General features: G+C 33.2%; 2 protein-coding genes across 3 annotated transcripts; one reads left to right on the top strand and one right to left on the bottom strand.

Annotated features, from left to right (window-relative positions):
• The first annotated feature begins 8,593 nt into the window (after nucleotides 1-8,593).
• LOC123540371 (uncharacterized) lies at nucleotides 8,594-20,658 on the top strand. Its single transcript, XM_053527333.1, has 6 exons — nucleotides 8,594-8,610; nucleotides 8,987-9,073; nucleotides 13,492-13,635; nucleotides 17,117-17,213; nucleotides 17,919-18,076; nucleotides 19,842-20,658. The coding sequence occupies exons 2-6, from the start codon at nucleotides 9,010-9,012 to the stop codon at nucleotides 19,898-19,900; spliced, it is 522 nt and encodes a 173-aa protein (XP_053383308.1). The 5' UTR covers nucleotides 8,594-8,610; nucleotides 8,987-9,009; the 3' UTR covers nucleotides 19,901-20,658.
• Nucleotides 20,659-52,886: 32,228 nt separating this feature from the next.
• Nucleotides 52,887-58,989, bottom strand: LOC123540636 (beta-1,4-galactosyltransferase galt-1-like). Of its 2 annotated transcripts, none has more exons than XM_045325848.2 (3): nucleotides 58,667-58,989; nucleotides 57,751-58,434; nucleotides 52,887-57,367 (listed from the first exon to the last, which is right to left on the bottom strand). In XM_045325848.2, the coding sequence occupies exons 2-3, from the start codon at nucleotides 58,212-58,214 to the stop codon at nucleotides 56,431-56,433; spliced, it is 1,401 nt and encodes a 466-aa protein (XP_045181783.2). In that variant the 5' UTR covers nucleotides 58,215-58,434; nucleotides 58,667-58,989; the 3' UTR covers nucleotides 52,887-56,430. The 2 variants fall into 2 exon arrangements, with proteins under 2 accessions (XP_045181783.2, XP_053383307.1); XM_053527332.1 differs by having other exon boundaries at nucleotides 57,751-58,422.
• Nucleotides 58,990-72,089: the final 13,100 nt, after the last annotated feature.

The raw sequence follows: 72,089 nt of genomic DNA, 5'->3' as shown, positions 1-72,089 counted from the left end.
TAAAACCTAAATCATAAGTAAAATTGATACTGGGTGCCGACCAGTCACCGGACAGAAATCGGGTTTTTTTCCATTGCCGTTTTATAAAAAATGAACACAAAAACACGAAATTTGCCCTGATAAAACTTCAGCTCATTTGTCTTCCGAAAATGTAAAAAACTCAAACAATCGGACGTAAAACATCGGATATTTTGAGGCTCAAATTGGGTAATGAAATGCACTACATCAAACAACAAGGTGGAATAGTCACTGGACAAACATTTCGAAGACTGATTATTTTTATTTGACGATGACAATTGTACCGAAAAAAACTGATTACGTCCATCTGTCTTCTACGCCTTCTAGAAACATGTTTTCATGCACATTCAAAGTGTTTTAAACTATCCTCGGGGTTGAACTATTTAACAGCAGTTTACCCACGTTACCATTTTAAACGAAATACTATCTGCAGAAAATACCTTGGTGCTTATGCCACTAAAGGAGCCAACAATCAAATTTATTTCCGTTTTTGTTACTTTCGGAAAACCCCAACAATCTATAAATATATTTTAATACAAATGAGGCTCGGAATGGATGTAAATATATATTATCATATGCAAGGGCATTCACTCGTGCGGTATTAATACATTACCTAGCAAATGATGCAGAATTTCATTCATTTTGCAGAAACAGTATATAATGTTTTACCAATATGCCATCATGCCCAAGGTCGAGGACAGATTTTGTAAACATGGTGAGATTGGTCGTATTCCTCGTGTTATAATTATTGTCAGTATGTTGATATATGAAAATGAAACAAGTGCTGAATGTTCCCATAGCCGATTACTCCGAATACCCGAAACAAAACCGTAATTATGTTTGTCCGGTATATATTACTGTTCGGTGACTGGTAGGCACCCAGGAGACAAATGATTTGTAAGCATGAAATTTGGTAATTTGTTTCTGTTTGCTTTAGCAGACAGTGAAGCAGCTGCCTCAGAAGAATAATGTTCATTTCATTTTGAGCTGCTATATCATACCAGTCAGCATACTGTTTGCCTACACGTAAAGTCGTAACAATCAGCACATTAGGAAATAAAGACATGCAGCAAATACAGTGGATATACCACACTATAGTATGTCGCCGCATATTTCATAACAGTCAGCATAGTGGTTAAAAAGAATCGGAAACAAAATATAAATTCCACACAATAATGAATGCCTACATATATCATGACAATCATCACAGCGGTGAACAAATACTATATAACATACCATGTATGTTTGTTTGTTTTGGGTTTAACGCCGTTTTTCAATAGTATTTCAACGGCAGGCAATTAATTTAACCAGTGTTCCTGGATTCAGTACCAGTACAAACCTGTTCTCCACAAGTAACTGTCAACTTCCCCACATGTATTATCGGAGGTTGAGGACGAATGACTACAGTCAACGTATTTTATCAAATCGTCACGGAGATTATACAGCCCGCTCTGGGATCGAACTCACGACCCCGCGATCCGTAGATCTGCGCTCTCTCTGTTGAGCTAAGCGACGTTGGCCCCCAACAAGAAAGGAACAATAGTAGACAGATATAGTTGATCTGTTGCTTAATATCATCAACAAGTACATTTTAATTATATGCAGGTTACAAAATGGGTAAGGAGTAGGGAAAACGCAGTCTTCCTACACCGCTGACAACTGTGGGTTTAAACGCGTTTTCGACATGCTAACCTTGCACTTACCCATTTTCAACATGTGTAAATGAAATAATTCCCCGCTTAGAAAGGATCTAACATTAGTGACAAATACTAGATTATATAAAAAAGAGAAAAGTGGAAACTTCACAGGTCGCTCAACACGACAAAAACGAAAATGCTGCAGGCTCGGTTTGATTGAGCCTGTTCATGGACGGTAGTGGAAATGCATGCTACCGTCCACGCCCTCTAGCCCCGGGTTGAGCAGAACTCAACATTTACACATGCTAAAAGTACCAAAAGCAATTTAGAGACATCCGCAGATGTATTCAAACGGCGGCGAACATGGAACCTTCAATGATACACGTGTTGAGGCGTGTAATTCCATGAAGAGCGGCGTTTGGTCCCCAGATAAAGTAAAGGGTTTGCCCCAAACGAGAAAACAATGGGCAGAACTAAACCAACTGGAATTTAGGAAGGAGATCTGAGGTTATGGAGCCTGCGTATCAACGTATCTAAGAGAACATTTTACTAAACAATTCCTGTAAACATACAAAATCGAGTTCTAACATCGCAAAAGAAAGACAACCGCTTTCCCTTTTGCAATGTCAAGTAGTATCATATATGATATATATGTAGAAGTAATGCGTGCTAACTGCTGAGAGTACCAAATTGCCGAAGGTCGATTGTTTCTGCCATGTGCCCATCCGTGCCTGGCATACTGCCCAGTGGGTCCGTCATTTATAAGTCGAAAGGCACGAAATCACCTATAGATCTGTCGGTATGACGTACTACACAACACAATTTTAGAACACAAACAGCGGAGTTGCGGTGCGAGAAGTCGACGGAAACAGAACGCTAATTAGCGTCTTTTCACTCCGCGACCCCCAGTAAAAACCTGTTTTCGTCCCGCGCTGCCGCTACATAGCGAGTTTTTGCCCGAGTAGGTAACATAATGTAACACACAGTAAAATAGTAAACGGCCCAGTCAATCATACTAAATTAATTGTCAGCTGTACAGTCAAAGAAAATTGACGGTATATGGGAAGCCGTTTTACTATTTAATCACTATTATTGATATCCTAATTTCATTTACAGATATCGAATCTTAATTTATTGATGTCCTTCACTGACAGATTTCATAATAATGACTATTACTATAAATCTTAAAATAGAGGAATAAGGTATCATTTAATAAGTTAAAATCATACAATAATACTATTATTTATGAATTATTGATATCAGGCTATTAATCAAATTTAGAACGTCATAAAATGAAACATATTTTGAGGAATCTTATAATGGTTTATTCATATGACTTAATCGTATTTTTAAGGTTATGAAAAAAATTAAAGATTTTTTGCGATATCTTTAAATCATTTTAGTATATCTTAAAATTATCTGTGTCAAAAATGCAATCAGTGATATCTGAAAGTATAAGTAATGGTGTCATTATATATGCTACTACTTGAAGATGTTACAAATACATTTAATGATATCATGGATTGGTTTAGGGTATCACTAAATGAGATGAGTATCATAAAATAGTGAATAAATAGTAAACAGCACCAAATAGGCCGCGATTAATGACTAATAACTACAGCTAATAATGGCTAGACATCGTAATGGAACCATTCTACTGCTGTAAATTAATTCAATTAATTCATTTTAGCGGTAAAAATCGTGTTTTAGATAAAAAAAAAAGCATTTTCTCTCGGACATTGATTCGTTGATTTAAAATTTTAGGGATGAATTGTAAACAAAAGAAACAACCTAATTTAATGATCTTTTATAAATTCGTTGGGATTTTATTTCGTAGAGTAACGCAACCGACTCGTGCAGGTTGATGATGCTAAGCTTTACAGATGTGTGAATCCTGGTTTGCAAAGACACAGGTACGTTTTCAAAATCATATTTTGTTCTTAAACATTAGATATGTAACACATAAATGTGCCGTATCACGTCTATAATTTTACTGTAGCATCAATAAAGTAGAAAACAGCGTGTCCAAAAGTTACAACTTCTTACCAGTTCGTAAACTAAAAGTTAAGTAATTATGTGACGTGTCAACCGATATTATTGAAACTTCACCATAGCGCTGATGGGCAGTTTTACGGCCAAGGACTCTTGTCGCATATCAAGAGACATCTGAAGCCTGTCGACGTAGTTTATCGGCTTCTCATCAACAAAATAATTATACTTTTTACACCATATAACGTCTCTATCATTTTTTCAACGAATGTTTTAATTTTTTGTTACTGCTTTTTATTTTGAATGTAAAGAATGCATATCAATAAGTCTAGCCATAACGTATTTTTATAACATCAGGTGAAATAATCGTTGATGTCCATTCAATAAATCATAACATCTAAAATAGATGAAGCTATATAATTGTCAAGCTCATTGCTTGATCATTCTGCTGGTGTATGAATCATTAGCCAAGCTGTTGTATAATAACACACACTTTCCAGCCTTCTTTGTTTGATAGAAAAATGAAGAGAGTCGCGTTAGAATTAATAGGGAAATGAACCGGGTCGTGTCAGAATATGTAGTAGAAGATATGTAGTTAAAGGCGTACGCTAGAATTCCCTGTATATGAGATGGGCGAAAATTTTCCCAATAACAGAATTTCTTTAAACTTAGGATATTGAAGGACAATCATCTAAGAAACAAAAAAATGCAATAAAAATCATAAGTCACCGGATTCGAAAAAGAGTTATCTACCCTTGAAAACGTCATTTTTGGGGGGAAATGCCATTTTCAAGGGCAGATAACTCTTTTTCGATAGCACCAAATTCTAGCATACGTCCTTAGGTAATAATCATAACAACAACAACTCTTATTTGAGATCAATTTATTTTTGACAGATTTGAACTTATTATGAATAACAGTAGTGAGATATTGAAAATCAAAATCTAAATAAAGTTAACCTACATTCACCCAATATTCCTTAGGATATAGACAATATAATGAACAATGAAACACTTGTTCCAAACAAACAAATAGTACCAAACACTGATTATAATTGTTCTATTTATCCTAGAACTGATATAGGATACATGTTTTCATTACAGTACAGATACGTTTGAAATAAATCTACCTGAGGATGTAAAATGTATATTTTTGCGCATGACAGAGATTTATACCGGAGAAAAGAAACTCCGATAATGAGCGCGGGACGCAAAACGAGAAAACGGCGGGGAGCGCCACGAAACCGCGCAATTTAACTGGAAGCGGAGTGAAAGACGTGATTTTTTTGCGGTGTAAACTCTACGAAGCATTTATGTTACATTGTGTCTGAAAGGGCGGGTGGACCGTAATTTAAGATACACACTGACTGGCCAAAGACGAGGTTGTAGTTTTTAAAGTTCAGAAACCAAAAATCACCGCTTTTAAAAGACAAATATGGAAATACGACCAGGCCGCCTTCGATAGTTATCGAGAAGAACTTGACCAAGTCGACTGGGATACCCTTTTAAATATCGATGACTTAGATTTCGTAGCCGAAGACTTGAGCAATACTATACTTGATGTTGCCTCTAAAACAATCCCTTCTAAAATTGTCAGTATTCATCCTGCAGATATACCATGGTTTCATTCCGGAATTCGAAAACTAATTAGACAGAGAAACAGACTATTCAGAAAGGCAAAGTTGGTTAAAAGCTAATTAGCCTGGAATAAGTTCAAGCAAAAACGAAATGAAACCATTCGAGAACTAAGAAAAGCCAAAAGCGACTTTAAAATAAAATCATTGAGAAAATTAATCAAGAAAATTTTGATACTTAAACATGGTTCAAACTTTCTAAGAAAATTACCAATATATCCAAGTCAACTGTTTTACCTGTATTGTCTCTTTTGTAGCTTCTGAAGACATAGACAAGGTCAATATCCTTAATTCGTATTTCTACGAACAATCAAACATTAACGACAGCAACCACTCACTACCTGCTAGCCCAGAATAACCATCCTATATTCTTTCATCTATTCATATCTCACAACAAGATGTTACAGATGCAATATCGACTATTAATCCATCTAAATCCTGTGGTCCGGACATGGTCAGTCCAAGGCTTCTAAAAGTAGGCTCCTCTGTCCTAGCTGCACCGCTTCCTATATTCTTTAATAAACTAATTATCAAGTCGTACTTTCCCTCAGTCTGGAAGACAGCAAATGTTACTCCAATTTACAAAAAGTGTAATCCATCAGACACTCAAAACTTCCGACCAATATCTCTTCCTAGCTGTGTTGGGAAGCTTATGGAACGATGTATACACAAACATTTTTTCAATTTTCTTACACAAAATAACATACTCAGTAGTTATCAGTCAGGATTTATACGTGGTGATTCCACAATTAATCAGCTTGTGTATATCTACAATGACATTTGCAAGGCTATGGATGACGGTAAAGAAGTAAGAGTAGTATTTTGCGACATCTCCAAAGCGTTTGACCGAGTATGGCATGAAGGTCTTCTTTTTAAATTGTCCACAATTGGTGTCTGTGGTAACCTACTTCACTTTTTCAAATCATATCTCACTCTTCGAAAGCAAAGAGTGGTATTTGTCAATACCTCGTCTGATTGGTCATCCATCAATGCTGGTGTCGCTCAAGGCTCAATCATCGGACCTGCTCTATTTCTTGTCTACATAAACGACATTATTCTCAATTTACGTTCAAATGTGAGGTTGTTCGCCGACGACACTAGTATGTACATTTTTGTTGATGATCCTGCTACGTCGGCAGCAACCTTAAACCAAGATCTCGAGACAGTTCGGAAATGGTCTAGGACTTGGCTGGTCACTTTTAATCCTTCCAAAACTGAGACTCTCACCTTCTCTAGAAAACCGACAAAACCTGTACATCCTGACCTATATTTTGATAATATCTTGTTAAATCCTGTAAGTACACACAAACATCTAGGTCTAACATTGTCGGAAGATTGCAAGTGGAATGCACATATCACAAACACAGTCAATAAAGCCTGGCAACGGCTTGCACTTCTACGTTCCTTTAAATACCTTTTAACTAGACAGAATGTTGAACGACTATATGTCTCGTTTATTCGTCCTCTACATGAATACGGCGATGTCGTCTGGGACAACTGTTCAGACAACTAAAAATCAGATTTAGAGTCCGTTCAAATTGAAGCATTAAGAATAATAACGGGAGCAATTAAATATTGTAACTTAGATAAACTTTACAACGAATCCAGTATTGAGCCCTTAGTTAAGAGACGTAGAAAACATAAATTTTCCCTTTTATTTAAAATGAAAAATAAACTAGTGCCGAGCTACGTATGCAATTTGATTCCTCCCAGAGTTGATCATAGATTTGAATTTAGACACCCTCAAAGGTTACCGTTGATACAATGTAGAACAGAGTTCTATAGAACATCTTTCTTAACCTCTGATATACGGGAATGGAACAGTTTACCAGCTTCTATCACAGACGAAACGACCATCCATTCTTTCAAAAATGCTTTAAATGATAGAAGCAATCTGAAACCCAACGCTCTGTTTAAAATTGGTCAGCGCAAGCTCCAGATGCTTCATACTCGCCTAAGACTGGGTTGTAGTTCATTAAACTTTGATCTCCATCGGCGTTCATTAATTGACTCTCCATTGTGTAGTTGCGGTTGATATTTGTCTTTGTTTTTTAGTCGAAACATTTAGTCACTTCTATTTATCCTGTCCCGACTACACCCAGCAAAGGCAAAATCTTTTGACAAACCTCCCTTGTCCCGCTACGACTGACAACCTTCTGTTCGGCAACGAGCATCTGTCTTTTGAACAAAATAAGCATGCCATAATCAAAGCTCAGCAATTCATAGCAGCGACAGGTCGCTTTGATCCGAGTCACAACGGTTGATGAGTGGGAGTCCCCGAGTAGCTGAATATATATATATATATTTACATTACTTCCTTCTATTTTCGTATTGTTTTTTTTTTCATCCATCTACATTAGGTTGAAAAATACTCAGTTTTTACCAGTTTCTACTTCAATTTTCTTCTAAGTTCACTTTTCTACGACGTTAATCATTTAACAGTACTAATCTTGTTGCAACCTGTCATAACAAAATTTATTTGTATGTATTAGGAAATGGATTCATATAAGTTACCCTGTAACCTTTTTCCTAATCCTAACTGTATTTGTGACAATGATGTTTATGTTATGTGTACTTGATTGATTGAAATAAATACTGTTTAAACTAAAGACCAGGTTTTATAGACACAATGGCGGGGTCGCGGAGCGACAAGACGCTATTTAGGGTTATATTTACGTCGCTATTTTGTATAGCGATCCCGATGTTTGAGTTCTGAAGTCTCGAATTTTTACCCTGCTGATTAGAGAGTTTTTGTCGCACCCACCCCAGCTCCCACCACCTGCTGTTCAGCGACGTTTCGCTCCGCGCCCAGCAATTTAAATTTTTTAAAGCTTGAGTTTTCGTTTGGCTGGTCGCGGAGCGAAAAGACTAAATGGCACATATCACCCACCATAATATTAAGTTTATTCAGGTTATCTGTAGTAATCATCTGTAAATATGAAATATTAATATTGAACACACTATCAGTCGATCAAATACATTAGGTATATACACTCTTTTGTTTCACAAAAATGCTTTTACAATATGAACTTGACCGATAATGTTTCTCACACATGCAAATAGTTGTTCATACTTCGTCTTCATCTGATAAAGGATTGTTAATCTGAAAACATTGTTTTATCTATTGTTTTGATATTTTCATCATTACATAAAGATTTTGGCAATTTTCTATTCATATCCCTAGACTTTTTCTGATAACATCTTGTGGTTTGTACAAACTGACTCCATTAGTGTCTGTGTTTCTATTAAGTAATTAAAAACTAATACGCTTTTGAGAAACATGTTTAGTGACGTTCCATTAACAGTGTAATTTGCAACGGATATACGTTACAGGTATTTTATTTGATGTAAATGACTAATATCATAAATTGATTTTCTTTAATATCTATTGTTTTAATTAGGTTATTAAAAATTCATAAAATTTGATATATTTGCTCTAGTACGTTACTGGTACTTTTACTTATATCATAAGACTTTAAGTTAACAGGAATGGATAGACGCGAGAAGAACCTAATTTATTGTTTTATGTGTTGTAAAATACTTGTATAATTATGTATGTTGTTTAACTTTATCAATAGCCATACAAAGTGGAATGCATTAGTTGGATGTGATTACTACAATAGGAAACGCTAAAAAATAAAATAAAATATAAATATACAGGAGAAAAAACTCTTTTTTTCTAAATTTACACTGTCTCTGACTAAAGCAGGTATTACTGATTTTCTCACCAGCATGGCACAGCAACAACAGGTGGAGGCGGATACAAGACCGGAGTTGTCACATGACGATATCAGAGGTTAGTACTTTTTATCATACCAGATCTGTATAGCACCGTTGTTAAAATAAACACGTTTGAGGTACTTTAAATGAATACTATCATATTTTTATAACGACCGTTTTTTATGACAAACTATACAACGCAACCACTAAAGGGTGCCAATTCATCGTCTATCCATGCAGATACTGATTTCCCCAGACGGACAGAACGAGGCAAAGACCCCAGAATATAAAAAACAAATGGTCAGATATGTAAACAAGGAAGTACTGCATGCAATATGAAACGTGCATCCATTACAAACATTTTAATTATTTCTATTGAAAGCGATTATAAATAATACATCAAAAGTTGTGACAAAAAATCACGCAGAAATGTCAGTATTCGCATCTGCAAAATAATTTCTTGTACGTAAGGGCACAATAAAAATTTACATAGCCCTTGAAACAAAGCCTATATTCGCCTAAAGAATATAAAACATCACAGAGTAATAATGTAATCAAAGTTCTCAAAGAACACAAGAACTTATCAATCTACGTGTTATATCATTTAAAACAAAATTGTGATAAGAGCATCCCGCGATCAGTAGACGATAATATCTCGTAGATTTTTTTAGCCAAAATCAATCAAGCTTTAAAAATTTTGGTGAAAAAAAAAACAAACAAAAAACTGGGGAAAACCACCTCACGACTCTAAATCTTAAGCACCAATACCGCACACAGCAATATATCCACATGTCATAACAGCACTTCCAAAATACTTAGATATTAACAGACAGCACTGTTTTTATACTCCACGAAGGTAGGAAGCATATGATCACTGCTCGATCGCCCGTCCGTCCGTGTGTCCTTCCGCACCGACATTTTATATTCATGTCCCGGTCTAATGTTTTTTTTTACCGACCTGTGCCCTATGACTAATCAACATGTGTTGACTACTGTCCGTATTTTCCTCAGCAACCATTAACTAGAATTCATAAAAACTTCAAGGGAAGCAAGAGATTCTTGTGTCTTTTCCTCATATTCCGACTGAGTTTTGCCGTTTTAATATTCAACATTATATAAGTATATTAGTATGTTTAGCACCATCTTTTGTCCAGAATATCGTTATCAGGAACCACTGGCTGGAGATTTTCAAAAATGGAGGTGCGCATATTATCTTCTTGTTCTGGTCGGATGATTTTTCACTACGTTGTTTCCCTTTTATTATTCAACATTAATATTATATAGCATAACGTTTTGTCGGGAGTAATCCTCCGCAACCACTGGTTGGAACTCTGCAAAATAAAATAGAAAGCTTCACTGCCAAAAATGAGATTTGCATATTATCTTCATGTTCCGATCGGATGATTTTCACTGAGATATTGTCCTTTAATTATTCAACTTTAATATCCTTGTCGGGAGTTTTCCTCAGCAATCAAGGTTTATATTCGGCGAAACTTCATGTCCGAATAAAATTTATCCGAAAGATGTCTTTAGTTTCCAAATTTGTTCATTTAGTTTCTTTAAAGGAAATCACACCACACGAACCTTTTAAAAACTATAAACCATGCGATATATAGCTATATATATCTTTATTTCCTCCAAATTGAAGAGCACATTTTACATACATGTTCATAAACATACAAATGAAATAAAATGCTATACATGTATTTACACAATTATAACAGTAGGCCTATATCCCGTACGAAAGAAACAATTTAAATATGCATGCAATGTATTAACTTTTAACTCATTTACAAGAGCTAAGGAAATATAGAATGTCACATGTTCAACTATATATTACTGTAGAATATCAACTAGCTTTTCTAAATATCAAATTGCAAGAATATTTGGGAAGCCATATACATATGATATTCAAAAATATATGTATGACTGTAGAATATCGATCTATATACGAACTGGCTCAGAGAGAGAAATCTTAATTCCTGTATAATTACAATACATAAGATGGATTATTATTATTATTTTTTGTACTTAAACGCAAACATAAACAAACAGTATATACACTTCAAAATATTGTAATTTTGTAATTATTTCCTTTTAAACTATTCATATTCACATAAATAATAAAAAGTAAAATAGATCATGCAGACAGGCAAAACAGGCAGAGCGATTCGTTTGTATTACCCATTTCTACGAAAACGAAACAGAAAGAGCTAAAGATGATGCTTCTTCTGTTTACCAACATTGACTTAAATCAGTTAGCTACTGTAAACGCACATGTCCTCGGGGTCAAAATCTCACGAATTGGAAATCTTGAGTATAATTGCGAGGTTTAATTTTCACGAAACTGCAAAATGATATTCTGTTTGAATTAGAAATATACTAATGATGAATATTTACGCGAGGATTTACCCTCGCGAGATGTACTGCCTCGCGAAAAAAGCGAAAATTAAACCCTCGTGAAAATTTCTGCTTTTACAGTACTTATAACCAGCTCATTACATGCACACTGTATATAAAAGCCTTAAAGCCCGACACTCTTGCTTTGTCGTTCAGTTGAAATGAAACAAAACCCCGAAACATTTCAATGACTTGCAAGTCTGTCGGCAGCATGCAAAGGCTTTTAAAATTATCAGCACCAAGCGATTTTGAAAGTTTCACCCATATATTGTTTCTAGCACTGTCGTTAGATGGACAGAACAACAGAATGTGCTTAGCTAAGTCATCTGTCATCTGTTCGCATTTGATACAATTGGTCGTGTATCTACGAGAGAAAAAGCGACACAGAAGCACAAAAGCAGAGGTACACTGAGCTTGCAAGTAGCTGTTAGTGCGACTAAATTGCCATAGATTACATGACTCGTACGTAGATTGGACCAACAGAAACGAGCTTAAATCAGGTTGGGAGAGAATGCGATTTTTCCATTCGAATTCGACCGTTTTCTTGATAGCTGTCTTGATTATATTTTTCCAGGATAGATTACTGGGAAACTGTCCATTACCAATGTATTCACTGAGGTAATGAGATAGATTGTATTTTCCTAGTATTCTATAAATATCTGGCATAAATCCTCTTACTTTACTGGGTGTTGACATAAATGATATGAGTCTTACAATGAAGATTTCTTTCACTTTGAGTTTTGTACTCAAATTACAGAGTTGACCAAAGAGTAATAGTTTTCTTTTTTCTATTAGTTCCGCTATCGGGTGAATGTTTTACAACTCAAGGCAACATCGGTCCTTGTAGATGTGGAGACAGACTGGATACGTTTATTGCATTTTCTGTGTAGTTTTGCAAGGGGAAGTAGTTGAGTGTCCGTAATGCCGTTCCATAATTCGCTTCCATATAGCGCTTTAGGTAGAACGATTGACATGTATATCTTTTTACAAGTAAGGGGACGCAAACCATTTCTATGGATGCCACAATCAACCATACTAAAAAATGACTTTCTTAGTTTGTCACAACTTGTAGACACATTTTCAGATAAATCTAAATCTTTGTTACAGGGTACACCTATGTAGAGATAGCTATTAGTTTCGTCAATGTTTTCATCACCCAGCTTCCACGTTCGGGCTGTTGATGTTTTATCGTTAAACACCATAGTGTTACATTTACTGGCATTATAAAAGTAGCGTTCACATGTGTAGGTAATGGTGATAAGATTTTATTGTGCCCTTACGTAGAGTTTTTGTCCCAGTCATGTTACTTTACTTATATTTTAACAGAAACACGTTTAACGTTTCTGTTTTATGGATACACGTTTCATATTTCCTTCATATTTCCTTGTTTATTTTAAGAACACTGGTTTTTAACTAGCTGGCGGCTTACCAACAAGTCCGTCTTCAGTAAAACGACCTGCCTGTTACAGGTCTCAAACCTTCGGCTAGCGAGACCGGCACCTTATCCATTAGGCCACCAAAAAAAAAAAAAAAAATAAAAAAAAAAAAAAAAAAAAATAATAATAATAATTAGGCCACCGCAGCTCGGTATATATTGAAAAGACACAAACCTTCTAAATATAATAATTATAATTCAGAAACATTTTCAAAGTACAGTATTCAAAATTTAAAGATAAACATCTTAAAAATAGGGCTCCTTTAAATACTATAAGATATTTCAAGGGAAAGCCACGTTGGGTTTTTTGTTGCTGTTTTTTTTTTGTTTTTTTTTTGCGGGGTGGGGGTGGGGGCGCAGAAAGACAAACTGTTGAAGTGAAGTTATGCACTTAACCAAAAGGAAGCCTCGTGTTACATGTGATATAGCACACAGTTTGTTTTCCGAACAGAGAAATCTTCTGTTTAAAGGCTCTTCTTTTGTTTTTGAACAGATTTGTATACTTTTTTATGAAAACAAAGACCTTTGATGTGTTAAAAACCTAAAGCAAACACTTTACAAGAACCCCCATTTCTGTAAAAAGGTGAAAGGACAACGGCTCCTTATGTATGCACACAAGACAATTGTTTCCACGTCTTAATGCTACATTATTCTTGTAGAAATGAGCGACTGGTTTTATTTCTTTGATAAAAATGGTGACAAAAAGTTAGACAGAGACGAAATGAAGAGAGTGTTCCATGCCATGTGTTGGTCAGTCGACGATAAAGAAATGGAAAATATCTTTAAAACTGCTGATAAGGACGGTCAGTATTTAGTTATTTATTTTCCTTGACTAAACCCTTATCAATGTAATTATATTTCTGAACAGTCCTTATCATTTAATATTACTTAAATTGTATTTGTGACATATACCTGGTCATTACTTTGGGACAATTTATATCTGCCTGGGCTTCTCAATGTAATGAGTATTTTTGGAAGGTAGACAAGGTAGACGTTCGACCGATAATTTTGCAGTCATGTAGCTGAAATTTCAGATTTATATTCGAGTTTCCTTTACAACGAAAAAAGATTAATTATTTGATTCTCAGACAATAGTAAACTAACAGAATATGTCCGGCAGTATAAAAGGCCACCCTGGAAAATATAAAAATGTTTTCATATAGATTGGCAGAATATTGATCTAGGCTATCGGCCTGCTGTCACAGATTGTGTTTTATTTGAATCAGAAATAACTTGGTGGTTTAGCTGTCATGACGACCGAAACTTGATTCTTTGAAGTATTCTTAACACTCTGCGGATATACAGTTTGCTATGAGCAAATAGACAATAATTCTATTAGACAAACAAGCCTATATCCACAGAGATTGATTAATATTGGTCGCAGTAAACAAGGTTATCATTTTATCCACTCATTTATACATGAAGCAATTCATAAAATATATCATGAAATAGATTATTTGGAAGCACAGAAAAAGCATATACTGTTTTTTTTTTTTTTTTAAATATTACATAAATTAATGTGAATAACAGGTAGCAAGTTTAGTACATTACGGATATAAGAATACAGGATTTCCTATAGAATTAAAGAAAGAGCTGAATACGGTCTGCGTATCACATGAATAAGGGTGTGATAAGAGTCTTTTATGTAGAGAAGTGCTTTTTAAAAGATTTTCCTTGTTACAATTGTCGTCTGTATATGAAAAGGTTTCTTGCTTTTGTGACTTATTCAGATTGCATATTAAAATGAGTACTTGTTTGCTTTGATATATTTGTTATAAATTATTTAACTGATTTATTATATATGAATATTTTTCTTTAGTAATATATGCAAATATTGAACTCAGTTGAAAGCTGTTTTATTATATATATGCTATATAATGACTGAATCTCATTACACTGAAATGGAGGTACGCTGCATACAGTTTATCTATTTGATATGACTACGGTCAAACTTTGCTTATGAAACAGAAATATTGAAATAATTACAATTGTATGTTTTGTTTGACCTTCACTTTTTTTATAGGTGTGACGTCATTGTCCAAAGATTCATGAATAGCGAATATGCATTTGTTAAAGCGGGATCAGTTGGCCTATTTTAGAAATAAATAAAAATAATAAATAAAAAATCCTTTAATTGATTTTTTCTCATGTATTCTAATCAAACTTGATTTGTAGCATCTTTATTAGGCCCGCAGCCAACTTTCTTCAGCTGGGACATTTAACCCCTTTTAGGGGCTGCTAGAGCTAAACTAGAAATGCCTTTATACAGCGTCTCATGAACAGCTTGGCGGATCTTTGTCATACTTGGTCTGGAGCATCATTATAAGGTCCTCTTCCAAATTTATGTATATAGGAACTTGGGCCCTATTAGGGACCACTATAGCTAAAAGTAGATATGCCTTTCTTCGCATTAACCACTAAAATGTAATGGATTTTTATGAAACTCGATGTGTAACAATATCGTAAGGTCTCCTGCTATTTTGTTACAAATGGGGATAGGGACCAATTTAGCTAAAAATATAAACACGTTTAATGACCTCTTCTCACGAACCGCTTCATGAATTTTCATCAAACTACTGCTGTAATTATTCGTCTAAGGATAAACGAAACAAAATTGCAACCCTACGAAACCTTTGCGAAAAATTAAAAGAGAACCATTTAAATTGTTAAAGTGCGGTGTTTAGTTTTGCAATTTGAAAACTGTTAGATGAAAGATGAATGTTAGATGAAAAATTCATAAACTTCCTTCCTTATTACAATTCGCCGATCATCATTTTTAAAGATATTTCTTGTTAACTTATAAATCCAGAATGTTTCCTTGTATAACCGGTTAATTTGATTATTTACCACATCAATAGGCATAAATGTGAAGTCGTCAATACTATGGTCATCTTGATTAAGATAACCAGCAACCAACGTGGAAAAAAGCATATACTGTTTTCTTTTTTTTTTCTCCATTACAAATCAATTTCACTAGCTCTGAAGATAAACAAAAGTCATTCTACAAAGCTTGTCAGTCGCAGATATATTTAACCCATACTGTATCATCTAATTAAAAGAAATACTGAAAACATACAATTTGAATCGTGGTTAAATTATACTTCTGCTCATTTGAGATATTTGAGATATCTGAGTCAATTCAATATTTATACGATAGAAGTGCTTGGGGACGTGAGGGTGTGTGCTTGGGGACGTGAGGGTGTGTGCTTGGGGACGTGAGGGGTGTGTGCTTGGGGACGTGAGGGTGTGTGCTTGGGGATGTGAGGGGTGTGTGCTTGGGGACGTGAGGGTGTGTGCTTGGGACGTGAGGGCTGTGTGCTTGGGGACGTAAAGTGTGTGTGCTTGGGGACGTGAAGTGTGTGTGCTTGGGGACGTGAGGGGTTTGTGCTTGGGGACGTGAGGGTGTGCGCTTGGGGACGTGAGGGGTGTATGCTTTGGGACGTGAGGGGTGTGTGCTTGGGAACGTGAGGAGTGTGTGCTTGGGAACGTGCTTGAGGTTTGCACTTTCCATTACCTCTAAAGAGCAGAAAGTTCGATAAAACTGTGTCGTCTGCTATCAATTCGCTTGGTAGCTTTCTGTATTTCCAGAGTTTTTTCTTATAGATTTGATTAGTAATTAGTCTAAATAAAGCGTTGATGCTTTAAACAAGCCTATGAATTTTATTCTTGGATTGAAACGACTTAACAGCGTTTAAAAGGAAGTTAATTGATATCCATAACAAGATCTTTTGGAAATGTAGGTAGCAGCTAGAAAAAAATAATAGCAGATTCGGTTTGATTGTGTCACTTTATGAGAGGTAACTCCTTCCACCCACCACTGGCATAAATGGAGTGTGATCATGAAATATGTAAAGTTTAGGCTGTATTTAACAAAGTATTTAATAAGCGCAAATGAACTAAATAAGATGCATATTGGATATTGCCGTTCAGTATATATATCACACACAATGCAATACACATAGCGAAGGTGGTCTGTTGAGTCCAGTCTAACTTCACAAACTGACCAGTATACTGATCGGTGACCTGAGAGACATAACCTGTTATTATATGTATAAATGAATTCAGATGATTTATTAAATACATAGGCATTATATATACAAGTTTGAGAATCCGAACCTAGTGCGGTTGAGAGCAATATAAATTCAGAGGCCTTTACCACATAGCCATTTATGCCTCACATCCCTCATTGAGTACATCACATTTTCCATTCACTCTTGCAGTCAACACTGATCAAGTCACGGTCAGCGGATTTTAACAACATTCCACTTATGGTTTATTTTACAGGAGATGGTTTAATAGATTATGATGAATATATGAGCCTTTTGCAATCGTTGAGGAAAGACCCCCATACAGAGAGATGCGAACTTATTGAGGCTTTCAGGTACAGATATTTGAAACACAAACATAAATGTTTGTAATGTCAGTTTTGTAGCCGTTATGTTACTGATTTGATATGAGCCGCGCCATGAGAAAATAGTGGATTTGCGACCAACATGGCTCCAGACCAACCTGAGTATCCGCGTAGTCTGATCGCTTTCAAAGTCTGTTGTAATTAGAGAAACCATTAGCGAACAGCATGGATCCTGACCAGACTACGCGGATACTCAGGTTGGTCTGGATCCATGCTGGTCGTAAACGCACTATGTTGGTTTTCTCATGGCGCGGCTCAACTATCTTTGTACGTTAAAAATTGTTAGCCCGTTGACATCTATATATTGACTATTATATAATGCATGTGCTGAGTTTTCATCACTCACAAAATGTTTGACTTTTGTTGCATAGATGTGATCCTTAAGAAACAAACTTCTGTGACATTTAGCAACAGGTTTTAGGTAAACACACACTTCTTACAGCAAGGACATATTCGTCATGACTTAAAAAATTATTGTAACTAGTCATTTTCGGTACTTTTTTGTAATTATGTAATTATTGGATGAGGAAAAAGAGCAGCTTTATAAAACTTCTGTGAAGTAAAAAGAAGACGATCTCTTATTTAAAAAAAACAACAACAACAACACACAAATCAGTAGAGCCAACGATCTGTTTTAGACAGCTCCTACTAAAGTAGTAGTTTGTATCTTTACAGACATTTCGACAAAGACCGCAGTGGATACATTGATGAAAAGGAACTCAGGCGTTTCTTACTGACACTGGGTTTAGCATTCAACGACAGGGACAAACGGCAAATGGACACTCTGATTAAGCAAATTGATAAAAACGGTGACGGAAAAATAGACATTGAAGGTTTCGTAATATTTTTCATTAAAGCTTTCCTTAAATCCACCGTAGAGGTCTGAAATCAGTTTTTCTTCCCAAACATGTCACACTCATAAATTGATAGCAGCACTAAGTGATCCAGCAAAATGAATAAATTCAATTCAACAAGCTTTTTTTTTTCTCTTTAAAAGATATTTTCGGGTTCAAAATGACATTTTCGGAAAAGATTGCTCGCATAAGCATTGCAAATAAGATATTTTGAAAAAGAAGTTAACCAAACCAGACGACATATGTACGGTCAAATTCAGAAATGATTCCGGACGAACATTGGAAAGGGATTTCTGCGAAATAGGTTCGCATTTCACGTAATTGTCATGGATATCATGACGAGCTATTTTTCCATGTCAGAGATTTCTCTGTACAGTATGACAGATGTATATCTTAAAAGCATGGGTAATATGAGGCTTTATCACATGTTTGACGTCGCGGGAGTGTAATAAAACCATTAAATAAAAGTGATAATACGCTAGTGTAATAAAGCTTTAGTCGACGTCATTAAGCTATAGTATCGGAGACGTTGGTCAAATTGTCTTTTTTATATAGTAAAGAAAGTAGATTTTTATGTTTCGAACGGAAAGGCTATCATGTGATAAAAAGAATATTACATTTGTGACTTTCCACATTGAATTTATTAAATTCGTTGAATAAAATTGATAAAATGCTCGGCAGAGCCTCGCATTTTATTGTTTTATTCAACTCGATTAATAAATTCAATATGAAAAGACACTCATGTTATATCCTCTATATTATAAGATTCTTTCACTGGTTGTAGGTGCAGATAGGAATATCCGGCCTCGAGGGTAACTGTTCAGGCGGTAACGAGGCTCCCTGCCGAGTTACAGCCTAAACAGTTACCCGAGAGCCGGATATTTACATCTGCACCTATAACCAGTGACAGAATCATTTTCTTGCATACCGATTTGAAGAAATAATAATAAAAATAAAATCAATCGAACAGCTTTCTTTTTAGAACTATTTCTTATGGCAGTGTATTTAAACAAAGCGCGGGAAACCAACGTCCGTAAACAGGAAAGACGTCATGACGTTTCAAAACAAATAACAATGTTTAGTTCCGGTTTTGTTTTATCAGTTGCAGCGTAACGTTATGAATTTTTGATAAAATAACGTGATTTGAATCGAGAAATATGCTATCAGGAACCAATAGGAACTGTCAAGGTATTGAATTTTTATTCCGTTTTTTAAATAAAATATAAATTACTACATAAATCTTCTACATATATGTAGTTCGTAATACGTCATTTACAGCACGAGAGTCATCTTACACCCCGGGGTGTAAGATGGATTTTTCCAGCACCGGTAAAATACCGGAAATCCCCGTCTGGTATGCAAGAAGTATTCATCTGTGGTACAGACATTTCATGCATCAGTCCTTGTAGGCTGATCTTGGTCGGCATTGGTCGCAAAGACGGAATAACTTGCCGACAGCAGGCTAATGATTAACGTATGCCGGTCAGAACAGATATAGAACGGGCTTTGTGACTCCTTAAAAATATTCATCAAATCTTGGCAAGACCAACGAATTGGCTGTGAAAACTTACTTACTTTAATGTCAATTTAATATCATTGTCAGCTTAGCAAAATATAATTATAATCCTATTTCTCAACATGTATAACTGAAATTTTAGTAGATACATCGTTGCTATTTTTAAAACTTTTCTTCTCTAACGTGTCCAGTACATTTTAGCTGAAACTTATATTATTTTATTTTCAGAATTTGTGGACATCATGCTAGAGAAGCCGGAAGCACCTTCGGCAAAGTATTTTCACTAACATGTTGCAGTGATCATGATTTTTTTACGATCAAAATGAATTGCATATAATGTATTTTTATTTTGTTGAAACATATTGATTCAGTTTAGGTGTCACAGCAACTGTCTACGGGTGTTATTTCAACGACAGGCTGGTACTCGAGTTGAACCGCCGATATTCCGCAAAACAAATCGGCATTATTACTGTCAGTATTATTGTTCTTTATTCTTGCTGAGTATCAAAAAGGCATTTTTTTTTTATAATACTTCGTACTGAACAACTTAATATTTGTTAAGAATAAGTGAGGCGTTTGAAACTTCTCACAAATGTAAATTAGTATCATTTAAGAAATTAATCAAAACACGACGAAGAGGTTATGTATACAGCTGAATTATTTCGCAATGATGTAGTCCGGGTGGATTATTCCGCGCAGCGTTTAACTCACCTGGAGTGTTTGTTTTTATTGTTATACCTTTCTATTATATATTTTTGTTTCGAATCTATACGTCTGGTGTGTGATGCAATAGATCAGATATGGAAAGCATACTTTCCTGCTGCTGTGTATTATAAAACATGCTTTGTCATATTAGATATAGACCTTTTTTACAGAGAGCTATTTCCTTAGCAACGGTAGACAATTTTCGCGCATACGCACTCTACGTAGGGCAAAAAGACATGACCGCACAATATAAATTTCGTAAGAGTTATATTGCATTTCAATCTATTCGGTCAAGGATGTGTATTTATACAGTAAATATCCACCGCAAGACAAAGGAAAATATATGTAGGTCATTGCAAACCCACAGTTGATATACTTTAACTAATGCGCATTATCATTGATGATTTTGGAATAATAAGCTAGTTTTCAGCAATTTTGATCTCGTCAAAGTTAGGTTAAGAAAATGTAAAAAAAGATACTGTCCATGAATTAGTAATGAAATAATTAAGTTTTCGTTTTATTTCCTAACATGATCTCACAGAGACTACCACCAGTCGTAATTAGCTTACATAATACTCGTTATATAATTTGTTATTGAGGGTAGAAGTGTGAGAAGTTGTTTTCATGTGTTCTGGACATTAGAGTGTTTTTTGGATATATCTGTGTATAGTTTCTATTAAAAAATATATCTAAAGAATAGTGAATGTATGGACTATGTGATGAGAAAATCTATTTTGATGCAAGTGTCTTATTAAATGAGAAATTACCAATTTTCTGAAGAACAATAGAGAATAATAGATATAATAGACTGCTATTGGAAAAATGTTCACTAACAATTCAAGTGTACCAACTAATCCATCAATTATGTTTCATTGTGTTCCATTGTGTATGGATTAATGTGAAATTTTAGGACACCTAGAGGGCATAGAATATATGGTAATCAAAAACTGTCAAACTTAGTTATGGGAATAGATATCTCTTTGTATCGAGCAAGGATTGGGTTCTTTGGAGGTGGTCGTCATCATGCTTATAAAAATAGTCGTAAACATTTACAGAAATATGTATACAATCCTTACACCAAATCATCAGACATTTATGTGCGAGTTTTTTCTTCTTGTATTGTGATCTTGGTATCACTGCTAGGGTATAAATATGCAATGCTGGCCAGTCAGAGCATCAACTTTAATGATGCTGTTGGTATTGATAATTGCTCGAAAATTCCTTCTGAGACTCGTATTTGCACCAACTACGGAACCAGCTTGGATATGTACAGTGCAGAGGGTGACATGTTTACAAGCATGTATGCCTTTTTTATTGAACGTCTACTGCTCTTAGCATCTGATGTCGAGTTAAACCCAGGGCCATCTTCAGAAACACAGACCATTCTAGACGCTATTGCAGCTTCCAACTCTAAAACTTCTAAAGAAATAAGTGAAGTTAAAAGCGAGATCCTATCAGTGAAATCTGAATTATTGAATGTTAAAGCCGAAATATCCTCTGTGAAATCTAGGGTCGAAGAGGTTGAACAAAAGCAATCTATGTTAGAGCATAAGGTGGTCGAAATTGAAAACAGGCTTTACAATACAGAATATGGAAATGAATTAGTAACCAATGATTTAGATGCTCTTGATATGAAATTTGATAACCATTGCGACAAATGCGAAAAGCTTGAGGAACAGGTAGATAAATTAGAAGCTGAACAACGTAAGAACTCCCTGCGTATATTTGGTCTTCCGGAACAAGTAAATGAAAATACAGATACCTTAAAGTCATTTGTCAAAAGTAATGTTCTTGATATTGCCTGTCCAGATAAAAGTATTGATAAAAAGAAATCAAATTTGCAAAGAGATATGGTGAAACTGATAATGATGAACCACGTATGGTGCTTATAAAACTTAGTGATTTCAGCCTGAAATTGAAACTGTTTAACGGTCGTGATGAGCTGAGGGATAACGGAATTCGAATTTCAAATGACCTAACAATAAGACAGCGTACAGTTTTGAAATCATTGAGAGCCAAGGGACAAAAAGCTTATTACAAAGGTGGGCGGCTACAAATAATAACAGATGATACTGATGAAACTCATGATGCATTTAAAACTCGAATATTTAAACGGGGCGTGCGCAAAATCTCCAAAAGTGGATCTGATATAAGTATAAACTCAGTAATTGAGAATACAAACCAAAAACATGGAAGTATAAGTACTGATATCTAGGAATCAGGTCAAGGCCTTATACCTACTACCAATCTTAAAAAACTTCCTTTCTAGAGTGGAATGTAGAAGGCTTATCTAACAAACTGACAGATGCTGATTTCATAAAGTATTGCCAGAAGTTTGATATCATTGGTTTTATTGAAACGTGGGAAACTGATGTGCAGAAAGTGATTCCATATTTTAATGATTTTAAAATATTTATATGTCCAGCCATAAAATCTAAAAGAGGTGGTCGGAATATGGGTGGTGTAATTGTTTTGATTAGGGACTATATGGCTAAATATGTTAAACAAGTTAGCCAGGATTTTCAGTATGGCGTAATATTAGAAATAGATAAACATGTAACTGAGTTTGAGAAAACTCTTATATGCGTGTATATATTTTCCACCAGTTGGATCACCTTTCTATGACAATAAGTCAGAGTCTGGACTACAGAGCCTTGAAAATGAAATTATTAATATGGAGAATCTACATGAATTTGACCTTATTTTATGTGGTGATTTTAATGCTCGTACTGCAGAGCTGGATGATTTTGTATTGTCAGACAAAAATGTACCATTATTTCAAGAATATTCTAATATTCTTAATGATACAATTACTACAAACAGAGTGTCCTGTGACAAAGTTATAAATAAACAAGGACAAGAATTAATAGCCTTTTGCAAAACATATGGTGTTTCAATTCTGAATGGGAGGGTTGATAAAGATGCTTATAAAGGTGATTTCACATTTATTGATTCTGTAGGATGTAGCGTTATAGACTATTTTGTTGCATCTAAAGCTATATTTATAAATATGTGTAACTTTAGTGTTGATGCTATGTCTAATTTTAAGCATCTACCTGTAACATGTTCATTATGTACACAAAACAGAAATACAGTGAATGACAATATTTGTCAAGAGAACACTCAATCAGATTCAACTTTCTATAAATTTTATAGCAAAGATGAGGAGCAAAGGTACTATGAAAATATTGAAAATAGTGTTCTTAATGGCGATTTTGATTCACTAGATAGAAAGTTGTCAGACATGTCAGCAGATATAAACGATATCATAACAAATTTTGAATGTCTTATTTTAGAAAATTGTAAAGAAATGAAAAGAGTAAAAAAATGTAAAAGACAGTGTAATAAGAATAAATGGTTTGATAATGAGTGTGTAAAAAACAGAAATGTAAAAAATAAATTGTTGAGGAAGTTCCGATATAGTAAAGATGTTAATGATTTGACTTCTTACATAGAAAGTAAAAAAACATTTAATAGAGTTTGTAAAGCAAAGAAACATGAATATTATAGAAATAATCTTAACACTATTACATCATCTGTCCGAGATTCAAAGAAATTTTGGAGTCAAATTAAATCTTCACAGAATATACCAAATACAATTCCTAAAATTGCAACTGCAGATTGGCAAGCACATTTTGAGTCAGTTTTTCAGTCCGGTTTTGAAAATAGCGATGATATCAGTGTTGATGATTATATTGATGAAAATGAAAATTTGGAATTCACTGATGATTCTGAAAATGTATTGTTCAATGGTGAAATTGCTGATGAAGAAATTATTTATGCTGTAAATGAATTGAAGAGAAATAAATCCTCCGCTGGTCTTTTGATACCTGAGCATTTTATTACTACAGTGAATGTATTGTTACCTTATTTGCGCAAACTTTTTAATAGAATTTTTGTGAGTAATGTTTTTCCTGAAAATTGGTCAGTATCTGTCCTAATACCTGTATACAAAAAGGGACCAATAGATAACCCTGACAATTACAGAGGAATAACATTACTACAAATTTTGAGTAAAATATATGTGAGTATTTTAAATAAAAGACTAACATTTTTTACTAATGCTTATAGCAAAATCACAGAAGCACAAGCTGGATTTCGCTCTGGGTACTCAACAATAGATAATGGTTTTATTTTATATTCACTTGCAAACAAGCATTTATGCAGAAAAGGAAGAAAGCTATATGTTGCTTTTATTGACTTTAAAAAAGCATTTGATAGTGTAGATAGGCCAAAAATGTTCTCTGTCTTGTCAAAATATGGTGTCAAAGGACACCTTCTAGATTCTATAAAAAGTATATATAATTCAGTTAAGGCCTGTGTAAGAAACAGAACTGTGTGTAGTGACATATTTGACTGCCCTATTGGGCTACGTCAAGGCTGTAATTTAAGCCCTGTTCTTTTTTCATTATTTATAAATGAATTATATGTTGCTATGGATGAAAGTGGCCTCTCTGGTATACAATTAACTCCAGATATGATGCAGATCTTAATGTTACTGTTTGCTGATGATGTTGCTCTAACTGCAGATACAGTAAATGGTCTGCAACAACAGTTAAATATACTATCTAATTATTGTCATGAATGGAAAATGTGTGTAAATATTCAGAAAACAAAAATAATTGTCTTTAAGAACGGTGGGCATCTATCAAGACATGAAAAATGGTTATATAATGGGGAGAAATCCAAGTAGTTAACGGTTTTTGTTATGTAGGTTTATTTTTTAGCAGTAAACTTTCTATGTATAAAATGTCTGATCATATGGCTTGTAAAGCAAAAAGGATCTTAGTGTCTCTTTTATCATCTTTGAATCATTTAATGCCTATGACGAAAACTACATTTTTTAAGTTGTTTGATGCTAAAATAGCCCCAATATTGTTATATGGATCTGAAATATGGGGTTTAGATTATATGTATGAAATTGAAAAGGTACAAATGTATGCTTGTAAACGGTTTATGTCAGTTCCTCTTAAATCTTGTAATGCAGCTGTTGCTGGTGATTGTGAAAGATATCCTATGCATGTTATAGCATCAAAACGTTGTATAAGGTATTGGCTCAGGATAATAAATATGCCTGATTATAGATATGTTAAGAAATGTTATCAGATGTTATATTATTATGATAGTATTGGTTACCAAAATTGGGTAACGAATGTAAGATTAAATTTATACAGAAATGGATTTGGGTATATTTGGGAAAATCAGAATTGTCAGAACCCTGAATTATTTGTATGCCAGTATGTGCAGCGATTAAAAGATCAATATTTACAAGAATGGTCGGAAGAATGTAATAATAATGCCAAGTTGATCTCTTATAGGCACTTTAAAACAACCTTTATGTATGAACCTTATCTTGATATATTAGATATTAAGAAATATAGATATGCTTTCAGTACTTTGAGAATATCCTCACATCCGCTAATGATTGAACAAGGTCGTTATTTTGGTATAGACAGAGACAGGAGATTTTGTTTTTATTGCAAAAATGTTGTTGAAAATGAATGTCATTTTATATTAGTTTGTCCTTTGTATAAAACACTTCGAGAAAAATACATACCAAAAAAATTCTATGAAAATCCAAATGTTCATAAATTTAATATTTTGTTGGCTTCCAAAAATGAAAATATTATTAAAAATACTGCAGTTTATATATATAATGCTTTAAAGTTACGGCTGTCTGAGATAGAGATAGTTTAAATTTTGTGTTGTATGTTTTACATATGCCATAACTATTGTATTTATATTTTGTATAAGTTTTATTTTATGGAAAAGCATTACTTTCATTATAGCCAAGATATTGGTCTTGCCTTGACAAGGCTGATAGTTGGGCATAGTAACAAAGGTACAGATATTAATCTATTCTGTCCATGTCTTTTCTTTATTTCGTTTCGGCAAGATACATGGACAGGCATGTATTGAAGCTTTAAAAAGTTAGAAATTATGTACAAACCTCTTTCTCAAAATAAATGCTTTTTATGACATGAGTGATATAAATAGTTAATATTTACTTCATTATTCCTTATAAGAGTTGTTGTATGTAAATGTTATGTTTGTATATATGTATATAATGTATATGATTGATGGTGTATGGGCCGGAGGCCTAAATCACAATAAAGATTTGTTTGTTTATATTCAAAGGTCGAAGTTGAAAATGAAATATTGCACTGGGTTAACTGGACATGTTCTTGTAGACGGAATTGATGTCTGAAAATTTTTAAAGCGCTGCAAAGTATTCGTCAAGGGGGAATATTATCCACTTGGTTATATTTCCTTTTTATAGATGAACTTCTCCAGCTACGACACTCAAGTCATAATGGTACAGTAATTGAATCCATGAGAACTGACAATCCATCGCTTGCAGACGACATTGTCATTCTTTTGCCAAATATAAAATCTTTTGAACATCAGCTAAGTATAGCGCGAACGGTTATGCATGCAGATGGGGATATGAATTCAACAACAGTAAATATAAATTAATGTACATTAATTCAGGCAATCAAAACTTTAAACATGTTAATATCAATTTTGGAAGCGCAACTCTAAGACCGGTTTATTCTGTTGTTCACGCTGGAATTTAATTACAAAAAATCGCGAAAATCCACAATGGCAGTTGAAGCACGAATCCGATAAGGCCGCTCATCATTATTTTCACTCAACGAGACTCTTGGAGATGTAAATCCCTTAGTCTTGGCTTCCTTAGTGAAAAAAGTTCACAGTTCCATTTCCAACGGCTCCAAGTTAAGGAATAACATGTCTGAAAATTATATTCTAAAGATAGAAAGATTGTTTCGGCTAGCTGTCAAGTACATTCAACATTTTTCCGCGGAGAACTCGAACTCGGTACTACGGTTTCCCCACCAAAACCTTCCCGTTTTAAAATAACGATATTCCTGTTGTTCAATTGACTTGCAGTGAGAACACCTCAGAGCGCACAATGCCGAAAGTGGTTGAAGAGAAATAGCGTTTAAACGAAAAGGTTTTGGGGAAATCGTAGTACCGGGGGCAGCACTTTTAAATAGGTTTCGAATCAAGTGCATGATATCGACACAATATATTGAATTAAAACTTACGCCCTGATTTATAATTTTTGTTTACCTTTCCACTTAAACTTTCGAATTGAAAATGACGTAGCGCGATTACGTGATTTGGCACACTGATAGGTATTCTATTATAATTAATGACTTCTTCGCACGATACGAAAAATAGAGATTTATATTAGGTATTTTCCTTCGGTATGTGGTTATATTCCTTGATCGAATTCACATCTTACGAATTCAGATTTTTTTGTAACTACACTTTCATCGTTTTAAAAGGAAACGTCCATTAAAGTTCCAAAGTATATTCTTTTTGATTTTAAAATGCTAGATAACACGTGAAATGTTTATTTTTGATTCACATAACAGCTATGCCACGGGATATATTGATCCCAGTGCGTTCTTATTTTGGCATTGATTACCGAAGGCATTAAAGTATGTCACATCGAAGCCATCTTATATGCTTCAGGAACTTTTATGATCCGCTCTAATTAGGAGACACCCTCAAAATTAAGTAAGGGTCTTGATTTCCTATGTGACCTATGTTTATCATGTCATTTGCATAATAGTTACGTAATAACTTCAAGTATATTACTTAAAACAGCGACTTCAGTGATATGGAGACGCGACCCCTAAGTATGTAGATGTCATTCAAGTCGAAGAAAAATATATACAACAAAATTTGAAGTTGAAGAAAATAGATAAAATGAAAGAAAATATGATATTTTTAAAAGTAAGGATCAAGTTCTATATTTGTATGATGTGTGGAAATAGACTGGAAATGCTTCTTCTTTCTTGACGAAAATGAGAACAAAGCAGGCTTTTCAGGTAAGATATGATTAGTAACATACATGTTTTTAATCAAAGCATACTGTATAATAAATTACTTGACTGAAACCATCTTTATAGGAGCAAAAAAATTCGATATAATGATAATTTCATGTAGTTTTTTTTTTATCGTTGAGCATTCTTTTGCCACACGTAAAGAGTGCAAGCGCGTTGAAATCAAAACATCCGTGAAATAGCATAGCAACTGATAGCTTTTGTGAAAAGGTCTATTGCAACTTAGATATTGCGATCCCATTTGACGATACAAGACGTTTGTTGCAAAAGCAACTTTAAAGTGTTTTCCCTTGTACATACATTTCAAGCCTGCACATACGTATAAGCCCGGTCTTGAAAAGACAATTATCATATGCTTGAATGCTGTCTGCGTCATATCATAACCAGCACCGTATATCTGAATATGGATATCACTTGAACATTAGCTGAATGGCTGCATAATTTCAATACGTCAAAGAACAATTTGCATTGACACGTTAGGAAAACGAATATGTGCATACTTACAATCTGTGCTAAAAAGCACAAAAAATAAGTGCATTACTAGATCCGTGTGTAAAAAAATAAAGTAAAAAGAGAAAGAGTCAAAAACATGTGTCACTGTTAACAATTTTCTAGTACAAGATGGCTGTTTTCCTGTAATCTTCGAGCAATGTCAACTATTATTAGTGTTTTAAGAATAAATCTTACTGAAAAATTGTTTGAATTGAAAGATGTGTGAATACTACATGTACTTCAAAAAAGCACTAAAAATTGCTTAAATCTGTATGAATACATTCTTCAAATAAGCATGCACATTTCCGTAGTTTTTTTCTATTGTTCTCCTGATTATGTACTCTCTGTATTCCTGTGTTAATATGTGATGTTAAATTTTGCTATCAATATAATAGTAAAAAACGAGAAGAAGTTTGTTTAAGTGCCATTTTAAATGAGATTTGTCTCAAAAAAATTCTCTGTGTAACTCTTACTGACCTACATATACATACTTTATATGAGCCGTGCCATGAGAAAAGCAACATAGTGGCTTTGCGACCAGCATGGATCCAGACCAGGCTGCGCATCCGCGCAGTCTGGTCAAGATCCATGCTGTTCGCTAACAGTTTCTCTAATTCCAAAAGGCTTTGATAGCGAACAGCATGGATCCTGACCAGACTGCGCGGATGCGCAGGCAGGTCTGGATCCATGCTGGTCGCAAAGCCACTATGTTGGTTTTCTCATGGCACGGCTCATTTTATATTTTCGGGTGAATTACTGAGATATAACTGATAAAATACATTTATAATTCCACAGCGAAAAATATCAAATATAATTTTCACTGTTCTGAAATTTGGACTATTTTAAATAATGTCTCCCTGTGATGCCTTAAAAACTGTCATTCTCTCAAGCATTTCGAGTTGTTTTAAGTCTACAAATAAAATTTACATAGATGCGAAGACTTCCTTAGTTTTTAGCTTCCGTCTCCCTATGCGCCGTGTATTACCACAAATAGAAGAAATATAATTTTGTATGGTCTTACCAGTAGTTGTATTCGGTAACATACCGAAATGGTCTGTGCTTAAGGCTAACAGCACTAAATTCGAAGATTTACGGGCATATTTATGTACGACCCAGCTTATTTCACCGCACCCACCCCTACTACATCCCACCTCTCTGTTTACTATGAGGCCTCCATGCCTCAGTGGTTACGGTTGCTTACTTCAAAGCACTTGCCCCTCACCGATGTGGGTTCGAACCTCACTCGAGGCGTTGAATTCTTCATATGAGAAAGCTATCAAGCTGACTTACGGAGGGTCGATGGTTCTACCCAGGTGCCCGCTCATGACGAAATAATGCACGAAGGGGCACCTGAGGCCATCCTCCACCATCAAAGTTGGAAAATCTCTATATGACCAATAATTGTGTCGGTGTAACCATAAACCCAACAAAAACAAAGAAATGTATGCATCACGTGCTGGCTAGAGCGGTCTACTAGGAAGAATGCGGTTTTTAGAGCGTGACTTTCTTTGTTGAATATTGTTCCTTGTTTTTATTTCACTTTCTCTAACACAACACCCATTTCTCTACCAGATACCCATGTTCGCATCTTGAATATAATTAAAATGTACTTATCGTTGGAATTTTTAAGCAACCCATCTGCTATATCTTTCTACTTTTTATCTTTACCTCTGTTGATTGTGGGCCTACTTTGCGATGCGTTGCTCTAAGGATTTATAGCGGGAGCCAGTCTAACTCTAGGGTCAATGGGTGCTATTTACGCTTGTTTGTGTTCTTGAACCGGTTCTTGCATGGAAGGCCATGAGTTTTACGTGCTGACAGATTATCACACTCCAATAAAACATCAGTGCCTAATCATTCAATATATTTTTGAGATGTAATAGATTGTGGTATAATCTGACATTCTATAATGTTGATGTCATGGGAACCCAGTGTGATGAAACCTTAAAGTCACATTCTGGTGAAATCCTAATACATTCGGGACAAAATCTTATCATATTTTACCTATTGAAGCTTTAATACTTCCTGGAAAATCTTATTGATTATTTCAAAACTGTACACATTCGTATTTAGTCCGTACCTTATTCTCATTATCTAATCGTGCCTGGAAACTAGATGAATATGTGGTAGGTCAAACTGGAATCTAGGCAGATTCGGAATCTGCCTAGACCAAACTAGAATTTTAGTTTGATCTAGCCAAACTAGAATTCTTCTTTGGTCTGGACCGATTCTGGGTCTGCCTAGACCGAACTAGAATTCTAGCTTGGCTAGACCGATTCCGGATCTGCCTTCTTTCTTATGAACGTTATAAATATTTGTAATAGATGAAAATCCATGTTCTGGGTTAATATCTTGGCAAAAAGCATTGAAGAATAAGAAGAAAAAAAAAACAAAAACAAAAAACTCTGTTTACAACAAAATACAAAATTATATAATAAAACAAAATATTTTCCCCTAAAATATTTCTGTCAATTCTTTTTGAAGATTATCTTGTTTAATAGTAGCAATTATATAGGTCAAGTTTACTCAACTGAAGAATTAATTTTTCACAGGAACAAAAGATAAAAGCAAATAATATCGTTAAGTGCAAGTAAAAATATCAATTAATTCCTTTTATTACAACTAACTTCTGGCACGTGTTTTCAACTGGTTATCTAGTTGAAAGTGTAAATGTAAAAGACATATCGCATCGATCAATTGTCGGGTCGGCGTTTTGTCGAGTCGATGTTTTGTCTGTCGATGTTTTGTCATAGACCCTATTCCGGATCTGCCTAGATTCCAGTTTGGCCTACGACAGATACATTACGAACTAAATAGGTCTAATACGGATTAATTCGGATAATTACGGACCAATATGATTATATTACGGGACAAATTTTGAGCATGCACAAAACCTTTCTACGGGTATAAAGTCCGCATACGGATGTTCCCAATTCCAAGGTGGACTTTACTGACTTATTCGGATTCTCCCTGATGCCTACAGATTGCGTCCGAATGTAATTCGGAAGCCCTGTCCGTGAATGTGTGACAGGATCTTTAAGGGTTTAACACACGTTGCTATGGTTCAAATTTTACCTCTCTAATAACTGACATATTAATCCTAAAGACGTCTTAATTAATCCCGATTATTTTTTGGTAAAAAATATTTTTGACAAATATTTGTTGCGGATACATTTGTGCACTCCCTGTATTTTGCGCATTGGTATATGATCACTTCTGCTTCTCAACTCGTGAGCTTCAAATCCTTTCGAAGCTCACTTGATGAAATAAAAAATTTCATCATACACAAAAACAGCCAAAATGCCTCTATACATTTAATTAGTAATAAGATAAAAGGCCGGTGTAAATGGTAATGAGACCAGCTGTAACAAATATCGATATTTATCAGTCTTACAGGTGTGCCATTTATCGCTCTTACAGGTGTGCCAATGTAGTATACATTGTTCATGCACGATCTTCGCGCATCTGAAGAATAAACATCAAATGAGCCGCACCATGTGAAAACCAACATAGTGCATTTTCGACAAGCATGGATTCAGACCAGCCTGCGTACCTGCACAGTCTGATCAGGCTCCATACTGTTCGCTTTGAAGGCCTTTTACAATTAGAGAAACCGTTAGCGAATAGGATGAATTCTGACCAGACCGCGCGGATGCTGGTCGCAAATGCACTATGTTGATTTCTCATGGTGAGGCTCAAATACATTGTGCTTTGATAGTTGCGCGTAGTTCCTTATTTAATGGAACAAACATACACTTGATTGAAATCCGACTTTTCCAAATATTTGGAACACATTTGGAAAATTTGGCCAATGAAATGGAAAGGTCGTTTGTATGATTTATGCTGCTGGTAAGGTAGTCTAAATTGGAAATCACATTTTTGATGACAGTAATTCGTGTATAAAATTGAAAAATGTCAAAGTCATATCTGTGATCTCGCCATGTTCTCCGTTTACTTACATACATACAGAACATAAAGAAAGAAAGTAACAGCCATAGCAATGTACTCTCTATACTCCATCGCGTTCATTCACCAGGTGGAATGTATATCAATTTATCTTGACATAAAACGACAAATTAATAAAGCTCTCGAGACTATCACATGTTTATTATTAAATTCTCAGTATGTTCATTACATAAACATGAGACTCACATTCCAGTGATAGTAATAATAAAAACACGTGATCTGTAAAGGACAACCAAGCCATCATGGCTATATTAGCCCGATATAGGTATAATGTCAGAATGTCGGCAAAATATGCCGATGTGAGGCCGACGTCGGGCCGTTGTAGTGCCCCAAAATGTTGAAAATCGGTAGGTCGACATCAATCAGTGTAACTATTTCGTACGTCGGATTGACATCGGGCCGATATTGGATTCTCTAATATAACTATTATTTATATGTGCTAATTTATTAAGCAATTATGATGTATGCTAGATTTAATCAAACTAGGTTCCAAACAAAATTTGTAGACGGTATTAATCAAAATTTTATATGTAATAAAGAGAGGTTATAATAATTAAGATGTATTTTTATTTTCATGTAAAATGCCTCCATAGAACTATTTATATTTACAGAAAAATGAAAATATAAATATGTATTTTAATTGAACAAATTTAAAAGTGTTAAGAATATACAGAAAGCTTATATAACTGTATAAAACTTGCAGTATATGCAGGATGGGCCGATGGTCTATTGGTAACGCGCTTGACTGTCAATCCAGAGGTCCGGGGTTCGAATCCCGGTCAAGACGTTGGCAATTTTTTCTGAAATGCTCTTGAGTGTCTCCCACCTAACTAAGAGGCCTGTACTGGTTCTTCGCGTGTATCGGTGCTATACGCGGGGCACGTTAAAGAACCAGACTGTCTATTCGCAAAGAGCTAGGCTTAGTTAGCTGGACAAGTCTGTATCTAAAAATTCTCTCTCTCTCTCTGTTCTTGGGTCTTTATTTCACTTTGTCTCTCTGATCTGATCAGATCGCTCTGTGTCTGTACTAGTAGAGGATGAATTGTGTGGCTGCGTTTGCTACATGTAAAGCGCCTTTGAACGTGTTTATCATGAAAAGGGCGCTATATAAATCTGGTATAATAATAATAATAATTACTTTGAGAATTTATAAAGTGTATGATTTAAGAAAACTTTGATAAAGCACTAATTTGCGATCTGGCCGATATCATTTTGATGTTGGCCAAATATCGTTTGCCATCGGACCAATGTGTTAGTTATGATGTTAGCCGGATACCGTCTGCGACGTCAGGCCGACATCATTCCTATTTGCAGCGGAAATTGTAGCCAATATCGGGCTGTTATAGACAACGACGTCGGTTTGATATCGGGCGGATATAGAATGCTGGCTAGGAACTCTTTTTTAAAAAACGTGAAGGAATCGGCGTTTATGTTTTATCCTAGAAAATACTTTTATTCAAAGTCTATTACAGTACATTTAGTTTTGATATAAAACAATTGACCTAAAGTTATCATACTTCGCATGATACAAACTTAAGGTAGGTAATCTATGGAAGCCCTGGAGGGACAATTGACTTCCGTACTTCCCACTTTTGACTTCTATCTTTTGCACCTCTCACTTTCACTGCTTGACTTCCTTCTCCCTATTTCTAACTTCTGCACTTCTGACTTCTATCTTCCGCACTTCTCACTTTCAACTTCCTGACTTTCGACTTCAGATTTCCAACTTCAACACTTATTACCTCCGACTTCTTGACTTCTTACTTCGTTCTTCTTACTTCTGCCCTTTTGACTTCTAACTTCCGCAATAAGGAAGTCAAGAAGTTGGAAGTGAAAAGAGTAAAAGTTAGAAGTCAAAAGTTGGAATAGGAAGTCTATTGTCACTCCAGGGCTTCCATAGTTATCAGTTAAAAGTTTATCTGATTTTAGTGCATCGTCTATAATTAGAACTTTTAATTACCTCACCCAGTAGCTAGGTTTTTTAGATTGTCAGATTGTTTGCATGCGCTTTTGTGTAAAATCATAATGACCATAAATATGTTACTAGGCCAGACATATGGGTTATTGTGTCATAATCATTGACCGTGTGAGAAAGGCATGTTAAGTTTACTTTTAAAGTCCCTCACAGGTGGTAGTTAGACATAAATTCAAACGACAAATCAATAAACCTCTTGAGACTAGCCGGCTCTTGTAATTATCAATTTGTAATAGATCCAGATGTTGTTATTCAACGTCAACGCTCTATAAAGATAAAAAAAGAAAGTGATATACACAAATAATATTAAAGGTTTTGTGTGTTGGTTGTATGTTCGCATGCAGTGAAGTATACGGTGTGGGGAGACTGCATTTTCCCTGTTGGATATTTATCCTTGTATTTATGATATACCCGTCTAGATGTCGTATTTCATTGTTTACAAACACGTAATAAACCATTTTGTCTGACTTTTCGATAACAAAAGACCCCTTCTCTCTCCTTTGATATGCATTTTACATCTTAGATGGTTAAGAAATTAGAAACTACTTTTTATTTTACGCGAATAAGACAACATAATGATATCATGAAATTGATAATTTCACTTGAATACCCTAAAAGTTTTTTTTTGCAGCAGTTGAATGTCTTTTTCTAATCAATTTTGTTGCACTTTTGTTATCGTATAAAAAGGTTTTCATTAACACATTTGTCTGTATAATATAAATGTGTTAATTACGTAGCCTAATTTTAATTATATATTGTGACTTATATTCATTCGGAAATGTAAAGTAACAGCAGAGATAGGAAGAAAACTAGAGAAGAGAAAACAGTACGGCGATGATTAGCAATTGCTATTTCTAAAGTTATCGCTTTACATGGAACAACATGAATATTTAATAGAACAAGGTCGAACGGAAATAGGTGAAAATAAATTATAACTGCAAAAGCAATTTCTGGCAATGTATTATGCTGTATAACTCCGTGTGTGTATGTATGTATGTGAATTAGAACAACGATGTGTCCGAAATAATATATGCCAATCAGTTTTCTTTCATCTGAATTCGACTTACCTTACTGTTGCACATAAATACACGACCATCTTTTTGAACAGTTCAGACTATCTTGTTAAGCTCGATCAATTCTCCTGGCGGAGGGGAGGGGCAAACTAATCATGACTTTCTGGTTTTCTTCTGTTGTTTATCGTTATTTTAGATTTAGATATTATGTGCAATATAGAGTAGATAGCATGGATCCACCTAATACATATCCTAATAACTTTGTTACTGTCCTATCTAATACTTTTGCAGTAACTGGTATTTTCAATCTACACTACAATATTGTATGTGCTTTGTGAATTTTGCTTCCTGCTTCAACGTATGATTTTATCCCAGTTATGTACGTGTGATTGTTATCTCTAAATCTTGTCCTTGAGTCCAGAAAGTACTGCCGCTGGTACTAAGTGTTGTGATTTTGTTTTGAAACATTTGAGCCACGCCATGAGAAAGCCAACATAGTGGCTTTGCGACCAGCATGGATCCAGACTAAACAGGGAATGCCATGAGTAGTGAATATTAGGATGGTTTTGAAACATCTGACCCCACTTGACCTTTTAACCCTTGGTCAGGACTGGTCAATGCCGGACAATTTAAAATCCACAGGTTTTAAACCAACTAAGAAATTTTAAATACATATGATATAGATGAGTTTACAAAATAAAATATATTGTTTGAAAGAAAGAAGATTTACTGATAATATAAACCCCCATTATGTTATAACAAAAAATGGGAGAAAAATGATAAAAGCTACCTGTTCGTCTTGTGGGAAAATGAAAGCAAAATTTGTTAAAAGTACTATCAAAGCAGGTAATTTAGATATTCATAAAGCAATGTTACCTTTATTACCTAAAAAAGGTTTAACACTTCCAGGATATAACTATTGTGGACCAGGAAATCCTTTAGATAACGGACCTCCTGTCAACGAACTGGATGCAGTATGTATGGACCATGACTTTTGCTATGACAGTGGTGTAAAGAAGAGTACATGTGATAAGCAAATGCTTTCCAATTTAAATAACACTAAATCAAAAACATTTGGAGAAAAGATTGCAAAACATTTAGTTGTGAAACCTATAATTAAAACAAAATACAAACTTGGGCTGGGACAAAAGTCAAAAAACGGGAAAAGGGGGTAGAGTATACCCCCGGAATCACATGGAGCGATGAATTAGCAGAAGAATTACACAAACCAATTAAAAGAAAATTTAGGAAACGAAGAGTGATAGTTAATGATATTGATGATACTTGGTCAGCTGATTTAGTTGACGTGCAAGCTTTTTCAAAATACAATAAAGGAGTAAAGTACTTGTTAACCGTTATTGATATATTTAGTAAATATGCTTGGGTTATTCCATTAAAGAATAAAACTGGAGAATCTGTTACTGAAGCATTTGAAAAAATAATTTTAGAAGGACGATTACCAGTAAATTTATGGGTAGATGAAGGAAAAGAATTTTATAATAAAAAGTTTGAATCATTTTTGAATAAAAATAAGATTAATATGTATCATACATTTAATGAAGGCAAAGCTGTAGTAATTGAAAGATTTAATAGAACTTTAAAAAGAATAATGTGGAAATATTTTACAACAAATAATACTTATACTTATTTAGATAATTTGCAGGATATGGTTGATAAGTATAACAAAACAAAACATTCTAGTATAAAAATGACACCAACCGAAGCTAGTAAAAACTTAAATAAAGGTACTGTTTACTTTAACTTATATGGTAATTTAAAGACACCAAAAGCAAAGCAAAATTTAAAATTGGTGATCGAGTTTCGCTTAAGCAAACTTAAAAGACATTTTGAAAAAGGATATACACCAAATTGGACAGAGGAAATATTTATAATTTATAAAATTAATAATACAAATCCCAGAACATACACTATTAAAGATTTAAATGATGAAATAATTCAAGGTTCATTTTATGAACAAGAACTTTTACCTACTACACAAGAAGTTTTTAGAATAGAAAAAGTTATTAGACGAGACTATAAGAAAAAACAAGCTTTAGTAAAATGGAAAGGTTACAATGAAAAATTTAATAGTTGGGTACCATTTAGTGAATTGAAAGAAATTTAATTTAGAAAATAAAAAAGTTTAATTATATAAATGAGCAATAAAAATCTAATTTCTAATAATAATGGAATAGAAACAATAGATCAATTAATTATTCACTTAACTAAACTAGCTGCTGCTTACAGAAAAAGTTATAAATTTTGTGGGAGAGTAAGTACTGGGTTATATATTACAGCAGGTGTCTTTGGTTGTTCAGCTGCATTAGCACTTGTTCCAGCTATTCCTGTATTTGTAGCAGTTGCTGGTGCTGTTCCATCAGTAATTACCATATTTACTAACAGACTAAAACTTGACGACAAGAAATTTATTTTAAAAACACATCATCACAAAATAAAACAACTTATAACAAAAACACGGATTGGAAAAGTAAATAAAGAAGATCCAAATAAAGTTGTTCAGGATATTTAAATTTTTACAATACTATTAGAAATGCAGAAAGAAAAAAAATATTCAACACCTCTTGAAATGCATATGAAGGAATTTAAACTTAACGGATATAAAAGTAAAAAAGAAGAAGAGTTGTATTAACTTTAATTAAAGATTTTTTCTATAAGTATTTTATATAAATGAGAAAAATTATATCAGTTGAAGGTAATATTGCATCAGGAAAAAGTACGTTTTTAGATATTATGAAAGAATATAATCCTAATTTTAATATAATTCCAGAACCAATTCACGAATGGCAAAATGTTATGGATCCACGTGCAACCGAAGGTTCCAGCTTCGCAAGTTATAATTCATATAACCTTTTTGAACTTGCTGCTCAAGAACCTTCCAAATATTTATTTCCTTTTCAGCTAACAACTTTAAACAGTCATATAAAAATGTTATCTTCTGCTAAACAGTTTGATGGTGTTTCTGTCCTTGAACGTTGTTATTTAACTAACAGTAACGTTTTTACAAAACAACATCACGACAATGGTGTTATAATTGACCCCGAGTGGGCAGTATACAATCTTTTCTTAACTGATCATATTATAAAACCATACGGAAAAAATCCAATTGATGGATTTGTTTATGTTAAAACCGACCCAGAAATATGTTTTAAAAGACTTCAAAAAAGAAACAGAACGGAAGAAAACGAAGTTGGTTTAGATTATTTAGAAAAACTACACAAATTACACGAAGAATGGTTAAACAGAATGTCTCAAGAAGGTATTAAAATTTTAACAGTTGATAACAATTTAGAAAAAATGACTTTAAAATCTTATTCAAAAGATATAGATAATATAAAAAAATTTCTCAAATCAATATAATTTCATTAGGTGCGTTTTTAAAGATTTTTTTCTATAAGTATATTATATATAGATGGTTAATAGAAAGGTAGATAGAATGATTATGCCAAAATTATCTAGCACTTTAGGAGAAATAATGAATCCAGACAAAAATTCATATAAGAAAGTTCTTAAAAGAAGAAATGTTATTAAATCAAAACTTGATCAAATAGTTAGCGATGAATATAAAAACCACGTCATTGATAAATTACAAAATGTTATAGATCCTTATCTTTTAAAAAATAATTTATTTGAATGGAACTGTGGTTGTCTATTAACTGAAGAAGAAAATGCTGAAAGATTATGTGATTGTCCCAAACCAAATAATATTCGAAACAATCCTAAAAAAGTTATTGTAACCGACTGTGATACTAATGAAGAAAAAACATATAAAAGCAATTATGCAGCGTCTAAAGACCTTGGTATTAATTCTGGGTTAATAACAATGTGCTGCAAAGGAGAAAACCGAGTAAAATGTGGAATATCAAAAACTAATGGAAAAAGATATAAATTTAAAATATTTTATTTTCTTTAAAGACAATTTAAAACTTTATTTATTTTATTATTTTTTTAATTATTTTTTTAATTATTTTTTAATCCTTTTTTGCTTAACGAATTTTATTTTCTAAATATAATATATAGATGGAAATCGAGAGATCTACAAAACAATATTATAAGAAGTTTGAAATTAAAATTACATATAGTCAAGATACAAAAAATCAATTATATTTAACTATAAACGACTCTTATGAAATACTTAAATCTGAAATTAAAACTTTAAAAGGTATAAAAATAAACGTTGTTTTAAAAATAACTTTTGCAAAATGGATAAAACTGATACAATATATAAATCAGCTTATTTTCAATCAAAGGCTTTAGAAATTATTAACACAAACGAAATAAAAAAGAACTTTACATCAAGCTTTTGATGAAATAATACAATAAATTGGTAATTGGATTTCTGAAGGAAGCGGCTGGAGAATAGAGTCAGTTGATGCTCATTATATAAATAGATATAAGTATAGTCCTTTGGCTGCTTCAAGTTATTTAGAATTACCAAAACCATTACAACATCCAATGAAAGGATTAATAAATATAAAGAATGATGATAACGAATGTTTTAGATGGTGCCATTTAGCTTACAAATTTCCTGTTAAAGAAAACCCTCATAGAGTTTCAAAATATAAAAAACATATAAACGATCTTGATTATACTGGAATTAAATTTCCTGTTACATTAAATCAAATACCTAAAATAGAAGTTTTAAATGAAATATCATTTAATATATTTGGATATGAAGAAAATAGTATTTATCCATTGTACATATCAAAATATCAATACGAAGAACACTGTGACATGTTGCTAATTACTAATGATAAAATAAATGATAAAATAAATGATGATGACTTTAAGCCCTCAAGAACTGTAGTCCAACATTATGTTTGGATAAAAGACTTTAATAGATTAATGTTTAACAAAACAAAACATGCAAATAAAAAACACTTCTGTAAAAGCTGTCTGCAACATTTTTCTCAAGAAAGAATATTAAATGAACATATTCCAAATTGTTTAGCTATTAATGGTACCCAAGGTGTAAAAATGCCAAAAGAGGGAAGTAAAGTACAATTTAAAAATTATCATAAGGTTTAGCAGTACCTTTTGTAATTTAATGCTGATTTTGAATCAATAACTAAAAAAGTTTTAACTGCTTTACCATCAACTGAATCTTCATTTACTGAACCATATCAAAATCATATAGATTGTGGTTACGGCTATAAAGTTGTTTGTTGTTATGACGATAAATATACTAAACCAACCCAGATTTATAGAGGCCCTAATGCAGTTTATAAGTTTATTGAAAAAATGCTTGAGGAAGAGGAATATTGTAAAGAAATATTTAAAGAACATTTTAACAAAGATTTGAGAATGTCTAAAAAAGATGAAAGTGAATTTAAAAAACAAAAGTTTTGTCATATCTGTGAAAAAGAATATATAGAAGGTGAAGTGCCAGTACGTGATCATTGTCATATAACAGGAAAATTCAGAGGAAGTGCTTACTCAGAATGTAATATTAATTTTAAACTAACACATAGAATTCCTGTTATTTTTCATAATTTAAGAGGTTATGACGGTCATTTTATTATGCAACAAATAGGGAAATTTAAAAAAGAAATTAATGTTATTCCTAACAATATGGAAAGATATATGGCATTTATGATTTCTGACTTGGTCTTTATTGATTCATTCCAATTTATGTATCAATCATTGGATAACCTAGTAAAAAATATTCCAGAATTTAAATACACATCAACTGAATTTAATTGTGAAAATGTTGAATTATTAAAGACAAAAGGTGTTTATCCATATGATTACATGGATTCATTTAAAAAATTTAAAGAAACAGAATTACCTTCTAAAGAAGAGTTTTATTCAATTTTAAATGAAACACATATATCTGACAACGAATATGAACATGCTAAAAATGTTTGGAATAAATTTAAAATTAAAACAATGGGAGAATATCATGATCTATATTTAAAAACTGACGTATTACTTTTAGCTGATGTATTCGAAAATTTTAGAAAACTATGTTTGGAGTACTAACAAATTAGATCCTTGTCATTATTTTAGTAGTCCTGGTTTAGCTTGGGATGCAATGTTAAAAATGACTGGAATTAAGTTAGATTTAATAACTGATATTGATATGTATCTTTTTATTGAAAAGGGACTGAGAGGAGGAATAAGTTATATTTCAAACAGATACAGTAAAGCAAACAATAAATATATGAAGGATATATAATTCAAAAGAAGAAAGCAAATACATTATGTACCTCGACGCCAATAACCTTTACGGTTGGGCTATGTGTCAACCTTTACCCTCTGGAAACTTTAAATTTATATCCGAAAAACAATTTAAGAAATTAATTGCAAAAGGTAAAAGTAACTTTATAGTTGAATGTGATCTTGAATATCCAAAAGAATTACATAAAACCCACAACGGTTATCCTTTAGCTCCTGAAAAAATTAAAATACCAGATCAATGGCTTTCTGACTATAGTAAAACTATTTAAACAGAATTTGAAATAGGAAAAAGTAATGTAAAAAAATTAGTTCCAACTTTAATGAAAAAACAAAATTATGTAGTTCATTTTAAAAATCTTGAACTTTATACACAATTAGGGTTAAAAGTAACAAAAATACATAAAATATTAACTTTTGACGAAAGTCCTTAGTTAAAAAAGTATATTGATTTTAATACTCAAAAAAGATCTAAAGCGAAAAAATTCATTTGAAAAGGACTTTTTTAAGTTAATGAACAATTCTGCTTAGGATCTTCTGTAGTTACTTCCTTTTTATATTCTAAGTTAAAATGAACAAATCCAAATAAACTATTAAAGTTTGATCTATTTAGCAGACTTCCGGTAGTCTTATTATTTTGTTTATAATAATAATTAATTACATCATCATATATTCTTGATATACTTGTATATTCTGTTTCTGGATAAAAAACACCATTACCAACTTCAAGACGACAAGAACTCAAAATACAATTATAATCATCATCTGCTGCATTAACTTTAAATGTATCTAATAAATGTGGGTTATGTATTTGTGCATTACTTTTATCAGGTCGTTGTAAATAAACAAATACATGTTGTGGTTTTGTTACACCAGCTGTTATTCTAAAAGTTGTATTAATCTGCTGTGTGTCACTTGATTGCATCATCATTTCCCGAAGGTATGACCATCTTGCTTTTTTAAATCTTTCAGTAGTAATTAGATCAAACCCAAATTCATTAAAAATCAAACGTGGAACCCATAGAATTAATTTTGTTACAATTACCCTACCTGGATCAGCAGCATTAGCTCTAAAAATTAATTCATCATCATCTGTCAGCTGCAGTGTTATTTGAATTTGACTTGGAGGTAAAATATTAGTTTCTAAACCCTGAAAAAATGAATAATTATTTAATGGAATTTTAGTGTTTACCTCAGCACCACCTTGGATTAATTTCTTTCTAATAGCGAAACCACTATTATATCCAGCTTGGTCATCCCTACTTTCAGCAACAGCAGTAGTATCTAAAGAGATAAATTCATTTGTTCCAGTTGATTTTGCATAATCTTCAGATAGTTCAACCAAACTCTTTACATTTACTACCTTATATAAATTATTACAATCATAAACAATTTTTCCATTTTGTTTAACCACTAACTGATCAATTAATGAAGCTGCATTATCAATTAAAGCAATTTGATCTCCATCAACATAATTATTACCATTAGCAAGCTTATTTACTTTAAAACTTACTTCAAAATAAGCATTAAACTAATCAAAATATGAACTTCTATCATTAATTGTAAAGTGATAACCGTTTTTTTGTTGTTTAACATTATTTCCCAGGACAGATATTAAAGCTGTATCTAATTGAATAGGAGTTAATTCATATCTTTCACAATATTGTTTTGTTCTAAACATGTATATATTATATATTATTTTATTTTTTATTCTATTTTTTATTAAAGTTAAAACTTTATTTTTTATAAATTAATCTGTTAATACGTTTTTGTTGGGCTGAAGTTCCAGATCCTGACAATATTCTATTTATTCTCATATGAATATCCTCCTCCTCCTTACTATTTTTACTATTATTCTTTTCTTGTAATTCCTTGCAATTAAATTACCAACTGCCGGAGCAGGTTTCTTTTTAAATTTTTCAACAATTTAGCTGCAGCTAAATTTCCAACTTCTGTTCCAACCTTTTCGTTCCACTTTCTAGTGCTGCTTTTCCTGCTGTTTCCAAAGCTTTTTTTCCAGCTGTGCTAATTGAAGATGCAACTCCGCTTGAAAGCAATTTTGTTAAAGTGTCAAAGATACCTGTTCCAAGGACCGCGTCCTCGGAGACCACAGGTATTCCATGTATGATTTCTTTTCCTGTGTGAGCACCAACATAATAAATATTTCTTTATTTTTGTCATAAACTTTTTTGTACATTATATAAAACTAAAATTTAATAAAAGTTTTAATTAAAGTTTTAAACTTTAGTTTTAATTAATTTCTTTTAAAATTAGTGTAAAACTTGTTTCAACCTCATTTAAAATTAATTATTCTACCAAATACATCTGTAATATATATTCTAATTGAATTTATAATATATTTATTAATTTCAGAATCCAACTCTTTGTGGTTCTTTTGTAAAGGATAAGCTCTTGTTAAATCTGCAGTACTTAAAGCATAGATAATATCACTGAAATTACCATCAACAAGTGAATTATCAATAAGATCACAATGAATGTAAATTGTATCCACAGAGTTAGTATATATTTGGTGTTGTGTTCCCCATTCAGTATTTTCCATTTTTTTTTCTCAAATCCAAGCAATGTATGAAAATTTGATGTTTCCAAATCCAACTTAAATTATCTGTAATTGAAATCAAAATCTTAAAACTACTTAAATCAAATTCCAAACTTATTGGAGCAATTTCTGATTTATTAAATTCAAAATCATCATTACTTATTAATGTTTCCCTAATATAATTATTAATATCTGTGTAACTGTAAGAACCATTTGTAAATATAATATCTTTCCAATCCTTACCATTATGATAACGAATTCTTTTATTGTCATATTCATCACTAATATTATGCCAAGAATAGGTCATAGTGTTAATACTATCCAAACCAACAACATAAGTTTTATTTTTATCTAAAATTAAAGAACGACTAAATCTGATTGTAAAATCACTCGGAGTATTTTTATTATCTTTAACTGTTTCAGAACTTAATACTATTTTTTGTTCCATTTATATATAATTAAAATCTAAATTCAAGTAAAATAATTTTTATATAACTTTTCATGTTGTTCTGGTAACAATTTTTTCATTTTTAATAGTTCATCAATTATTCTAATACCTTCATTTTTTAGTTCTTCATTATTATTTCCAGCATCAATTGAACCACAAATTAACTCCAAGTCATTAACCAATTCTTTTGGATTACATGGACAAACGTCATAACCTTGTCCCCTAATTACTTTTTTAAATTTCATAGATCTTTTATTGATAGGTAATCCTGACTTTTCTGTTAATTCTTTAAATATTTTTCTTGAATGAATTGAATGCTTTTTATTATTGTTATATCTTTTATTAATCAAATCAATTAAATCATCATCTACTTTAGTGTTAATGACTTCTTTTCCAGTTATTCTATCCTTAGCAATTAATTTGTTTTGACCATAAAGTTTATTTAAGTTAATAATTAAATTACCATATTGTCCATTTGGTGAAACTTTATATGGGTTATGATATCTTATTCCTTTTCCAAATATCTCTGAGTCATTAATCATTTTTGATAAACGTTCACCATATATTTTAAGATTTTTTTTGTCTAATTTTAACTCTGAAACATACTCACCTACAGTCATAGGTTCTGCATCTGAAAATTCAATTTTTTCATCTGGATTTTTTTTACTGTGTTCATTTATTCTACGAGTACATTTCTTTAATTTTTCGGTAACCTCTTTTCTTGTTTTTATCCAATCATCTTTATCTTTGTTTATTACTAACTCTGATAATACAGGTAAATTCCAATCTGATAATACATCTTTATCAATATTTACATCTAAATTTGCCTCAAATTCTTTTTCTGATTCTTCAGGAAATTCTCTAGTGTCTTCAAACTCATCATCTTCATCATCCAAACCCATATGATCTTTCGGCGGTAATAATCGTATTGGTTCTTGGAATAGCTGTGGTAAACCCTGATATGTTTGTATGTCTTTCATTTCATCACCTAGTAATGCTAATTGTTGTTTTATTCCAGGTAATGCTTTTAACTGACTTGATAATTGTTCTTTTTGACTTTCTATTTTTTCAGTAATTGGCTTATAAATTTCAGTGTACATATCCCGATTTGTAGCTTTTCTTATTTTTTCTCTCATTATTTCTTCTCTAAGATCTCTCATCTTTTGCCCGACTAATTTTTTTCTTATTCTTATTTCATTAAGTTTTGATTGCATTTATATAATAATGTAAGATAATGTAAGATAATGTAAAATAATGTAAAATAATGTAAAATTATATAAATGGAAATTCCAAATTATGATACAAAAAGTGATAAATCCAATAACTTTAAACAATTTAAGCAATATCCTTTTATGCCAGATTCATGTTTTAGAATGTTAATATGTGGATCTTCTTGATCTGGAAAAACAAATACATTAATGCATATACTTCGAAAACCTCTTATATATTATGATAAATTATACTTGTATGCTAAAAACCTAGAACAATCTAAATATCAAGATTTAATTAACAACTTAAACCAAATTGCAAAAAAAATTAAAGTAGATCCAAATGAAATACTTGAATATTCGGCTGATTCCAACCAAATTGAACCTTGTGAGAATCTTGAATTAGAAAAACAAAAAGTAGTAATATTTGATGATTTTGTATGTGAAGATAAAAAAGTTCAAAATGAAATAACAAAATACTTTATTCAAGGACGTCACAAAAACTGTTGTGTTATTTATTTAAGTCAGTCTTACTATAAAACACCAAAAGATATTCGAATTAACTGTTCACATTATATTTTATTTGAAAGTCCAGGTAGACGAGAAAATGATATGATTTGTAATGAACAAAATATTAACCCTAACTCTTTTGCTAATGCAACAAATCAAAAATATGATTTCTTATATATTGACAAACCGAGGAAGTTTTTAAGAAAAAACTTTACTGGTAATATATAATGGGAGTTTTTAATGATGTAAAACAAATAAGTGAACCTGACAGTATAAGTAAAGTTAAATTTGATATTGATTTAAGTGATTATGCTACTAAAAAACAATACACAAAGCTTAGAAAGGACATGGAATCATATCTTCATAGAAATAAGGAACTTGATAACACAATGAACAGAGCATTAGATATGGGAGGTAATAAAATAATCAACCTAGGAAATCCAGATAAATCCACCGATGTAGTTCCAAGACGGTTTTTTCATAGAAAAATTCAAAGTGTAATAGATGACTATAAACTTGAAGATGTCAAAAGTATAAAACAAAAACCTAGAAGCAGAAGTAAAGAATATTGAAGAATTAACAAAAGATTTTAAAAAGAATTCATTATTAATAGTTGAATTACAAGGTAAAATTGAAGAAGAAATGAAAGCTATGGTTGATTCTATTAAAGAACTTGAAGAGAAATCTGATTTGACAGATGACAACATAAAAGAAGTATTTCGAGTTAATTTAAACATTTTATTCACCAAAATTCAAGAATTAAAAGATAGTATGATTAAACATGAAGAACTAAAAGACAAGATTATTGAAGCTGAGAAAAAGTTACAAAATATGTATCAGTTAGAAATCAGAACAGAAATAAATAAACTAAATACTGAAACTGAAAATAAGCATAAAGATTTATTAGAATTAATTTCAAATAAACTTGCAGAATATAAATCTGAATTGGAAAAGGCAGCTTCACAAAGAGGTGATGATCATGATACAGCATTAGAGGATTTTAAAAAAGAGCTCAATTCTAAAATAGATGACTTTAAAAAACAAATTCGAAATTGGATTAGTATTGTTGACAACCGTCATAATTTAAAGTATGCAGACTTAATTAATATTACAAAAAAATTACAAGAAGATATGACGCAGCTTAATGCTAAAGTTGAAGAACATAAAAATGAACTGGACTTTGTAGTTGAAAAATCAGTTAAACAAGGAGAGTTAATTACTGCTAATGCTAAAGCAATTAACACAATTAATGATCAGCTAGAAAATTTGAGGAAACAACTTGTAAACATGATTAATAATGTTGATGCAAGTCACAATATAAAGTACGAAGAGTTAAGTAAACTTAAAGGTTTATTACAAAAAGATATTAATGAATTTAATGATAAATTTAATGATAAAATTAAAATAATAATAAATGATTTGGACACTGTAATTGAAATATCAGCTAAACAAGGAGAATCAATCACTGCTAATACCCAAGTAATTACTGCTAATACTAAAGCAATAACCACTAATGTCGGAGAAATTACCACTAATGCTGAAGAAATTACAAAAGTAAAAAATGTTTTCTTAAAACAAGAAACGCAATTAGCTAGAACAAAGAATACTGTTGACAATCTATCTGCTTCTGAAGTTGCCACAACAAAACGACTTGATGATTTAGCTGAAATAATTCTTCAACTTAAAAAAAAAAAGACAAAAAAATAGAAAAAAGGCTAGAGGAAGTGGGACATGAAGTTTTTCTCTTTGAATACTATAATAACACTCTTTATGATTACATAAAAATGAAAAAGTATTTTAACCGTGTGGTGCCTGGATATATTCAACATATGAAAATATGACCGGTCTGAACTATTTAAATGCATTTAAATTAAAACTGGAATTATGTAGATATAAAGATTTTATGAACACAAACCAAGAATATAAATTATTTGCACAAGATGTGCTTTTGGAGTAGTGTTTAAAGTTAAAAAAATCCGGAATGTATATAATAGATATTAAGATTTTATTAACGGGGACCAGGCCCTAGATGAACCAAATAAACCGATTAAAAGCCCAATATCACATTTTATATTTAGGTGGTGGAATGTTGAATATCATACAATTCTTGGTATGTTTGATGTATTTGATAATGTAAATATAACAGCTGAGGACTTTGACACTGATCAGTTAATATCTATGTATAAGAAAAAAATTAAAATTTATCCAAAACGAGGGACAGTGATTGACATTCATCCTTATGACGATTCAACATCTACAGAAGTAACATTTTCGCTTTTGGCGGATAGTTACATCAAATTCTATATATCGGATGAACCAAAGGACAGTGATTGATATATATACCTGGGGTTAAGTATAATAACATACAATATCAAGACAAAACAAACACATTTTGTGGTTATTATTGTTTATTTTTCATTAAAATGTTACAAAATGGTATAAACATTTATGATTTATTGTATAAAACACTGAGAGTAAACAATGTAAAACATAATGAACAAACAATGATAAATTATTTTAATAAAATGAGTTAAAATGTATCAAAAACATAATATTCTTTACTACTATCAAAAATGCACCCATAAACGTTATATTCCATACTACTCCCAAAAGCGTATATTCAACCATGCGTATGAGTATGGCATACTCCTACGGTTGAGTGATTTCAACAACATCAAAATATCATAACATTAAGCCATGCGTATGATTATGGTATAATTCTATGGTTGAGTAATTCTCACAACATGAAAGTATTATGATATTCAATCATGCGTATGAGTATGGCATACTCCTACGGTTGAGTGATTCTAACAACATGAAAGTATTATGATACTCAACCATGCGTATGAGTATGGTATAATCCTACGGTTGAGTGATTCTCACAACATGAAAGTATTATGATATTCAACCATGCTACGGTTAACATTCTTTTCTTGAAGTCTTCCGATGATATATTTTGTGTTAAACGTTCGTTGTCTTTATAAAGTCTTGGATTTTTCACGTTGTAATTCGTCTGGCTAATAATATCTTTGTAGAATTCTTGAATACCTATAAAATAAACAAAATAACATTAAAAAACCCATATCAACATACTTATTCTACAACGTATAAATAGTAAATAGTAAAAAACTGGTAAAGAGTTAAACATATAATTATTTTCTTAAGCTTGTTAAAAAAAACGCCTCGGTAGCCTAGTGGTAAGCGTCCGCTTCAAGTGCGGGAGGTCGTGGGTTCAATCCCCGGCCGAGTCATACCAAAGACGTTAAAAATGGCACAAGCAGCTTCCTCACTTGGCGCTCAGCATTATGGGGATAGTGCTGGGACTGGTGGGGTATCATGCCACGTGTCTACGGCGTGATATTCCAGTGAGGCAGCAAAATAAAGTTGGGCATTGTGCTCACTGCTACAAGCAGACACCGTCGTTTATATGACTGGAAAATTATTGAAAAAGACGTTAAACCCGAACACACACATAAGCTTGTTAACAAATAAAAAGATATTAAAATAAAACTTACATTTCAGTTGTTTAAATTCCACTTTTTTCGTTATAATACTTAAAACAGTAAAGAATGTTATGTGTATTGATAAAATCTAGTCGTAACCGGCTGATGTAATATTGCGAAATACTATAATGGAAATCCAATATCTGTTTACACTGTAAAGTAATTAATATCGGCTTTAAACCGGAGGCTAAAACTATTTTGTAAATTGTTTTTCGGTCCGGGTATAACGTTTTTTAAGTTTTTATTAAGGCTTTTTTAAGATATTTTGAAAGTTAAATATGTATTTTCTCAGTACTTTATGGAAGCTAAAAGCTCCCAGGGACTTACGTTCATCAAATTAGAGGTTTTCACAGTAATTTGTTAAAACCTGTGTGTTTTAAATTGGCCGGTATTGGTTAGTTTGGACCGAGGGTCAAAAGGTCAAGTGGGGTCAGATGTTTCAAAACCATTCTAATATTCACTACTGCTATGTTCCAAAAACGCAGCCTCCCTAAAACGAAACCCACAGCACGCAGACGTGCACACTACAAACACACATACACACACACGCACTCGCATACAAAGCAAACACACGAGGACAAAACGAACAAATAAAGGAACACAGTGGGGCACCGCCTTGGAACGGTCAGTGGCAAAAACACCACTGGGGAGCTTAAACCGGTTTATGGTGCGCACCCAACCTCACTCTTACCCCCACCATGTTCCAAAGACACGGGACAGTGTAAATAAAAGTAATCCCCGCCAGGTGAATCTCTAACACACGTAATGGAAACAAAAAGGCATGGCATGTAAAACACAAAAATGCTCCTGTATAAATATATAAAAAGCAAACCTTGAGAACCAAAAACGTATATACTCAATGCCTTTGCAGAAGACAGAGCAACAAGAGAAACACCCTTAAGGGCCCGATGAAACAGGCCGGAAGACAGGTATCAAAACAGTTCAGTCCTAGTGGGACTTAAAAACTGCTTATCATATAGTCCTCCCCCTCTTCCGTCAGACAAACTCAAAGAGAGAAGCGTAGTGTCCAACTGTAAACGGGTTGAACACTAAACATGCGGTATGCCTCAAAATAGTTGAGTCATAACCTCTTTTAATAAAACGTTTTATTATTTTACCAAATACATTTGGAAAATTACCATGAGCCAATATCTTACGAAGTTTGTAAACCACATCACCATAAAAAACGGGTTTAGAAATACCTTCTCGCAGAAGTGTCTGTTAATTACTACTGAATTTTAAAACTAAATCAGAATTACGATAGTAAAATTTAGCAAAATATTTACGCAGTTTATAATAACGGTAGCCTTGCTGAAGAAGTTTACTTGTAATATATTGATTGCGTTCATTAAAGCCTATTGCAATTAGAGAAACGGTTAGCGAACAGCATGGATCCTGACCAGACTGCGCGGATACGCAGGCTGGTCTGGATCCATGCTGATCGCAAACGCACTATGCCGGTTTTCTCATGGCGCGGCTCAAATTTGGCATTTAACCTTAATGCAATTAATATTAATGTTGGAACTAAATTTAATCAACTTGATATTATAAACTCTGCATTGTCGTATGATCTACCTTTTACAATTTGTAGATAAGACTATCTGGCATTACCTGTTAACACGCCATATCGTCAGCCTTTCCCTTTGTCATTGATATCTAATGTATGAACTTGACATTGTCCGAAATGACTTAAATGACTTAGCGGAAATTTTAGGTAACTAAGTAAGAAAAATATACGTTTCAATTTGGACAAACAGTTTTCCTGATTAGATAATATGCATAACTTAACTCCCTGTAAAATGCAGCGGACATTTTTATTGCGCAAAATAAATTTTCAGATTTTTATCTTTTCGATATTGACCCTGATAGTCTGTATTCAGACCCTATGTTTTGATCATGTGAGTTAACTCCTGAAGCAAAAAAAAATGAGGTAACTATTTTTCTTTTCTCCTCAAAGATATTCAAAGTTAAACAAAAACACTCAGTCAGATTGAAGTATTGAGTTTGTCGAACAAACAAGAAACCTTTTCATCACAGTAAAACAATAACATGCAAAACAACAACAACAAAAAAAAAAAAAAAAAAAAAAAAAAAAAAAAACGCAATACGAAAACTTTAAATATTATCTAGTTAACAGCATCAAGCTTCACCGGGACAATGTTCGTCAAGGAAATAATTTTTGTAATATTTTACATGATAGGGTTTTATAGATACAAGGTTTTATCTAAATCACAGTTTCAACAATTAGCATATTATATTCAAGTCATTATAGATAATGCGTACTTTCGATAATTGTCAAACTACTGGCCCTTCTCTTTAGTTGGTTCGTTCCCAGCTCTTGTAAACATGTGTGGAAGGCACCGTGTGGTTTATAGGAGGTCTTTAGTTCCACACAGGTGTCCCTGCGATTGAAATAATACCTGGAGTATTAAATAAGGTCTTATTTAAACATTAAACTTATCTTTTTATGTGCGATGTAAGGTGATGCTGCGCGTTTGATATACCGGAAGTAATCGCATAATGTCTTTTATCCAGATAACGCAGAATAATGCATGGACTCTAAACGGAATTTAAAATAGAAATTGTTTCACATGTAACCCATGATAAGATTTATTAAACCGGTAATATTACTATTTTTCGAAAAATAATTTGTGATATTAAAGTGTTTGACACGTTAAATAATTCCCAAATAGTGTCTTAAAATTACCGAGTTATGTGGAGGGGTGGGGGTTCTCTTTAACTCTTTATTCATGGGCAAATATCTCAAAAAGCATACTGACGTATACATTTGATTTTAACCACAATACAATACAATACAATACAATACAATACAAATTTTATTTATTGTCGGTATGGCACAAAACAAATCAACATTAGCTATGAATAGCTATTGACCGACTTGTAAGAGATCATAGCATTAAATTGTACGTTGTAGAGAAATAATACCAACACTGTGATGACCTATAGACGGCCGTTATGAAAATTTTGTTGAATTTCCTTTCTTAATCAGTCTGGCAAAAATCAAACACAAGACCCTAACTTTTTTATTTGCTGGAATTTCTTAAAATATTTTAAAATGTAATAAAGTCAGTGTTTAATCAAGTTCAGCAATAAAAACACATTTCGCGCAGAACTACGTATAAACTAAACTAAACTAGTTCTGTTTATGGTCATAGGGAAACAGCTAAATTTCCATAGGCCCACATTGTAATGTTTCCGGTAATGGGACTTTCCTAACATTTAAACTTTTGATGCCACCTACTCAGGTTGAAAGAACTATTCAAGAACTATCGAAAAACTGCAGGAAATATATATGTTGACCATCCATTTTGGGCACCTTTTTCTCTTTGAACTCGGTTACCCATAGTCTGGCAGTGATTTTTAAAAATATTTTTCTTAAAAATGCCCAACTGATAGAACATACATATTTCTCGCACACAATGCATCATTTTATATTATTTTAGCCAGTAATCATGGATTACAGTTTAATTTTATGAAATAAGATAGTTTTCAAACACATCTAACATATTTTGCACCAATGGGAGATCACTTTACAGGGTAGATATACACTGCAGAGTGCCATATACTTTTTCAACCAATCAGAGGCCTCGTTGGTTACTTCCCTCTGATCTAAATATAGTAGTTTATAGGTATTAATGGACACAAACGGTACTTCGGCTTTGTATACAAATCGTAGAAAAGTTTAATATGCAGTGTTGGTGTGCATTGTGATATTGGCATACAGAGAGAGAGGTATTTGACATTTGACAAAAAAGCGCAGCAACAAATCTGAGTAATAACAAGAAATCGAACAAACTACTACGGAAACAAAATTTTTTTCCTGATTTTGTAGTCATTCTGATAATTAGTTCTGATACAAAGAAACGTTACCGGCTTACATATAGAAACTCAAATATGAAATTCTAGCAAAGAAAAGAACCTAAGTATACCATATTTATTCCGAGCAGATGTATATAGTCTGTTCCATTCTTTAATGAAATGTGTAACCAGATTCAATTTAAGCATAAAATTTGCACAGAGGTAGTTCTGACAAATATAAGAATTTTGATTGTAAAGACTTGAGCAGAGGCTTTCAAAGTTGCCATCTATCCAAAAACAGTTTTGGGTTTGTTTTTGGTGATTTTATATATATTGATTTTAGTAGCATATTTTTATGTATATAAAGTTTTGAGTAAATATGTGAATGCAAGAGGGTGTTGCAAGTTTCTTTATCTCTCATGAATAATCTAGATTCCAAAGACCAAGTCTTTTATATTGCCTTGTTGCTTTCTATGCTTCCGTGGAACATCTTATATTTCATTTAGGTATTTATTGTATATACAATACCAAATAATTACATATAGTCTAATAGTGGCTGGTTCCATATACGTGTATGAGTGTCTGGTTCCAGTTCAAATTTCTAGATCTGAAATTTTTAAAGCCCAACATTAAACGGCCTAATTGCTCTTAGGAATTGCTTGCTTGCTGGAAACAGAGGTTAGAATCATATCACTTTATTCAACTCGTTCAGGACTGCAGCTACGTTCTGTCCAGTGTACCTACGTACCTGTTCTTAATTAAGACTAACTTTATTTGATGTAAGCTGCATCAGTTTTTAATGACCTTCAGTAAGTGGACGCTTCGGTTGAGAGGGCTAAGACGCTTTACTATGGAAGTGAAGCCCCGGGTTCGATTCCTGGCTACTTCCATTGCGGTGAGTCCCCTATGCAGGTCATTTTATCACGATTGCCTCAATCGAACCAGCTGTAATTTGGTACCAACAAATTGCCGGAGTCTTACTGTTTTAATTGTTTTTTAAAAAAAAGGTCGCTGAAAAGCTCTACAGAGCTTTTATTCATTGTTTCAAAAAGAGTGGCAGAATGTCAAAATATACGCCCGTCACAGCAAATTTCTTTACTCTAGCACCTGCATTTGCAAATAGAATTTTAATTTTGTGGTTGTTTAGTAATTATTGTAATTCTTTTGTTTTTCTAAATCCATATAAAAACTCCTTACCAGGTAGAGATACCTTAAAGTACACCTAAAATTTGAAAGTAACATCTATGTTGTAACACAGAAAAGTGGTCTTGGTTTTTCGCTACGGTTAATTATAAACACCCCCCCCCCCCCAAAAAAAAAAAAACAAAAAAAAAAAAAAAAAAAAAAAAAAGTAAGTCCACAAAAAATCCTAACCAGGTAGTGATAGGTCAAAATACACCTCAGAACTGAATTAAACATGCATGTTGTATTACAGAAAAGTGGTCTCGATTTTTCCCTACGACTAGTATTGAAAAAGTTACAATATAAGATATTAATAGAAACAAACAAGGGAAGTAATTCTAAAGAAAGGACCTGCGCATGACACTTCGTCTCATGATGGTGTACAATTATGCCAAGTTACATCTAAATCTCTCCATGCATGAAGAAGAAATGCTTCAGACAAAGTCATTCTTGTATCTGACATTTGGCCTGTAAGTGTGACCTTGACCTTAGACCTAGGGACCTGGTTCTTGCGCGTGACACTCCGTCTCGTGGTGGTTAACATTTGTGCCAAGTTATATCAAATTCCTCCATGCATGAGGAAGAAATGCTCCGGACAAAGTTTTCATTCTTGTATCGTTTGACTTCTAAGTGTGACCTTGACCTTAGACCTAGGGACCTGGTTCTTGTGCAAGACACTCCGTCTCATATTGGTGAATAACTGTGCAAAGTTTCATTAAAATCCCTCTATGCATGAAGAAGATATACTCCGGACAATGTCGTTCGTGAATTTGACCTTTGATCTCTAAGCGTGACCTTGACATTAGACCTAGGGACCTGGTATTTTCACTTGACACTCCGTCTCATGATGTCGAACAATTATGCCAAGTTTCATCAAAGTCCCTCCATGCATGAAGAAGATATTCTCGGGGCAATATCATTCTTGTATTTGACATTTGACCTCTAAGTGTGACCTTGACCTTAGACATAGGGACCTGGTTCTTGCTTATGACACTCCATCTCATAATGGTGAACAACTGTGCCAAGCTTCAGTAAAATCCTTCAATGCATGAAGACGATATGCTCCGGATAATGTCTGTGGACGCCGCCCGCCCGCCCATCCGCCCGACAGGGGCGTTCCCATAATACGTCCCGTTTTTCAATCGGGCGTATAAAAAGCGATGGTAAATAAAATATACCTTTAAATTTATGGCTGGTCGTATAAAAAAGTGTATTGTCTTCTGCAACAATATTACGAGTAGTTTATAAATTTAAATCAAAATAGCACAAAGTAGAACAAACTGCTGTCTCATTCACGTTATTAAACGTTTTACATATTTTACCTTTAACCTTTCTCTTGGTTATGACGGAAGTTCTGACTTTTTATATTATTTTCCAATAGTTTCATTGAGTTCAGACCACACTTTTCGAACGTTTTCTATTAATTCATTACCAAATTTAAGTGGTACAGTTTTATCTAAAACTTTAACATGTGCAGGATCGTTCTTTGATCCCCAGTCTCTGTAATGATGGAGAAGAGCTACATCTGTTGGCACTGGCATATTATATACACCGGAGGCTGTATGTATCATGATTCGAGAAACTTGTGAAGTTCGTACTAAGTATTTGGATCGTTGCCCAGTCGTATATATCTTCTTTTCGTGTTGGACTTTCTGAAGTGTAACTAAGTGATATTTATCAGCCAAAGTTTTATTAGGAATTTCTATCTCGGCATTATCCCATTCTTTTTTGAAAAATGTGTTTCGAAAGATGTATGACGGGGCATCGTGTTTCAAGGTCTCCAGTATCTCTATCCACGATGTCACATTTTCCGCGTGTGGAATAATAAACTCATCAAGATCAAGGTTTACAATAAACTCCGAGTTGTATTTGTTTCTAAACAAACAGTCGTTGAGAGCAGCGACTTGACCGAAGTAATGTACGCCAACTGGTTTGCTTTCAACTGAATTCGATTCCCTTTCTTTCGGGAGCTGCCATTGTATAATTGTCGTAATACCTTTCTTTGAATAAAAATCAAGAACGTGTTGCACATTGACGTTGGATGAATAGTTGTACACAATGAACTTTTCTGCTCCGAGAATCTTGTTAAGCTCGATCCATTCCACCAATTCATAAACGCTGGAATAATCATGCAGCGGAGGCAGACACACCGTAAAGTTCTGCATAACTACTTCCGGTTTGCTCACATGATGAATTAAGAGAAGGTTCGAAGGCGTTGTACAGTTGTTTGTTACCAGTGAGACATATGAGGGGAGTGATTTTAAACTGGAATCTAGTGAGCACTCAAACAGTACCGCTGAGTATCTGCAAATAGAAATTATATCAACTCTCATCTTTTCTTAAATTGTTCCCCGATCCCGATCTAAATGAAAATGTATAAAATGCAAATTGTGGTATTCACGAGTGAAATATATTTTGATTTTACATGGAAAACAATTAATAGTTACTTTAATTTCATGTTTTGAATAGATTTAACCATTTAAGTTGATATCTTTCACTGTGAGAAAATACCAGATATATTTCAATCTAATATTTCGATAGTTCATTGAAAGCATGCTATGAAACAAAACATGTATTTCGATGCAAACAACGCACTTCACGAATGACTAAAGCGTCATTTACAGATTAGCACTGATAGCAATCGTGTTATGAATCTAATTACTTATACATATGAATCAATTTCTTACGGCTGGCCATGACCTTCTGGAAGCAGCGTCAATTTGGCCAGAATTTCTTCTGATAAGGTAGGTTGATTTTTTGCATTCTTGTACCATAATTGACAAAAGTGTAATGATGAGTATCTAATCTTCATTCCTATGATCACTATTTTCTTGATCTCGTAAACTAAATATGCTGAAAATACGAATGCATGTTTATCTCTGTTAAGAGATTGCCAGTGATCTACACTCTCGAGATGCACTGTCACATTCAATCCGGGACATTTAACAGAGTTTGACATGGTAATCGTTAAATCAACATTCGGTTCCGATGTATTCATTTTCTTGTCTGATAAGTTCACCAAGATTCCATTGTGGTTGATTTCAGACTTTACTGTATAAATCACTTGATCGTTTGAGTATAGAAAGAGAATACTTGATGTAACAGTCAGCAACAACAGTAACCCACATACAAAAGTCAAGTTTCTTCTCATTTTGGAAAGAAATTAATATTCATAACAATACGCATTTTCAGCAGAAGTATGTCTACAAGCTATCTCCTTTCAGAGTCTTAATTGAATATGTCCTCAAAATCCAAAAGATCAATTTATTTTTCAAAATCTAGTTTTTAAATCCACCTGATACACAACCTCAATTTATTTTCAGTTTCCTCTGCTTTGAGTTTCATGTCAGATTGTAAATCTGCATAAGATACTTAAACAACAGCTTCAGTCATATGAGCCGTGCCATGGGAAAACCAACATACTGGGTGTGCGACCAGCATGGATCCAGACCAGCCTGCGCATCCGCGCAGTCTGGTCAGGATCCATGCTGTTCGCTAACAGTTTCTCCAATTCCAATAGGCTTTAAAAGCGAACAGCATGGAGCCTGACCAGACTGCGCGGATGCGCAGGCTGGTCTGGATCCATGCTGGTCGCATACCCACTATGTTGATTTTCTCATGGCACGGCTCATATAATTTTTGTCGCATTGTTTTGTATTTTACTTTTTGTTTGTCATATTCAATATTAATATATATCTTAACTTATCTATTCTCTGTCCTTTTTTGTTTCTTGTATCACAATTGAGGTTAAAGTTTAAGGAAAATATGTCCGTTGTAAACCAAATTATGTTTCCTCATTCCGTTTGCACTACAATCTAACACTCAAAACATTATATCCGCATGTGTTTGTACAACTCACATAAAAAATATATTTTGTATACGCAATAAATGTTAAGATCACAGCCGGTTTATCAAATTCATTTCAATTAGCTCAAGTGCTTGTTATCTTTAGGATTTGTCCTTGAAGTCACTTCAAGTGCACTTACATGAGTATTACGTGCGATTATTTATTTTTCAAATCCATGCAATTAATCTTAATATTTCTGCCATTTTCAATTTATTGACTTTATTAATTATACATTGTGAATAATCAAATCTCTTAGAAAGTGAATATGAAATTATCATGCACAAGAAAATTAGTTTTATTTTTGTGTAAGGAAAAATAATGTTCTGTCAATAACAATTGCTTCGAGCCCCTACATTGTTGTCATTACTGCAAATTACTATGTTACGCCAAAAGTCTAAAACTGGCGGTTATCCAATAATACTATGCATTTTTATATCACTGTTTTCTTTATAATACAGTATTTGTCTATCAAAATTTAGCTTGGAATAATGTATTCTTTGTTTGATTGATAAAAAATAGCAGTGTCTCCGAAATGGTAAACAAACTGGAGTGGCGTTCGCTTGAAGACAGAAGATCAGGTGCCTGGCTACTTATGTTTTATGAAATTGTAAATGGACTGATTGCAGTGCCAATTAATGCCCCCTTATGTTATAACCCCTACAAGACACATGCAACCCTTGTTTTAGGCAGATCCTTACACCCTGTAACTATTACTAGTTCTCTTTTTTCCCAGCTACTATAGTTCTATGGAGCTCTCTTTCAACCGAAGTTATGCAGGTCCCTATCCTGTAGTGACTAAATGTTCTCATACAATTTAATGTGAACGATGCTGTTTTCAATCTCTTTTAAATGTATACTCTTCTTTTTAACAACACTGTCATCTTTGATTTTCAACACTTCTCGAATACATTAGTATTACTTTTACCCTCCTTTAAATCTCTCGCACAGACAAACACCTGCACGTAATACTCGAAAAGAGGACGTAGCAGTATAAATTGATAGATGCAATTGATTGGCTGGCAGCGTTTGCTCTAGTCCAAATGATAGGACGTTTCGGGACAGCGTGATAACTTTTGACTGTCGCTGTCTCCGTTTGAGGGATGACAACTATAAAATATCAGATCATAAGATAAGTCATCCTTCTAAGCCAAATGAGTAAGGCTACGTTTGCCCGTACACACCTAATCGTAAAACAATTTCGAACAAGTTCTTGTTCAAGTTCTTGTTCGTTTTTTTACAGATAGTCTCGCTGTACCAGTTCTCGAACTTTATTTTCAGTGTAGCCAAATAAATTCGAACATAGCTTAAAGAGTAAAATTTGTCATAACCTTTTATCTGCTTCTGATTTGTCTGCATGACCTATATAAATGACAGCCATGACCCTAAAGTGGTGCTTGGTTGATAAAATAGATTTGAGCGGTTAAAACTAACTCTCGAACGACCGTCGTTATCGATCTTTTATTAAAAGATATTAAGTCACATTTAAAATATGTAGTAAATCGGAAACAAACGCGTTTGATTTATTTCGTTGAAAAAACGTCCGTTTTGAAACTTATACTGGTCTAAACAAAAGTCTAAAGACCCCTGAATACAGTAAAAACTCTGCGGACACAAAACTCTGGTCATCTTATCCGATTCAACGTTTAAGTATTCAAGTTTCTGTTTCAAGTTTTTTATTTTACAATCTGGCACATAAAATTATGGGCATCAGCATTACACGTATAATAACAGTTACATAGCAAAAAATCATAACAATTCACATGAACTAAACACATGCACATGAATGCATAACATCCGTAATTAGACACACATATCCAAATATTGCAAACATCACAATTCAATGACCTATAGAGCAGGAGGCTACGCCTGTACACATGCCAGCTTCAAAAATCGTGTAATAGCCTTTGCTAAGAAAGCATAGATTCGGCAAAAGTAAATTGAGCATCAAGGTCATAGGTTGTGAACAAAGTCAAAATTGACTGAAAGCGTATTAATACTTCATAGAAATGGGGAGAAAACAATTCCTTTCGAACAATTAATCAAAAGGATGCATTAATCGTAATTTACCTTACTTACGGAAAACAACTAAATTTAAATTTCTGCTATATTGTGTGAAATTCTTCTGCTATCAATTTCTTCAAAGCGAGGCAAATATTTAGAAACTGAGTCAGACAACATATCTAGAACTTGAAATTTTGCGAAACATATTGCATAATCAATATATATTTAAAACTAGTCACTGACTCAAAGAAGGTATTAGCCGATATTTGTCTATTTCTCTGGAGAACAGATTACGTTTTAAGAGTATACGATATTATAAATGTAAAGTATAAGCAATAAAATATTATTAAACAAAGAATGTTCTCTATTACAGCAATCGACGCTGGTTGACGCTGCTTTGTTGTTTCAGAGATCCATAACTACAAAAGTATACAACACTGGATCATTTAAACACAACGCGAAATAAGAAAAAACAGTACTGTCAACATGAATCCGATTTAGTAATTGTCGTTTGGGTATGAAATACATGTTTGTGTTTAAGGTGACACATAATATTTTATGAGACTTTATTCTCCAAAATCTAGAAAGATTTATATATCTCTGAAAACCTCCAGTACATTTTTAAAATAAAAAGTGGTCATATTCCTTATGACTATAAAAAACAGAGAATGAAATGGTTAGCCCATCATCCTGTTTTGAACAAGTTTTGTGACACCCTGTACTTAAACTTTTAGTGCATATTTACCGTAGTACCTACTTCACAAACCGTGTCACAGAATTTCGATATATGTTCTAAAATAAATCGTATGTCCTTATATGTGCAATAACAGGAGTTTTAGCCTTTTTACCTAGAAACTTTCATAATGCGTTATGTACACCTTGAAGATGGTCAGTCACTTTTGAGCAACATTCTATGACCTATTTTTAGTTTTCGTATATTCTGTTCGAGATTTATTTGAGGAACAAATAGAGCCGTCAAATAAAGCTCGATCAATATTGGAAATGTATATTATTACTTTTTATGAAGTTTGTAATTACCTCCCTTTGATATAAAATATATATAAAGTGCACTATTTCTTTTGCTTTCAAAATAATTTCCAGTTTTAAATTTGCATTTGATAAATATTGGGGTATTTCAACTGTCTGAAACAAAATGCAAGTTTATGAACAGACTCAATCAAACCGAGTCTGCTATTATTCTTCTTGGTTTCATTCTTTGCTTCCAAAGGATCTTTTTACAGATTTTATTAACTATCACAAAAGCACTCTTCAAGTGCCGTGTGGCGGCTGTAAAAAGTCTCCCCGTACTTGGATTCAGTGCTGTTATACTTTCTAGTCCTTTGGGAGCATATAGTCCTTTCAGTTTATAAATAGTAACAGCGTTCGAATTTAGTCAATGTTTCAAAGCGTAAGAGGATGATAAATATTTCATTAGCTCTCACGAAATTCATTTAAACCGCGTGTGCTATTAGTATTTATTTTTGCTTCCGATCTTCTTATACATTTAGCCAGCCATCATTACTAGTTTTGAACTGTTGAGTGAGCCGTAAAATGTCTGCCTATACCGAACTCATGTAATGAGAAAACCAGCATAGTGCATTTGCGACCAGCATGGATCCAAACCCACCTGCGTATCCGCGCGGTCTGGTCAAGATCCATACTGTTCGCTAACGGTTTCTCTAATTGCAATAGGTTTTGAAAGCAGGCTGGTCTGGATCCATGCTGGTCGCAAACGCACTATGTTGGTTTGTTATTCTCTCGCGGATCCTCTTAAAACTTTTATTATTCAATCATTTGCCGTATAAATATGTTACAGATATATGTTCAGCGATGTCTAGAAACTGCTGAATTATGATACTGTTGTCAGTTTCCGAATGGTTACTCCCAGCAATTAGACAAAGTCTCAAAACAAAGTCTTGAGCATCGATACAAAATACCAGAACAGTGGTGACGGATATCGAGGTGGAAGAGGTCAAAGTCATGGAGGTCAAAGAGGTCAAGGCTACAGAGGTCAAGGTCTGCGAGGCCAGAGTGCATGGCGGGGTCGTGGTGGAAGATAGGTCCACATGGGGTTTTGGAATGTCATTGGTTGGAGTGCAGAAAGTGACAGTTATTTATTTGAGACATCAATGTATTAACTTTTTAGACTTTGATATTATAGGCGTTTGTGAAACTCATTTAACACATAATAATGTTATTAATTTACCTGGTTATATATTCTTTGGAAATAATAGAAAAACATTACATATAAATGCAAGAAATAGTTCAGGTGGGTTGGGCTTTTAGTTAAAGCAGCTTTAGCCGAAGTTTTTCATATTTCTGCACTTAATGATAGTTATGAAGGAATATTATGGCTTGAATTTGTTGATAAACAGTCTGGGTATTCATTTTATACCTGTGTGTGTTATTTGCCACCCAATAATTCGTCTAGAAATGTTGATGCAGATGATGTTTATGATACTTTGTTAACTAATGTATATTCGTATCAGAATAGTCGGCCAGTAATTATTTTTGGAGACTTTAACAGTCAGATAGGTGACTCAGATGATTTTATTGTTGGAGTTGATGAGATAGTGGAACGAAATGTTGTTGATTTTAAAACTAATGTTTATGGTGACAAACTCATAGAATTTTTAATTGATTGTAATATGTGTGTTTCAATGGTCGTAATTATATAAAGAATGACTTTACATCTATTTCTGTAAAAGGTAGTGCAGTTGTAGACTACTGTATTATTCAACATGAATATATGGATTATTTTAGAGAATTTAGTGTAGTGAGAGTTACTGAACTCATCTCTAACGTCCGTCTGAAAACTGGACTCAAACCGTCATCTATACCTGACCATTCTGTATTATCATGGATATTTGAATTACCCAGATTTAATCTATTAGTTGAAGAAAGTTCACCTCAGTCAGAGTTCAGTACTCCTCATTATGATAAATTTGATCTCAGAAAGATACCAGATAACTTCTTATGTACAGATGATATTGTTCAGTCTCTTCTTGAGAAAGTATTCAGTCTAGAACAGAGTCTAAGATATCAGAGTGACGTTGATAATGCTTATACAAATATTTGTTCATTATTGAAAAATGAAATATATAATAAATTGAACTATAAAACTGTTCAACATGGTATTTGTAACAAAAAGAGAAAAGTTAGAAAACCTTGGTGGAATAACACACTGCCGGCTTATGGAATTCCCTGTGTGTGGCAGAAAAGAACTGGTTAAAGTGTACTGATATGTCTGTTAAGAAGCACTTGAAGCTGATTTTTATAAACGATAGGAAAACCTTTGGCCGTGAAGATCAGAAAAGTAAAAGAGCCCATTGGGTATCTTTTCAGGCAGAATTGCTTAAAGACTGTGATTCGAACCAGCAGGAGTTTTGGAAATCTATAGGTCGGGTAGGTGTTGCTCAGACTAAGACTAAGTCAATCCCTATGGAGGTAGTTTGTGAAGACGGTTCATTGTCTAGTAATATCAACACTGTACTTAGTAAGTGGAAAACAGATGTCAGTTGTCTTTTTATTGGTCAACAGTTACTTACTCCAAATATAACTATAAATGTTCAAGACAGTATTAGCAATGATAATCATAATGTTCGTAACTGTTCTTCTGCTCTTAATGAGAATATTGCTATATGGGAAGTTCAGAAAGCCATTTGTAGAGCTAAATCCGTAAAGGCTTGCGGCACAGATACTATTCCAGATGACATTTTAAAGAATATCAACTGTGTTTCTTTTTTACATGTATTATATAATGTCTGTTTTGACACCGTAGTTGTTCGAACCGACTGGGGTAAAATTATATTAAGTCCAATTCCCAAATCTAGTACACTAGACCCCCGAGATCCCTTATTATATAGAGGTATTGCCTTGTCCTGTTCTATGTATAAACTTTATTGTTCTATTCTGAATGAAAAATTATCTGTTTGGTCTGCTAAGAATAACATTTTAGAAGACGAACAAAATGGCTTCAAGAAAGGTAGAAGTACTGTAGACCATATTTCTTCATTAACCAATATTATTGGTACTAGGAAAAAACTAAAGCAGTCTACTTTCTGTGCATTTATAGATTTCAAAAAGGCTTATGATTTTATTAATAGAAGTATACTATGGAGTAAATTAAATAGCCTTAGTATAGGCGTTAATGGGAAAATACTAACAGCATTGACATCTTTGTATAACAATGTATCATCTAGTGTTAGAGTAAATGGATATTATACCGAATGGTTTGATGTACAATGCGGCCTCAGACAAGGATGCTCCCTGTCACCTTTACTGTTTAATATGTTTGGAATGATTTAGCTGTAAAAATAAAGGCTGCTGGTAGCGGTATATGTATAGAAAATGAAAGCGTTTGCATTCTTCTATATGCAGACGATATTGTACTTTTAGCTGAGAATGAAGAAGATTTACAGTTTATGCTTAACATTCTAAAAGATTGGTGTAATGTTAATACAATGATTGTGAATCCTTCTAAAAGTAAAATAGTGCATTTTAGACCAAATTTTATAAACAGAACTTCATATAATTTCACATGTGGTGATCATGAGCTACAGGTGACAGGTACATACACTTACTTGGTCTTTTGATGGATGAATATTTAGATTTTAGCGTAACCGCCAAATCTGTTCCTCAGAGTGCTGGAAGAGATCTTGGGTAACTGATAGCAAAATGTAAAGCTTTCGGTGGTGTACCGTACAATGTATTCACAAAACTTTATGACAGTACAGTATGGCCAGTCATTGCTTACGGTTCCCCAGTCCTGTATAAATGCTATTCAGTCACGAGCCATGCGGTTCTTTCTTGGCACTGGTAAATATACACCCAACAATGCCCTTAATGGTGAGTTTGCCTGGCAGCCCCCTCATGTGAAACAATGGAAATATGTAGCCCATCAGTGGCATCGGTTGAAATCAATGGATATTAATAGAATTAACAGTAAGATCTTCACTTATTGTTGTTACAAAAGTAACACTCGTTGTAAGAATTGGCAGTATCAGTTTAAGAATCATATGAACAGTATAAATATGTCACAATCTCTAGATACAAGTTCAACATCAAAGTATTTTTGTGATAAAGTTTTGCAAGGTTCTATGGATGATTTTATTAGTGCATGGAGTTCCAATATTCAGAATGAAGTTGGTCCACCTGGTCGGGGAAGAAACAAGTTGCGTACATATAGATTGTTTAAACAATATTATGAATAGAGTCATACCTCAAATCACATTTATCTGTCAAACATAGATCTGCTTATGCTAAATTCCAATGTGGGGTTGCCCCCCTTAGGTTAGAAACTGGAAGGTATGAAAACATTCCAGAAAATCAGCGTGTTTGCCCAATATGTAAAATGTCAGTTGAAAATGAAATGCATGTCTATTTGAATGTAATGCATACCAAGATTTAAGGGAAGTACTCAGTGCTAAAGCTAGTGATATTAATAATAATTACGTGAATTTTAATAACCAAGAGAAATTGATTTTTGTGCTCTCCAACAAGGATATAGTTAATGTTACTGCCAAAACCTGCTGTATGATTTTAAAGATAAGGAACAATTTGCTGTACAAATAAACTAACAAGTGTGTTGGTTTATCATGGTTGAAGACTTGTCATTGTTGAAATCATGATCTTTTTTTGTGGGTGGGGGTGGGGGTTGTAGAATATTGATTAATTTGCAATGACTTCTATGGGCTGGTTATTACATATTGGTTTTTCCTAGGCATTATTACTCTTTGATTATCATGCTTTTGGCAAATACCAGTTCTTCAGTCATTCTTAAGAGTTTATTCCAACAATGTATTTTAAGGCTTTTTACAATCCTGTAATATATAGCCAGTTTATCTTAGTAGAAATCTCAAGTGTTAGGTTGTTTTTTTTTATCTAGATTACCTTTAAAATATTTTTAATAATCAGTAATATGTGATTAATTCAGAATAATTCAGAAAAAATGTTTTATACCTGTTTTATCTAGCATAGTAACACCCATTTATAAATTCACTTTATTATCAGTTTGTAAGACATTTCCTCTTTATAACTGATTAGTGGTGGTGTTTTCCTTTTATTTTTATTTTAAAACACTTACCTATGTCTGTCAAAGTAAATGAATCATGTCTATGATATCAGAATAATTATTGTCTCTTATAACTCTGATTAGAGTGGCAATGTACTGTTTTATAGATTCATATTTTAATTAATTATGATGTTTTATGTTATATCATATGTATGTACATTGGATTCTAGGCTTGAAGTTGTCGACCGAGATCTTGATTTCCTGGAGCGAGAAGCAAGGAAAAGTACTATTAGAATTTTTGGTCTTCCAGAAAGTGTTGATGAAACTGTCGAAATTCTGAAATCAAAAGTCGTTAAGGATGTTCTAAAATGTGCCTGTCCTGCTGATAAATGGTCAGCTGATGACGTGAAATTTGTCACAAGGATAGGAAGTAAATCAGATGATTACTCTCGTATGGTCTTGGCTACTTTAAGATTTGATGATGACAAGTTTAAAATTTATAAAGGTCGTGATACATTGAGATTGAACGGTATCCGAGTTGGTGATGACTTGACGAGACGACAAAGAGAGACACTGAGTAGATTAAAACACGAGGGTAAAATAGGGTATTTTTATAAAGGTGAACTCAGAATATATGAAAAATCTATCAGTAATGAAATGCCTTTGTATGGAAGCCAGCAAATGCTGAAACAGCGAGTTTTAATGAAAGGCCAGCGCAAAGCTGGTAGTATGAATCGAATACCTGATAAAACTTACAGTGAAGTTGTTAAATCTAGTCCTGAAAATGTTGACTTACATAACACGTCTAGTTTCAGCAGTGCCTCAATGCAGTCTATACATTCCGTATTAGGTGACAATGACCAACCTAGATAGGATATTGGCCAAGGTCCAAATGAGAATTATTTCATAAACTGTTTATGTTGGAATGTAGAGGGTTTCCAAAACAAACAAATGATATTGATTTTTTATCTTATTGTAAAAATTTTGGTGTATTTGCTCTGTTGGAAACATGGCTTGTTGATATTGGAAATATTGATACCTTTTTTAATGATCATGACTTTTATTTTGAATCAGGTGTAAAATATGCCAAAGCCGGTAGAGCAATGGCGGGGATCATGCTATTTGTTAAAAAATCTGTCAACCAGTTTGTAACCCGTTTATTGCCAAACTGCGACTTTGGTATTTTTGTAAAATTAAGTAATAGCTTTTTGAAGTCGGGAAGAGATATGATTATTGGTTTTGTTTATTTACCTCCGAGCTCATCTCCTTTTTACGATAGACGGCCCTTTAAAGGAATTAAAATGCTCGAAGATTCATTATTGGAGCTCGATTTGTCTAATAATACCGATCTATTGCTGATTGGCGATTTAAATGCCAGAACAGCTGAACGAAATGACTATATATTTGCTCCGACTAGTTCTATAGAATTAGACGCATATCGTGATATTCCCAGAGTTTCGTGTGATAAAAGAGTTAATTCGTTCAGCGCTGAGTTACTTGATTTTTGTAAAGTTTATATTTTGAAAATAGCAAACGGTCGTTTGTTTGGGGACAAAGGTAAAGGTGATTTTACATATATAAGTCATACGGGATGTAGCGTTATAGATTATATGTTATATTCCGATGGAGTTCTTAATTCATTGAGTAACTTTAATGTAGAAAACAGATCAGAATCTTCCCACCTACCATTAAGTTTCCGTCTAGACTGTAATGTTAAAGAGGCTGCTACAGATCAAAGACACCAAACAATATGAATTATACGAGAGAGATACATCTTTACAGAAACAAATACACTTGAATACCGAGAGTGTTTGTCTAATATTTTGACTCCTAGTTTCGTAAATCAATGTATGTCTGAATTAGCAGATTTCTCCACAAGTTTGACACAAATTATATCAAAATTCAATGATATATTGTACATGAGTGGCCGTTGTTGTGCAAAGTCAACAAAAAATAAATTTAACAAGCAGCCGGGTTGGTTTGATACTACATGTAGAACATTAAAGTACATTAAAAATAAAAGGTTACGTAGTTTTAGGCGAGAAAGAAATGACAATAACTTAGAAGCCTTCTTATTAGCAAAAAAGGAATTCAAAAATACCTGCGACCAAAAACGAAATGAATACAATAATGAACAATTGAATAGCTTAATTGATTCTTCAAATAGTCCGAAGTCATTCTGGAATAAACTAAAGAAAATGAGTAAAAAAAAAATACAAACAAAAAGTTCTATTTCTTTGACTGATTGGAAGAATCATTTTGAAAATTTATTTGATCCAGATGCTAGCGATAGTTTTGAAACAGAGGATTTCCTTCCCATAGATATAATTGAAAATGATATAGAAGACTCTGTATTCAATTCTGAAATTACTGATGAAGAAATTTTAAAAGCAGTAAAGTCACTGAAACGTGGTAAAAGCGCGGGTGAAGATAACTTTATCCCTGAATTCTTTATTAACGGTATCGACTTATTGTTGCCGTTAGTTAGTAAATTATTAAATAGACTGTATGATACAGGATCGTTCCCAGAATCATGGAGGAAGGCAATAATTGTTACTGTCCATAAAAAGGGAAATATTAATTCACCTGATAATTACAGGGGAATCTCCTTGTTGAATATCTTCAGTAAGATCTATACTAGCATTTTAACGAGGCGTCTAAATTTTTATGTAAATTTATTTGATAAATTGGGTGAGCCACAAGCAGGGTTCCGTGAAAATTACTCTACCACAGATAATGTGTTTATTTTACAAGCAGTTATAAATAGACAACTAGCCAAACCCGGTGGGAAAATGTATATTGCTTTTATTGATTTTATGAAATGTTTTGACTTGATTAAAAGAGACAAACTTTGGGGGGCTCTTAGGCGTTCGGGTTTAAAAGGTAAATTGTACAATGCAATTATTGGTATGTATCGATATGTAGAAGCTTGTCAGAACAGATGAAGGTTTGACAGACTATTTTAACTGCCCAATGGGTCTAAAGCAAGGATGTTTAGCATCCCCGATTTTGTTTTTAATTTTTATTGATGAACTAGTAAAATTGATAGAAAATAGTGGCATAAGCGGTATACAGTTATTCCCTGACACAACTGAATTGTTATCGTTGCTATTTGCTGATGATCTTGCACTGACTTCCGATACAGTTGTTGGACTTCAAAAGCTATTAAATTTGCTAAAAACGTTTTGTGATGAGAAGAAAGTAAAAGTTAATTCACAAAAGTCTAAAATAATGGTTTTTAAAAGAGGAGGGGCATTGTCTAAACATGAAAAATGGTTTTACGATGGTCAAGTTCTGGAAGTTGTAAGTAGTTTTTGTTATGTAGGCGTAACCTTATCATCAAAGCTATCCCTTAACAGAATGGCAAACGAGCAAGCTTTGAAAGCCAAAAGAGTTTTAATCTCTGTATTATCTAAACTATATGAGTACGGTCAACTCCCGCGTAAAGTGTTCTTTAATATTTTTGATACTAAAATAAGCCCAATCCTATTATATGGTTCAGAAATCTGGGGAATACATGCTAATTCTTCAGTTGAAACTGTACAGCATTATGCATGCAAGAGATACATGTGTGTTAGTAAAAACTCGGCAAATTTAGCTGTCTTTGGCGACTGTGGAAGGTTCCCTCTATTTATCAATGCTGCTAAAAGATGTTTAAAATATTGGATTAAAATATTACAAATGAGAGATACAAGATTAGTTAAGAAAAGTTATCTTATGTTGAAGTACCTTGACAATTGCGGACAAGTGAATTGGTGCACAGGTGTAAGGGACTTATTATCTTCTAACGGTTTTGGGTATGTTTGGGCAGCCCAGATGGTTCATAATGAGAAATCTTTTATGAAAAGTTTTGACCAGAGATAAAAAAAGATCAATACCGTCAAAAATGGGAAGCTTCTTTACAAGCAAGCCCAAAGCTTTTCAATTATTGTCAATTTAAAAGTACATTCAGACATGAATATTATCTATCAAGTGTAATGGAGAGAAAGTATAGACGAGCTCTCTCAATTTTAAGAATTTCTGCCCATGATCTTGAAATTGAAACTGGTAGATATCAGAATGTTGTTCGGGAGGCACTTATCTGTAAGTTATGTAAAAAGGACGTAGAATCTGAATACCATTTTGTATTAATCTGTCAAAATCTTTTAGCTCTGCGAGAAAATTATATTCCTAGGAAGTTTTATACAGACCCAAATTTACATAAATTCAATGTTTTAATGAGTTCAACATCATATACCATTATTCTTAATTTAGCAAAATATGGATACTTTGCATTGAAAGAAAGGAAAAATATGTTAAATGCATAACCCTTGGTTTAATGCTCAACTCAATTTTATGTACTGTACACTTGATACTGTTATTATGTCATATTCTGCATACCTGACTTGAATTGTAAGGTATGCCCCATAGGTTTGTTTTGTTTGAAAATTGTATTAAAAGTGAGTTATACCTAAACATTTCACGGGCAACTGTGTGTACTTTTTGTACAGGTCACTGCAATTATATCATAATGTCTTTTTGTATTATACCACATTTGTATGTAGTTAGAATTGATAGTTGTGGTTTATTTGTAATACTACATTCAGCCCATTGTTGGGTACCAGTTTTGTATTCATATTATATTTGCTGTATTTGTTTGATATGGGCCGGTGGCCACTGTCAAATAAAAAATTGTCATTGTCATTGTCATTGATGAGGCGTAAATAAACAATAAAATCTACAATAAGTAAATATAATCACCATGGTTTGAATTAACAAATAAGATGCACCGCCGTCATCTTGATAAACGCCTTCATTATCAACAGCATTATCATCAGTGCTGTCATTTGTTTTTTTGCTTTTTTTTCATAACTAGCTAAAACATTTTAATCGTTAAGCAAAACAAATAATCAGTCAGTATGACAAAAGTTATTTTTTCATAATGGTACTATTAGTCCGATCAATTGGTAACAGAAAATGCCAAAATACTTCAGAAAATGGGAAAAGCACCAAAATTGGCACAGCTTTTTATCAAAGCATAAAAAAAACAACATTTTTTTATGGGACCCACTTGATATCTGTCAATATTTACCTTACAAGATTCTAATGAAAGGTCATTATATTTACATTCATCCCCAAAATGCACCAAATATAAATGTATATGATAAAATAAATCCTAAATTTGC

This window comes from Mercenaria mercenaria, chromosome 16 (genome assembly GCF_021730395.1).
Source record: "Mercenaria mercenaria strain notata chromosome 16, MADL_Memer_1, whole genome shotgun sequence".
NCBI lineage: Eukaryota > Metazoa > Mollusca > Bivalvia > Venerida > Veneridae > Mercenaria > Mercenaria mercenaria.
This window is presented reverse-complemented; position numbering and strand designations above follow the sequence as displayed.

Bases quoted from the DNA above. Each gene is read 5' to 3' on its own strand.
- LOC123540371 (XM_053527333.1), top strand. From the start codon at position 9,010: ATGGCACAGCAACAACAGGTGGAGGCGGATACAAGACCGGAGTTGTCA. The intron at 9,074-13,491 runs GTTAGTACTTTT...TTATTCTTGTAG, and splicing joins GTCACATGACGATATCAGAG to AAATGAGCGACTGGTTTTAT. The intron at 13,636-17,116 runs GTCAGTATTTAG...TTTATTTTACAG, and splicing joins TAAAACTGCTGATAAGGACG to GAGATGGTTTAATAGATTAT.
- LOC123540636 (XM_045325848.2), bottom strand. From the start codon at position 58,214: ATGAGAAGAAACTTGACTTTTGTATGTGGGTTACTGTTGTTGCTGACT. The intron at 57,368-57,750 runs GTAAGAAATTGA...TTCTATTTGCAG, and splicing joins CCAGAAGGTCATGGCCAGCC to ATACTCAGCGGTACTGTTTG.